Source organism: Rutidosis leptorrhynchoides, chromosome 2 (genome assembly GCF_046630445.1).
Source record: "Rutidosis leptorrhynchoides isolate AG116_Rl617_1_P2 chromosome 2, CSIRO_AGI_Rlap_v1, whole genome shotgun sequence".
Taxonomy (NCBI): domain Eukaryota; kingdom Viridiplantae; phylum Streptophyta; class Magnoliopsida; order Asterales; family Asteraceae; genus Rutidosis; species Rutidosis leptorrhynchoides.
This window is the reverse complement of record NC_092334.1, coordinates 185909446-185981534: the sequence shown is the minus strand read 5'-3', so window position 1 is coordinate 185981534 and position 72089 is coordinate 185909446. Positions and strand designations below refer to the sequence as shown.

At 34.8% G+C, this 72089-nt stretch overlaps 1 protein-coding gene across 1 annotated transcript; it reads right to left on the bottom strand.

Annotated features, from left to right (window-relative positions):
- Nucleotides 1-15770: 15770 nt before the first annotated feature.
- Nucleotides 15771-64864, bottom strand: LOC139888473 (uncharacterized). Its single transcript, XM_071871480.1, has 3 exons — nt 64512-64864; nt 63862-64204; nt 15771-15932 (listed from the first exon to the last, which is right to left on the bottom strand). Exons 1-3 carry the CDS (start codon nt 64862-64864, stop codon nt 15771-15773), a joined length of 858 nt encoding a protein of 285 aa, XP_071727581.1.
- Between the last annotated feature and the right edge of the window lie 7225 nt (nt 64865-72089).

Sequence of the window (72089 nt, the reverse complement as noted above, 5' to 3'; positions counted from 1 at the left end):
AAAACATGGAATTGTGAAACTTCCTGGATCAGATAATTTTTCTGGTATCTTATTCAACAGCACTGCTGAACAATTAGCATTCATAGTAACAGCCGAGAGTTCTTCCATTTTCTTTCTATTTGAGATTAGATCTTTCAAGAATTTAGCATATCTAGGCATTCCTGAAATCACATCAATGAAAGGAAGATTTACATTTATCTATTTAAACATATCCAAGAATTTGGATTGCTCGGCTTCAAGTTTTTCTTTCTTCATTTTACTCGGATAAGGAAGTGGTGGTTGGTATGGTTTAACATAAGGTTTATCCTTAACTGTGTTATCTTCATTAACCTTTTCAACTACCGGTTCTTTTTCCTTATCTTGATCAGGTTGTGGTTCTTGTGGAGTAGGAATAGTTTCATCAGAAGTTACAGGTATTTCAGGTGGTTTAAGTGTTGTACCACTTCTTGTGGTAATAGCTTTAGCTGTTTCATTCCGGGGGTTAGCATTTGTATCGCTAGGTAGACTTCCCGGTTTTCTTTCACCTATTAACCTTGCTAGGTTACTTACTTCTTGTTCCAGATTTTGAATAGAAGCTTGTTGATTTCTAAATGCTTGAGCATTTTGTTCATTGGTTTGTTTCTGAGATGTGAAAAACTGTGTTTGAGTTTCAACTAGCTTTGTCATCATATCTTCTAAATTTGGCTTTTTATCATCGGTTTGTTGTGGTGGTTTGTTTTGAAAATTCGGTCTTTGCTGATTGTAAGTATTATTGGATACTTGTTGATTGCTAGGACCTTGTTGGTTGTTATATGGAATATTTCGGTTATAATTCTGGTTTTGATTGTAAATCGGTCTTGGCGGTTGATAATTATTCTGATAATTATTTCCAGGCCTTTGGTTTATGTATGAAATATTCTCTCTTTGTTCCATTGTTAATTCAATACTGAGACAATCTTTTGTCAAATGTGGTCCTCCACACTGCTCACAACTAATTCGTATTGAGTGAATATCTTTAGTCATCTTTTCCATTCGTCTCTCCACAGCATCTATCTTTGCGGAAATGGAATCTAAGTCATGGCTAGAATCGGCACTAGCTGCTTTAGATGATCTAATGATATCTTTTTCTTGGTGCCACTCATGTGAGTGGGAAGCAGTATTATCAATAATTTTGTAAGCATCAGTTTCGGTTTTCTTCATAATAGAGCCACCAGCTGCTATATCTATGTCTTTTCTTGTAGTGATGTCGCATCCTTGGTAGAATATTTGTACTATTTGACAGGTGTCTAAACCATGTTGCGGACATCCTCTTAATAACTTTCCATATCTTGTCCACGCCTCATATAGAGTTTCATTTGGTTTCTGTGTAAACGTAACAATTTCTGCTTGAAGTCTTACGGCTTTAGATGCAGGAAAGAATTGTTTAAGAAATTTGTCAACTAAAACATCCCATGTATCGATCGCCCCTTCAGGTAACGATTCCAACCAATCTTTGGCTTCTCCCTTTAAAGTCCAGGGAAATAACATGAGATATATCTGTTCATCCTCCACTTCTCGTATTTTAAATAGTGTGCAGATTCTATTAAAGGTACGTAGATGTTCATTTGGATCTTCCTTCGGCGCACCACTAAATTGGCATTGATTAGTCACCATGTGTAGAATTTGTCCTTTGATTTCATAATCTGGCGCATTAATGTCTGGATGAGTAATTGCGTGACCTTGGCCAGTGCGTTTAGCTCTCATTCGGTCTTCCATACTTAAAGGTTCCAGATTCTCCATAATTGAATTTGTTGAATCGGTATCACTAGATGATTCTGATTTAATGGTTCGTTCCTCAACAATCTCTGTTTGAATGATTGGTGGCTCCGGAGGAAAGTTTAATGGTTCAGGATCTACGAACCGTTCCTGAATATTTTCTGGATTCTCAATTGTGAGGTCGGGTTCAAAAAATGGATTATCGGAAATTTGAACTGAAGTACTTGGTCGACTGGATGATGATTCTAAAGAAAAATCAACGGCGGTTATATTTGCTAAATGTCTTGATCGAGTTACAGGTGGTGAACGTACAAAAGGTGATGAACGTCTTGCTCGGTGCATTCACTGAATATCCTATTAGTTTTAAAAAGGAAAGAAAAATTATAATAAGTTATCCAATCAATAGACTTTTCTGATTTTGCCCACGTTTCGAATAGCCAAAAGATGCAGCAGAGGGGCAGGATTCGTTTGGTCTCAATATAATTGAGGACTGTTTGGCTCCAATAACCCGGTCCACGTACAAATCCAACTATTACTACGAACCAGAAAATTTTGATGTCTATTAATTTAACCACTTAAAATAAATTTTCGTAATTTTAAGAAATTTAGATAAGAAGTAGAAAAAATTCTAAGTCCTAAAAACTAGAATAGCGAGAAATAAGAGAGAAAAAGAGTTCGTCGCAAAAGGTCGAAAAAGAAAAAATGGTTGAAAAATAAAAGGTGACGGAAAAATAAAAGAAACTTATAAAAACTTAAAAATACTTGACTAACCTAACCTTATTACTACAACTAACTTAAAATTATAATCGCAAATTGAAATTACTAATTGGAATGATAATTGATACATAGTAAAAGGTGTCTAAAAATATTAAAGTTTACAGGAAAAACTAAATCCCAAATGGAAATAACTTAAAAAGAAACTAAAACTTAAAAAGGCGTCGCAAAATTCTAAAGTACCTAAATCTTAATTTAAGGAATAAGCACTTAAGGGATTTTACGGCAAAGCCTAAAAATCTAAAATTACTACGGTAAATACTATGTCTAAAAACTAAGTACGAATAATAAAAATATAAAAATTACGCTAAAACAATTAAAAGATACAAAAATATAAAAGTTATAAAAAGTTATAAAAATATTAGATTTTATAAAAATATTATTTTTATATTTTATATATTTTTGTATTAAATATTATATATAATAAAACTAGTTTTTAAGTTAATTAAAATAAACTAAAAACTTAAATATAATAATAATAGATAATAGATTAGGGTTAGATAATAATAATAAAATAAAATCCGTATTTAATGCGTGATTAGGGTTTGGATGTGGCCTGGTCAAACCTCACCATGCGACTCGCATGGTTCAAAGGTACGGGTCATGCGACTCGCATGGCCTGCCTTGCAGGTTCAAACCAGGGGGTTCAATGACAGGTTCAAACGTAATATTTATTATTTATTTATATTTTTCTATTTTATATTTAAAAGATAAATATATATATATAATTAAAATAAAACTTAATTTTAAAAACTAAAAATAAACTTAAAATACTTTATAATTTTGTAAAAATAAAAGAAAAACTTAAAAATATATTTAAAATACTTTTTTTTTTTCGGTTTTAAAAGATTTTTTAATTTTTTATATCTTTTTAAATTTTTATAATTTTTAAACAAAAATATATATATAACAAAAACTAATTAAAACTTAAAAATATTTTTTTTATATTGACGTTTCGCTTCGGTGTTCCCCGGCAGCGGCGCCAAAAATACTTGATGTTCTGCGAGGTGTATATAAAATAGTTTATATTTTACTAGGAAAATACTATTAAATACGATACAATTTTACACAAGATATTTATTTATTTATAGAATGGATATACTTAAACCTTGTTACAACACTTATAGGCAGTGTACCTAATCGTACAGTAGTGTAGTTTTTAGTAAGTCCAGTTCGTTCCACAGGGAAATCTTTAAACAAAGCTCAACGCTATATTAGTTTACTTTTATTAAAAATACAAATATATATATAAGTAATATTATTATTATAAAAGGGGGGTTTTTACCGTTTAATGACCGGTTTGTCGATTTTAAGACTTTAGTCGCAGTTAAAACCTAATGTAAAATATAAAATAAATACAAGATTTAAATTAAAGCGTAAAGTAAATAACGATAATGAAATTGCGAATAATAAAAATGCGATAAAATAAAATTGCGATAATTAAAAAGTACGATAATTAAAAGTGCGATTAAATAACAATAAATAAAAGTGCGATAATTAGAAGTGCAATTAAATATAAAATAAAGGAAATTAAATATGAAATAAAAGAATTATGCTTATTTAAACTTCCGTAATCATGATGTTTGACGTGTTGATTTTAGTTTTATGCCCATGGGTTAATTGTCCTTTGTCCTGGATTATTTAATATGTCCGTCTGGTTTTTGTCCATAACAGTCCATCAGTCATAAATATAAAGTGCGAGTGTCCTCATCAAATTATTCTTATACCCGAAGTTAAATATTCCAACTAATTGGGGATTCGAATTGTAACAAGGTTTTAATACTTTGTTTAATGAATACACCAGGTTATCGACTGCGTGTAAACCAAGGTTTTACTACTTTGTTAACAATTACACCAATTACCCTTGAATATAATTTCACCCCTGTTTTAATTATTCTAGTGGCTATTAATCCATTCCCGTGTCCGGTTAAATGAACGATTATTCGTACATATAAATACCCCGCCCATCGTGTCCGATTGAGTGTATATGGTAATTTATAGGGACGCCCAATTGTAAATCTTTATATTAACATTAACAAACTTTCATTTAGTTAAACAAATATAAAGCCCATTAATAGCCCATACTCTAATTTCCACAAGTGTCGTTCTTTTGTCCAAACCCCAATTATGGTACAAAGTCCAATTACCCAATTTTAGTAATTAGCCCAACATCATGATTACTTCGTTTTAAATAAGCATAATAATAACTTAGCTACGAGACATTAATGTAAAAAGGTTGAACATAACTTACAATGATTAAAAATAGCGTAGCGTTACACGGACAGAATTTCGACTTACACCCTTACAACATTCGCTAACATAACCTTATTATTAGAATTATAATTAAAATTAAAATTAAAATATAAATTATATATATATATATCGTATAGATAGAGAGATAGATATTGTGGTGTAAAGAAAACGGATGCCAGAAGTCGCTTTAAATAGAATGTGGCCTGGAAAAGGGGGTCATGCGACTCGCATGAGTTTCCCCTTCCAGCCATGCGAGTCGCATGGCAAGAGATTCCAGCTCATGATCTTTTGTCTGATTGCTTGCCGACATAATAAATAAATAATATAAATATATAAATAATTTTAATAATTATTTATATATTATATTATATTTATATGCATAGTTGAGTAGATATTTTTGGTCCGTTGCGTCGGGCGTTTCTTCTAGGCTCAGGTCCCGGTTCCGGATTTTCGGACGTCCTCGCGTATTATTTTAAATCGCGTACTTTGCGTCTTGTAACTTGTACTCTTGTCATTTTGAGACGTTCCTCATCAATAATTTGAACCTTTTTGATTGAATCTTGTACTTTTTAGCTTTTTGGACCTTTCCGTCTTTAATTTGTCGAATCTGCCTTTTATCTTCACTTTTTAATATTTAAACGAATAGTGCTTGTAAATCGAACAATATCAACTAAAATCTTGTCTTTCTTGGGAAATAATGCTGTAAAATATGTGTTCATTTTTAGCCTTATCAGTAATAGACAGTTATTGATGCCTGTAGTGGAGACTCTTTGAATAATGATGAAATGACAAGGAAACTCGTTGATTATTTCATTACAAGTTATTGGTGGATGTTGTATGGAGGATGAGAACGCCCTAATGAGCTCGAGTACACTTCAAGAAGACCGAATCAAATCCAACAGAAGAAGGTTTCGACTCAGTCTACCTTCAGACCCTCAGCTCACAGCCGCACCCACGGGGAGTAATTCGTTTATTTCTCTTCATTTATTTATTTTACTTCGTTATATCCTTAAACTATACCCTATCCTAAGTTTATCACTAAGTGTCGGATTCCAAACCAATATTGAGCTTAGATACATTTTTCGACATGTTCAAACTGTAAGTGTGGGATTTTAGCTCACTAAAATCTAAGAATGAACATTAGGGACAATGTTCCTCTAAGTGTGGGATAGTGGTGTAGTACACCGTAATTAGCTATGGGATGCTCGAAAAAGGTTCTTAACTTAAAATTTTACTAAGATTTTCGAGTATACCCACTATTTAGATTCTTTGTCCTCGACGTAAATTTTTCAAAAATTTTGGCTAAATGATACTTTCTGAAAAATTACTTTCGAAAATCAAGCGTGTTTGTTCTAAAATTAAGACAAATGAGGACATAAATCTTCTTAAAGATGAACCGATTCTCTAAAAGAGCATTGCATTACTAGGCATTATCAACCCAATATAATTGTTATGAGGCACCCCAAAGGCCCAATAAGCATTCATTTTTAATGATTCATTATCTTTTCCATTGAGAGTGCCGATGTTAGCCTTTAGAGTTAGAACTTGACATTGCATAAATTTCGAGGCCAATGGTTAGTAAGCGCCATACATGGTGTAGGTGCGATACTCCTTTCGAAATTATTCTGAATAGAGAAGACAAAAATCATCTGTTTACGTTTCCACTCCACGCATTTAAACCAACCAACTCACGCCAAAGAGTTAATGAATCAGAAAATACTCAACCCCAAATTCACTATCAAATACGTTACCCTTTCCACCTTCTTTCCTTTCTTATTTCCAAAATCTAGAAATTCAAAGAGATAGATCAACCAAGTTACTTCAAAACACTTGTCGAAAAATTCCTAAATTTCAGGCTGTTTTTGATAGGTCAAAAAGACCTATTTACGATGAAATATCTTTCTCTCTGGGCACAAGAAGAAATAGACAGATTTATGAAGATGGGATATGAAAAAAAAAATTGAGCAAAGTCTCAAAATAAAGAAGAGAAAAGTCTTCGAATAAAAGCATAGATCCCCTAAGAAAATGAATATTGTGACCCATGAGGATTGAAGAAAAGAAGCAAAGTCTTCGCTGAAAATCAGCATCCTCTAAAGAAACTTTTTAACAAAACAAGAATACCATTTTTCCTAAAAAAAGTGTATCCTCATTAAAACCGAAATCTATCGAATCTCTCTAAATTTCAATGATTCAAAAATAACCCTTTTCGCCATATCAAAACCTTCGCTTTTCTCCGCAAACCAACCTTTAAACTCGATCTTTCTCTTGAAAGAATGATTAGGGAGAAGATCAATGTCGTCCTTATCTAACCAGTGAAGATTTGATTCTTGGTCAAGCCTATGACAATCCTTGCAACACGACTGGCTATGAGTGAATTTATTTTATAGATTGATAGGGAACCCCCAAATAATTGAGTGATTTGAGTGACCCGTGTAAAGAAGCCAAAGTCATGTAAACTCCCCTTATGCTTGCAGAGATAGTTTCTACCCTTTTAGAAGATGGTTTGTCTGATTTTGCTCTTATAATAAATAACAAGCTACTTGAATAATAGAACAGAAACCTCAGAAGCATCCTTGAACTCAAAATAATAGAAAGGTTTGTTTAAGGACAAGCAAAGTCTAAATGTGGGATATTTGATATCGGCTAAAAAGTCACATTTTTACCTCGATATTAAGGCCCAAAAATAATAAAGTTCAAAATTTATCGCCAAAATAATCACTTTGTTTGTTAATTTGGTGGATTTAGTAATTACAAAGGCGATGCAAAAAGAATCAAGTAAAACGGACCTAAAACGAAGATTCTAGAGCGAAAACGGTGAAAGACAAGTTACAACCAAGGAAATCAAGTTACGATCCAGGAAACACAGCAGACCAGGGCAGACCATCCGGCTTTCCATACAGCCTGCCACTATGTAAAAAGGCCTGCCATACGGCCTTGGCATCCGGGCACAACAAACGACTTGCCCTTGCAAACGGCCTGGCCATACGGCTTGCCGTACAGTCTGCCAGCCGTTTGCCAGCCATTTTCAGCATCCTACCTGCCATCCTACTTGCCAGTTTTATTTACAACTTTGCTACCATGCTTTCCTATAAATAAGTAGCACATCCTACCATTTCAACACACACCTTCTTCACTTCTCTCTCTAAAACATCTCTCTATTGTCGATTTCTAGTAACCAGTAGGAGATTAGTTCTCTTTCTACTTTCTCTCACAAAATTTTAGAGAGAGAAAAGTACAGAGATTTGAAAATTAATTATCTCTCTATTTTCGCTCTCTAGTGATCAATAGGAGATTATTATGTAGTATTTAGTAAAAGCTATCAAAAATTGTAATACTATGAAGAAATACAAGTATTATTCTGTCTACATTATTCGGTAATATTTATCCTTTCTTTTATTAATTTATTATAATATTCTTGCTCGATGTTTGTGATTTATTAATATTAGAAATGCTTGTTGCCATGATGAGTGAGTAATTTTTTGATTGTTTGCCATGATTTAATAATGTTAGTTAGGGATGATTATCGTTTTGTACTCATTTTCTATCTATGATATTAAATCTCTTTATTATTGTCCTTCCACCAATAATAGTGATTAAAACCTTTTATAAAGTCGACAATTATAAGTTAATTAATTATCCGTGTTTATACATTGGTCAAGGTTTGAACCCATCGGAAATTCTATAAAGTACATGGGGAATTGTCGTAGGACCAGATCAAGACATTGGTCAAGAGTATAAGACTCGAGGAAATATTGTTGCAACAGTAGAGTACAGTGTTGATATACTATAGGACCACTTGAGCATGGTCAAGGTTAGAAGCTATGAAACCACCATAAGTGTAGTACATGGTGGATAACTAAGGGATTTATTGGGTAGATTTAAGTAAGGGCTGGTTTAAATCATAAATGGAAATTTAACGCACTACAATACAAACTAAGATTATAAATCTTTAAGGATGACTGAGAACTATCAGAAGTTCTAATTTGTCTATAAACCCTTAGATTTTACCAGACCATTGACAGAAAGTAGTTCAAAACAGAATCATAACCACTCACTTGGGTGGTATACTAAGGTGTTAAGAAAGGTTGGATATTATCTATATATGGCTATGCTACTTTATTCATGCGCCCAAGGTACGCATTGCATTCAAGATGAGCCGCTTATATCCTTAAACCGGATAAAGAGTCGGGAGTTGAGCATAATCCATCCGATCAGAATCACGATAGCCTAGTTCTTCGTGACATGCTAATCGAGAAATCAATTAGTAGGGAATCTAGTGTTTATACCAAGGTATATCCATCCAATGAGTGTCTCGCAATCATCTCAACACTACGTTATCTTAAAACATGATGAACCACGTCTTCTATTTTCTTAGCTGTTGCATGCTAGCTAGTTTATTTTAATTTTATTGCTTTGATATTTTAAATACAATTATAAAACAAATCAACCTAACTATTGTCTTTATATAATTTGATATTCCGGATAAAGTAGCGTCTAGAATAAACCGGTTGCACTTGGTTATTGGATTTTTCGAACAATCACCAATTTATTGGGACCAAAAGGATCCTGCCTCTCCACACAAGGTGTAACTAGACGCTAGTCTTGGATACTAAATTATGTACAAACCCATTTTAATCACTAAATTATCTGAATAAGCTCTGTTTCAAATTCGACCGCTCAAGGAACGACCCTATGTCATATTTGCCCTTGCTATCTCATAGGAAGGAATAATGGATTTAGGCCCAGCATTATATAAATTAAACAATTAGCCTCTGTTGATATCTTGAATTAACGTTTAACGACCTAACGACATCGCACTAAAATAAACTGTCCAATTCGGGCATATCAGGGATCGGTATATTAGGCAATTGCAGGGTGAAGTACAACAATTACTAGGTAAAATGATTGATAAGGAACAACATTAGATGTCATCCGTTTTAGTTGCTTGGGAGAAAATAACCAGAACACACCTTTTAGTTTTCCAGTTCTACCGTATATGTCTGTACCTTGGGAATTTGTACCACATCTACCTCCAACTCAATTTTCCACCCATACCAACCCATTGTGGCTTATATCCATGTCCACTTGTAAACAATTTAGTGACAAGTGAATCACCTTGGACTAGAAACTTTGAAAATATTTTATCTCTTGAACATAGAAGCATAGTTAGAAATAAAACTATTTCGTTTCAGGCTCCAGTGATAAACGAAATCGATAAAATTCTGAATGTAGTCACCAGAAAAAGAAGAAAAGTAAATCGAAGAGAATATTTAAAAAAACAAGAATAGTAGTTGCAAATGAAGAAGGGACAACCCTTCCCTAGGTGAATCTAATGCAACATTTGAACTGAAAAGGTTGTGTCATCAATGTTAAACACCGCATGTTGGGCAGTGTTCAGTAGAGACGCGACGGGGTTTTCGTTGTGAGATATTAGGCCACAAAGTTCCTGCTTGTTCATATATAAACAGTGTTTGTTGGAATTATCAGTTAGAAGGTCATGAGTCGGCACAATGTCCTTATGAAAAAGATCTAGCATTGCGATGAGGTCAGGGTCAGGTTCAGGGGCAAGGGTGGAATCAACTGGGAGATCATCTGCATTATCTTCTGGACAGAAGATAGAAAGATTCTCCTGCTTTTAGAGGTATGTTTTTGATAAATTAATATATTCATAAGTGTACTAGTTTTATTGTGTAAAAATGATTGACTCTTCTTAGGGATTAATTGAGATTATTTGTGGTAAGATTACTTCCTCTTTAAAGGCTATAGTAGTCGATAGTTTGCTGGTTCTAATCACAATGATTGTGACTGGAAGTAACCTTGGCGATTTAGGGAACTTGTTCTCTGTGACGTGTATGCTATGATATTTATAAATTGTTTCCATGGCTTGCTGCAACAGTTTGCTATCTTGCATGAGTATATAAAATTTCATGTGATATGATTGCTTCTCCTTTAAGGTTGAAGTAGTCGATGGTCTGACGACTCCAGTAACAATAATTGTGTTTAGAGCTACCATTGTAATTATTGAGATTTTACTCCCTTAGGATTGTTGTCATGTTTCCTATGAATTGACTGCTACGTTCTCTAAGCGTAGTCATATACGATGCATGTAACATATTTGCCCAGCTTCTTGTGATTTATCTGTTAAATTGCATGTGAATTGATTGCTATGCCTATTAGGCCAGACTTACTGTTGTGTTATGCATGATCTAACTAGGTGATGTAGGGTTTATATAAAATTTAATTCTTTTACTTTGATTGAAGGGACACATGGGATGGCCCGTAGGGTACGGGATTGGATAGTAGTCTACTTATGTAGTGATAAAGGACTGGAACCTTGTATTCTATTGCCATGCCGCATGTGTTTTGCATGTTATGTAAATCAGAACTGAATTGTTGTGTGTGATACTCCCCCGGCTATTTTGATATGCATGATTAGACCAGTTGTGCATGACCATGGTAATGTCATAAGAAATTTTTTCCCTTTCTTTGGACTCATGTAATTTTTGTGGTGACCCGTAGGAAGTAAGAGTGAGTGATGCTTCTTGTGTTGTCTCTTTAGAAGTCGGGAAAATTGGCCGACCTGAATAACCTTTCCTATCAAGTGTATGTTTTGAATGTCGAGAACTGGTATATGTGAAAATATGTTTGAGCTGTGATCAGAGTAGCGGTAAGTCAAAAATATTGAATCAAATATTTATATAATAATTTTTTTTACTACTGTGGTTTTAGAGGATTCGAATTTCAATTCTTTGGTTAGCAATTGTGGTTGTGAACAGTGTTACTCACACAAATGGAGTCTATCAATCATTGGATTAAACTTGCAAGTGTGTTTACGAAGGGTGATTTGATCTATTTTCAGATAGAATCTACTTATGAGTTTGAATGTGATTATTTAAACTAAGAGCTTCTGGAATTTGTTGGAGAATGTCAACATGTTTGGTTTATTGATGTAATTGACCCAGAAAGGTTTCACTCTAGAAGAAGTTTGAGATAGGAATCGATTTTTATAGTGTTGTTTGGGTATTGTGACAGGTCTTTGTGAAAACCCTAATTGATGAATCTGAGGATTTAGTTGATTAATGCAATGTTCCATCGACATGATTGGAATGTAATTTACTGCAACATGATTTGAGTATTTGAGTTGGAAAGTATATTTACATAATACGTACTATGTTATGGCGTTATCGTGTCATTATGAGAATACTGATTATATATGCTCACGGAAAGAATTGATTGTGCATCAGAAAAGGTAATGATTGATCAGATCCGATGATCGTGAATTTGGTGGAAATTCGATAAAGTGAAAGTTGTTGCAGACACCTTGAGCTTTTAAGATCTATTAACAGCGTTATAGTTTGCGAATGAGAATTACGATGAATTTGACTGATGGAACTTGTTTACTATCGATATAGTGGATTTTCCCAATCTATTCGCTTATCAATGCTTAAAATGAAGTTATGTTTCTCGTTAGATGTCTAAACTATATAGGATTTTCCTAATTGAGTGACTCATAATGAAAATATGGTTTTCGAATAATATAGTTGTGTCTGGCCAATGAAATTATATAGTGGTATATCATACGGAAGTTCTGACAAGCTGAAGGAAATTTAGATGACTCAAGTGTACGTGGACTGTGGACTGGTTGATGAATAATAAAAAAATTGAGCATGAAATACCTAATAGTAAAGATTTAGTGGATTAAATGCTTAAGTTAAAATTTAATGATCGAATTATGGGAATTGTATCTGGTGATGAGTTATTGAAGGTCATTTTTGGTGAATTAAAGACATATTTTGTTGATTTGAGTACTGAACTTAGTAAAATGAATGGAATTTAGTTTCAAATTCTTGAAAATATGAGGAAATTTAACTGTGAAGTGTTAAACTTGACGAAAAATTGTTGATTTGATGATACCGAGTGTTATAGTAACATCATTTGGACCTTGATTGATCAATTGAGTATGAGAAGTGTACACACTAGTGGTTAGTGAAATGTCTCTCAATGTAAATTTAATAATCCTAAATGATATTTTGTCGAAGAAACTATCTTTTGCTTTTTGCAAGAACAGTGTTTGATGAAGAATGACAAAGGGGATTTAAAGTGACCTAGAGATACAATCGTCATTATATTTGGCTGTTGATCTTTGTGAGTGAGTCGGTTAAATCTATTGATTTAAGCTCGTTAGTAGAGATTGAACCGATTATGCATGTTAGAGTAAATGAGTATACTATACAAACTAACATGGCATGTTTCATGGAAAAGTATTATATCATATGAACGTAGGAAAAAAATTAGGTAATTTAATGAGTGATGCTGATCATAAATAGGGATTTGAATGAAATAGAAAATGTTTTATGATGGCTTTTCTGGCCGAACTACGAAAAAAGCGCAAAGTGAATGATATGAAATAGGAGATAGTTGAGAGGTTGACTATAGTTGTATGTTTCTAATGACCAGCAGAGTAACTGTTTTAAGTACATTGATTTAGGATCCTTGATTGAGACTCCGTGTTTCGTTGTGGTTGGTAAGAAATTGTGTTTTGGTAATCTTTTGTGGAATTTGTATTTGTATTATAATTAAAAAACTAAGTGAACCTGTTCACCTTTAAATGGTAAATCTTAGTGGATGAGTCGACTGAACTTTTAGACAGATATGGTTTAACGTTGATAAAATCAAGAACTATATAGATAACATGGTAGCGAGCTCGTAGTTGACTAAAACAAAATATGGGTTAGATGGAATCTAGATACCCTCACCATTTTAATCGTGATCAGATTCCTAGTACCGAATCTTCTTAAGGAGGTAGATTTGTAACAACCTCAACTTGGGCCTAGTGGTAATGACCCTTTTTCCGTTATGTGTTAATAAATGTGATTTTTATAATTAGGTGTTTATACTTCTTTATGTGGCTATTTGAATTCGTTGTGACAAGGATCACATAAAATATTTGTTTATTTGAATCGGACCTTGTTAGGACTGTTTAATGAGGTGCGTACTGTCTTAGATAACTGGTAAATATTCTTGTGTAAAACGTATAGGTTACCTCACAAGCACACCCTTTACTTCAAAACGACAAACCCTAAGCTCTTGAATCTTGCTTCTCTTCAATATTTAAGTATAGAAAAATGTTCCTTATGATTTCGTAAATATAACAAGGTATTTCTATCTCGATTTCATGCTTGATTTGTGATTAATTTTAGGGGTGTTTTTTTTTTAAAAAGTGAATTTTAGGGGTTTTTAGCTTATTTTTTGTTGATTATGTGTTTCTTAATCTTGATTGTTACTTGATATAGCTTCTATATGTGTTTTTAATGTCTTAGAAACCCATGAATCGGCCCAAAACAAGCTAGAATCAGTTTTGGATGTAAAAACCCCCAAAAAAGCTTGTTGATGCTGTCGTTCACGAAACGATATGTCGTTCGCGCTTACGAGATATCTTTCGCGCAAACAAGATTACGTCCGCGTGAACGAGATGACAACTTTTTGCGAAAATTAGAAATTTTTGTAACTTTCAAACCGTAACCCGATTTTGACGAATAAACTATCGTTGGAAAAGTAATAAGGTCTAATTATCAACGGTAAGGGTTTAAAACATTAAATAAAACTTTAAATTGGGGTCAAAAATATATTATAGCATGTATGCCTCATTTTACACTCGTAGAGTCGCTATTGAATGGAAAATCGCAATTTTATGGTATGAAACCCATATTAACTAGTGTTGACCTCTGTTCTTCATATCCATGAGAACGAGCCTTCATTCGTGCGAAGGGATTGTTGGTTCATGCGAACCACAATCTGGTTCGTACGAATGAGTAGGGGAGACTTATATTCAGTTGTTAAGTTTAAGCATGTGAATAGGATGCTGGTATGTGTGAATCATCAAGTGATTCTTACAAATCAGTTATCGATCTTGCAACCTAGATAGTGTCGTTCTATTGACCTAGATTGACTTATTTGTGTGACTGAGGATTCATCCACGCGAACGAGGAGACTCATTTTCACAAATGGAGGTTTCTCGTGTGGATGACCTGTTTATTTTATTGTGTGACTTTGTGATTATATATGTAATCTATTTTTTTAATTTATATTTAAATTACTGCTTAATGAGATTGAATACTGATGTGGATATATCATTCTCAGGTCATAAGAATAAAGAGAAGGCTTAGTAAAATTAGAATTCCAAGTTCTTGCTGACATCAGGTGAGTGAGACTATCCTTATGGATGTGACTATATAGTGATAAGTGTAGTAACGAGTTCCATGATTATGATTATATTGTGTAGTGTAGACTGTGATTAGTGTAAGTGATTCTATGTGACAATGTACACCTAGTGATACCGTCATAGTGCTTTCTTGACCGAAGAGGTCAACTCTTCCTTCACAGTGCTTTATTTTCGTAAGTGTGTTGGGTCCAAGGGTTACTGATTGGTGGTATAGTTTAAATGAAAAGTGTGTCACGTTAGAAGAACTATACTAGTGATTATGTAAAAGGGACTATCAGTAGACTCTAGCCGGATCAGCTAGTAGTTAAGGGCCCTACCAGGCCGTCGGTCCTCTTATTGTGATTATGTGCGTAGTGACCCGTGCCTTAAACTGTGCTTGAAGTTATAGTGATATCCGTCTAGAAATCCCATTCACTTTGCGATGCGCTAATTCCCCCACGATTTTCCTTCCCTACAAGTTAGATGCAACTAGTTTGCGAGATAGTAAAGCATGGTTTGAAGTGATGTTTGACACGAATATAAACTTTGATGTTTTGTATAAACAAGTATATCAAGTGGTTTGTAATTAAGTATCACTCGTGATATTATAATCATATATGATGTGTAATTAATATATGTTGTGTTTAAAAGACTTCCTTTGTGATTATTAAAAAAAATGTACTGTGTTACACTTTGTTTTCTCATGAAACACTGGATTGTTGCAATTTGTATTGTAGACTTGTTGTCACAATATAAACATATTGACAACTCAGTTTTAATGTGCAGATTATCCAACAACTAAAAAGATTCACACTATTTCACATGTGGCATTACTCATACCTCTGTATTTAGGCTCTGTTGAGGACGCAGAAACAACATTTTGTTTCTTGCTTTTCAAAGATATAAGTGATTCTCCCAAAAAAGATAAAAACATTAACTGACTTTCTGTAAAACATGGATTTAGCCAAGTCTGCATCAACATATGCAGTCAAAGTCATATCAAATGATTTATTTATAGACACACCTTTTCCAGTGACAACTTCAAGTATCTCAAAACATGAAAAGAAAGTTCTAAATGACATTCCAATGGTTAATGCATGAATTGACTAAGAAAACGCACTGTTATGCTTAAGTATATTAACTTGCCCACTAGCTGTTGATAATAAGAAACATTTTCTATTATCTTATTTTTATCAGAAATCACATTACTTAAAACAATATTTTGTTCAATTGGTGTAGAAAGAGGTTTAAATCCTAACATTCCAAAATCTTGAAGAAACTCAAGACAATACATCATTTAGTTCAAACAAACACCATTTTCAGTGTCTAAAATTTCAATTCCGAAAAATATTTGAGTTTACTTAAGTATTTTATTACAAAAGTTGGACTTAGATAATTTTTGAAATATTTTATTTCAGACTCACTATTCCATGTGATGATTATATAATCAACATACAAGAATAGTTAAAAATAACTCATTTTCAGTTTAAACATATTATGAATGGTCATTTATGTTTTGTTTGAACCCACTCTCAATTAAAACAATTGTTAACTTCTCATTTCACACCTCTTCAAGGCCATAAAGAGATTTTATCAGTTTACAAACCTTTGTATTATCATCACTGTAATAACCCTCAATAGATTTCATGTAGACATCTTCTACATTTTTACCATATAAGAATCCATTGCTAGTTGATGTAACAGCCTTCCTTTCTCAATAGCTAAAGCAATTACACACATTACAGTCACCAATTTGACCATACGGGAGAATGTCTCCTCATAATATATATTCCCTCTCTTTGGCTAAAACCCTTAGCCACAAGTCCAACTTTGTATTTTTCTATTTTCCCATTGGATTTGTATTTAATCCTATAAACTCATTTACACCCACTGATTATTCTCCTTATAGGTAAATCAATCATTTTTAAGTATTATTTATGTTTAAAGCACTCATTTCTCCATTCATCGCATCTACCTAATTTTTTATGTTTTATTTCTTCCAAATAAATATTCGCTTTTATGCTTTTATTTAGATTAGACACAAAACATTAATTATCTTAATTGAGTAAGGAGTAATTGACCACGTTTTCAACCCCATACTTTACTTTGCCGTCTAAAACAAAGTCATTATACCTTTTAGGAACCCAACTGTTCTAACCCACCTTCTAATAGGAGAAGGTTCACTAACAGTTTTAGTGTTTTCTAAATGTTGATTTCTGCCCTCAGGGATATTGACATTGTCAACTATTCTCCTTACCAATACTTGAAGTACTATCATGAGAATTATCTGTATTTTTAGTGTCTCTCCCTTTATCAATGGGACTTTTAGAGTTCTGACTTTCCAAAACAACATCATCTTCATCATAAAGATCAAAGAATTGTAAATGGTTTACTTCCAAAGTTTTTCGGAATCTTTTAAAACATCGGTTTTTTTAGAAAGGTAAACAAATTAATAAAAGTTTATCTCTCTTGATAAAATAACAGTTTTTTTTATCATGGTTACAAAGTTTATAAGCCTTTTTTATAAATGAGTATCCAATTAAAACATACTTATTTGCTATAGTGCTAAATTTATCATTTGGATTTAAAACAGTGGCATAACATAAATAGCCAAACACTCTAATCTGATAGAGACCAGGCTTAATGCCAAAAAAAACACACTCAAACGGGGAGTTTCCAGCTAGAACAACGATCGGTAACCTTTGTAACCATGATAAAAACTGAAAGGTAACCCCTCCCCCTATGAAACATAAGACTTTTTGTAGCATTCAAAAGATGTCTATGTGTCGTCTATAATATCCCATTTTGTTGCGGAGTATATGGACAAGAAGTTTGATGTATTATTCCTTTAGAATTACATAAATTTTGAACACTTGTATTACAAAACTCGGTTCCATTATCAGACATTATAGTCTTTGTAACACCCACTGATTCATCTGCCCGCTTTACTATGCACCACACAAATATGTTGCGCGATGAGCAACATGTCTGATATTTTGGGGCAGTTTTGGAAATTTTATGTAAATAGAGTGACCGTTGTGTCAATATTCTAAAAGACGGTTTTAGACCAGAAAACATGTCTGGAAACCTCATTTGTCATCTTTAAGCTTCTAGAGTTGATCTCCCAACTTAGAGTGAGAATCTTAGTGAGAGATAGCTTGATTTGATCAAAAATGTGACTAATCCAACCCAAATTGGAGCCCATCTTGGTTTTTCCGCATATTAGACTGTGATTGGTGTTTAAGGTAAACCCTAAATTCTAATTTCATACTTTGATTATTGAATTTACGTTAGTGTTAGGGTTTGTTGGTAGCAATAAACCCATCTACATCAACAATGGGGTTAATTATGACTTGTAGTAGGGCATGCAACACCTTGAATGTGGTTTTGGATTAAAGGTTGGATTTTTGACTAACTGGTGAAGTAATTGGTTTCAATTACTCATGTACATGTATGTTTGGTGCTTTAGGTGTCTATAAAAGCTTGTCCGTTGGTCAAAATCTGAATGCTGACTTTGAAAGTTGTCAAACTTTAGTTTAAGTCATGTTTTGGTGTAATAGGTGCTTTTGTACTTAGATATTGATATTAATGTTGTTTTATAAACGTAGTCACTAGATCTTAGTGATTAAGGGTAAATCCTAGGTTGGTCAAGTATGTCAATTGCAAATGGGCCAAATTTTCACTTGTAAGGGTGTAGGGATTGTAAGAGTTGGTTGAATAACTAAATTATTTATTTATCTTGTAATTCGATTAACATAATAGGTGATTGCATTTACGGCCTATGATATTTGTGAAATTGTTTTGCTTGAAGATACGAGGTGAGTGTAAGAATTATATGTACGTATGTGTAGGTCATATGTGTGGGTTATGAGTTAGACCACATGGTGAAGTGGACCATGAGTTAGACCACATGATGAGTGGACTATGAGTTAGACCACTTTAGTGGACTATGAGTTAGACCACTTGGCATTTAGACTATGAGTTAGACACTAGATGTTGTTTGGGGGTGGCCACCTGTTGAAATGGATACCCTTTAGGGTTATGATTGAGTTTAACGTTCAATCCATGTGATGTTGTATGATTATATGTATTTCTTGACCGTGGTAGTCTTTTATGCCTATATGATTGTATGCTTAGTGTTATAGGTGTGATGATGTGAGTTATGTGTACGTACATATAATTATTGCATTTATTAAGAATTAGCTTACTCGTTTGTTGTTGTCCTTTTTTACAGATTCGGTTGCGGTGAAGGGTAAAGGTAATTTTGATGATTAGCTTACATTCTTAAAGGATTAATGTAGGGGTTAGGAATACTTCTGCTTTTGGTGTTTTGTTAGCTTGGGTAGTTAATCCCGAATGTGATGCTCGTACCAATTAATTTATGTTCAAATTGATTTTGGGTCAATTTTACTCTTTCGAATGTGTAATGGGTCATCAAGGACCTGATGGGCATTTCTAATTGGTCATTGGTTTAGACACTTTATCATGATGTATATGAATGTAAAAATCAAGTCTTGGATGTTTGAATGCTTTTTAGAAGTTTTGTGCTGAAATAGAATTGGGTTAAACATGGATAAAATATGTAGAATCTGGCGCACGGTTGTGGCGCGCCACGCAGTGTTCCTGCACATCGCGTAAAAAAGGTGTTTTCAGAACCAGTCAGCACAACTTCGGGGAGTTTTGGTTTTCTGTTGTACTGCGGGCCGCACAGAAGTTAGGCGCGTCGTGCATTATACTGTAAAAATGATTGTCGTTTTCTGAAAACAAGTAAAGGTCGTTTCAAGTAGTATTAAAGCATAGTCTAAAGGATTTAGGTGACTTTGCGATAGGTTCCTAGACTTATACTATTGTGTGTTATGCATTATGTCAGGGCTCGTAAGAAATGCAAACTGGATCGGGAATAGTTAGTGCCTTGGCGTATAGGTAGACTAGCTGGGACGTAATTTTGATGTGCTATCGAGTGAGGGATTTGTTGTTCCCACGAGCTTAAAAAGGTACATAGGGGTAATAGTTCTTGGCCACCACTACTACGGTCGTGCACCATGTTACGCGAGTAAAGTACAACGAGCACCGAGCAATATAGGGGGTGCGAGGTGTGTCGTTATTACTATGGTTATGTGTCTAATTGATTTTGAACTTTCATAATGACTAATGAAGGAAACCAAGAGGATGCCTTGGGGAAGTGTCAATGCGATGATGGTGGTGATGACTTATAGTTTAATGTCCTTGTCAAAACCGCTATGACATGGCACAACAACAAGACGTCCCATAACTTGGTCAACACCCTCTATATGAGACGTTTTAACAAAAGTACATTCATTTACATAGTTTTTAAATACTGTGTTGGATCAAAATGTCAAAAGTAGTACATTACATTAAATAAAAGTAAAAAATGTAAATGATTGTGTAGTCAACATGATCGACATAAGAATATGACAAGACTTCAAAATTTTAACCATGCTTGACCTCTAAACAAAATGTCTGGAAGCGTAAGCTAAGTACCTGAGATAAGACATGCTAAAACATTAACATAAATGTTGGTGAGCTTATAGGTTTACATAATAGTTGCATAAGTGGACCACAAGATTTCAAAGTAGTTCAAAAATAGTAAAACATTCTATGCAACCTCAACACTCAGTAATCAAACTTAACGTATCAATAAGTACCCTGTGTGAATACTATGCACCTAATCATGTGCATAACTCGAAGTACTAAACACCCGTTAATTGTTAGAGTGACTAAACTAGGAGGAGTTTTCAAACTCGATTGATCTATAAATAGAATACTCTTTTACCAAAACGGTAACTAACCATTACTGAGCCAATGGATTTGTGATTATCAACTCAATCATAGAATATGTTTGTATCACTTGTGTCCAGTATGTAAAATAAAACATTCATGTTATCTCATTCCAAGTATAAAAAATATATTAAAATGGGGCTATGAAGACTCCCCTCGAAAACTATCGAGAAATACGGTTAAGCTAACGAACAAGTAAACAGTCAGGTAGCTTTGATATGAATATCCCGTGTGCGTCATAAGGTAAAGGAAGATGATTAAAGTCTATGCAACACTTTAAGAATAAAGTGAAGTCGTAAACGTGTTATTTTTATGCTTGTAATCGGGTTCATGTCCATTTGAAAATGAAAAACAAACCATAAATCCTCGAAAACGGACTGTTTTGAAATTTAGTTTTATTTTAGCCTTAACTCACAAAATATCGGAAAATGGAAAATCATACGAACACTAGAATGTAACTTAATGAGTTAGCTTTCTGACGCTTATAGCCACATCCACTATTATAAAGCCTGAGTTAATCAAAAGTGTGACTCTTGCTATAGTGGTCAGTATGGGTGATGGTTGATCGACTCAATTTGCTCGATATGTAAATAACAAACGACAAATTCAAATCCAGCAAATCCAAAGCCAAGAGTTGTCTAACATCTGGTATTCAGTCATAACTAAGGTATATGACCTCAAAGGTTTACCAATTTTTTCAGAATGTTAAGTCTTTGCAACTATAATGTCGAAACCGAAAATCAAGTAAACAAATCATAAAGCTCGACATTCCGAAGAGTGTATCTCACTTGTCTCATGTCTTTATGAATTTTTCCACCTCTTAGAGTTACATAATTTTGTAGACTTTAAAATTTATTTGAATAACTATCTAATATTAAGCTTGTAAGTCATGCTTTATTGGCGACTAAACATTAAACGTCTCTGCAAAAAAAACCCAACATATAGACTAATTTTTTTTTTTTTTTTTTTTTTGTGAAAAATACTTAAACACAAATTTTAGGAACCATACTTGTTCCAGAGTTGATACATACATAAAATAACAATAAAAAACTTTTAAATCAAACAAATGATGAATTTATGGTCATCTAAACACAAAACTGAAAAAATCAAAAATTCAAGTTCACTTTTCAGCTCATCAATCATGAATGCCTTTTTAACTTGGACATATATCTCACCTACCAATATCACAAGTATTTTTGGTCAGATTACTAACACAAAAACTACAAACACACCATCTTCAACTGATGGTCAGAAATTTCTAACAACGCGACATGCAAAATATTTTCAATAAGATGATACACTTATACTCATCATCTATGCATGTTTCTTATATGAAAAAAAGGTATTGAAAGAATTATACTTTAACATAGTCAGAAGCTTTAAACTCAGAAGTTAAATTATCAAATGGTTATGGCAGTCTCAGCAAATTTTTAGCTCAAACATACAAAGTACATATGAACAATCTAACTTAATTAGAAGCATAATATGTTGTATTAAAGTTAATGATGATAAAAATTAGTGGATTTAGTTTCACTTACATCCTAGATGTAGAAATGTTAAAGAGATTTCGAAGAGCTTTTGATGAAATGCAAGTAGAGATGCTAGTTGTAAAGGTGTTCTTGAACCAAAATTCAAAAATATATGATGAATATAGATGATGATGATGATGATGGTGGAAATTTTGATGATGAAGATGGATGGTGTTCTTGAAGTCTTTGAAGACTATAGAGAATGCTAGAGAAAATGTTCATATGTGTGTTTTTGTTTTGAAATGAAATGAAAATGAAAGAATATAGAAGCTGAGTTGGTGTTTAAGGGGATGGGGTGTTTATTATTAACATAATATTTTTATATAAAATGTAATGTATATAATTAAAAATGTATTTACCTAAACGCGTTCCTTAAAGTTCGGTATAATGGTCAAAGTTTAAAAATGAAATTCTTAAACTAAAAAAAGCTAGGCGCAAAACATGTGACTTAAACATTGAAATGCTTCTAAATCACTTAATTCTAGGTATTAAAAATGTATCGCTAAAAGTTAATATATTGCAACGAGCGCGTTAAATTCAAAACGAATTCGTTCGGAGTGTCACAATACCTACTCGTTAAATAAAAATTTCCTCTCGAAATTTTTAGGTAGCGTCAACTGTCGTTGTCGTGTTGGAGAATAATTGCGGGTATTTGTTTCATGTGATCCTCACATTCTTACGTGAATTTCGGTTCTTGACGCGCGTTCCAATGTACCTATACAATAGGTATTTGAATTTGTCTCAATCTCTTGACCTCACGGTCCATGATTTCAATAGTTCCCCGATAAAAAGCAATCTATCGTCTACACGAACTTCTTCAAAAGGAATGGTGAGATTCTCATCGGTAAACACTTCATCAAATTAGATACATAAAAAACATCGTGCATGCAACTAAGATCATGTGGTAGTTTCAAACAATAAGCAATTGGACCAATCGTTTCCGTTATCTCAAGGGGTTCAATGGATCCCAGGCTTAATTTCCAAATTTTTCCAAAATTGATAACGCAGGCGCGAAGCATGTCCTCTAAAGTATGGATGGTCCTTTTTGAAAGGACCCGTCCTAATCCATCCGGACAAAGTCCATATCGATTATAAATGATTCATAACAGTTGATTACATCGCGAGGTACTTGACCTCTATATGATACATTTTACAAACATTGCATTCGTTTTTAAAAGACAAACTTTCATTTATATTGAAAGTTGACGACATGTGATGTCAAAGCTAAGGGATACGAAATAGTTTTTAATTTTAGCAGGAAATACTACTAAATACGATACAATTTTACACAAGATATTTATTTATTTAGAGAATGGATATACTTAAACCTTGCTACAACACTTATAGGCAGTGTACCTAATCGTACAGTAGTGTAGTTTTTAGTAAGTCCGGTTCGTTCCACAGGGAAATCTTTAAACAAAGCTTAACGCTATATTAGTTTACTTTTATAAAAATACAAATATATATATAAGTAATATTATTATTATAAAGGGGGGGTTTTACCGTTTAATGACCGGTTTGTCGATTTTAAAACTTTAGTCGCAGTTAAAACCTAATGTAAAATATTAAATAAATAAAAGACTTAATTTAAAGCGTAAAATAAATAACGATAATGAAATTGCAATAAAAGTGCGATAAAATAAAATTGCGATAATTAAAAAGTACGATAATTAAAAGTGCGATTAAATAACAATAAATAAAAGTGCGATAATTAGAAGTGCAATTAAATATAAAATAAAGGAAATTAAATATGAAATAAAAGAATTATGCTTATTTAAACTTCCGTAATCATGATGTTTGACGTGTTGATTTTAGTTTTATGCCCATGGGTTAATTGTCCTTTGTCCTGGATTATTTAATATGTCCGTCTGGTTTTTGTCCATAACAGTCCATCAGTCATAAATATAAAATGCGAGTGCCCTCGTCAAATTATCCTTATACCCGAAGTTAAATATTCCAACTAATTGGGGATTTAAACTGTAACAAGATTTTAATACTTTGTTTAATAATTACACCAGGATGTCGACTGAGTGTAACCCAAGGTTTTAATATTTTGTTATCAATTATACCAAGTGTCCTTTGTACATAATTTCACCCCTGTTTTAATTATTCTAGTGGCTATTAATCCATTCCCGTGTCCGGTTAAATGAACGATTATTCGTACATATAAATACCCCGCCCATCGTGTCCGATCGAGTGTATATGGTAATTTATAGGGACGCCCAATTGTAAATCTTTATATTAACATTAACAAACTATCATTTAGTTAAACAAATATAAAGCCCATTAATAGCTCATAGTCTAATTTCCACAAGTGTCGTTCTTTTGTCCAAACCCCAATTATGGTACAAAGTCCAATTATCCAATTTTAGTAATTAGCCCAACATCATGATTACTTCGTTTTAAATAAGCATAATAATAACTTAGCTACGAGACATTAATGTAAAAAGGTTGAACATAACTTACAATGATTAAAAATAGCGTAGCGTTACACGGACAGAATTTCGACTTACACCCTTACAACATTCACTAACATACCCTTATTATTAGAATTATAATTAAAATTAAAATTAAAATATAAATTATAGATATATATTTTACGTATATATGAGAGAAGAAGAAAAAGATGGATGAAAATGATCAGAATTCGGTTGCAGTTTTTCATTTTGGGGCTCCGCGACTCTCGGCCTTTTTGGCCTTCAAACTCCGCGAGTCGCGGAGTTTGTTTTTACAGCTCACCCTTTTGGAGTCTTTCTCTGCCGACGGTTTTTATTTATAAATATAATATATATATATATAATTAATATAATTAATTATATATTATATTATATTTATATACATAGTTAACTTGTAATTTTTAGTCCGTTGCGTCGAGCGTTGAGAGTTGACTCTAGTCCCGGTTCCGGATTTTCGAACGTCCTTGCGTACAATTTTATATTTTGTACTTTGCGTTTTGAATCTTGTACTCTTGTAATTTCGAGACGTTTCTTATCAATAATTGGAACCTCTTTGATTGTCTTTTGTTCTTTTGAGCTTTTTGGTCATTTGCGTCTTCAATTCGTCGAATCTGTCTTTTGTCTTCACCTTTTATTATTTAAACGAATATCACTTGTAAATAGAACAATTGCAACTAAAAGCTTGTCTATCTTGAGGAATAATGCTATGAAATATATGTTCGTTTTTAGCATTATCAAATATTCCCACACTTGAGCGTTGCTTGTCCTCAAGCAATATCGTCTTGAAATACTAGAATCACTTCTTTATTCTTCACACTTTGTACATCAGTGATTTCTATACGGTGGTATGAACAATGGTAGTAACGATATGGTTTACAGTCCCATATGACTATAAAAATTTAGATCCATTAAGGAAATTGGATCTTTATGAAAACATTTGATCTTTTGAAAATCTAGTTTTTACCCTAGATAAGTTTTCCGGAATAACCCTTTACCGGTGTTTGCAAAATATTTTTGTGGGTTTGGTGGGTTTCAGAATTGAAAATTTTAGCTCAAAACTTGCTGTTTTGTGTCACCCACTTGCTAACCTTGTATTTGGAAAGCAACACGTCCAGTTTACTTGTCCCGTATATTACCTTTCGATAAACTACCGTCCGGTTGTAAAGGAAAGCGTTGAACAAGCAACTGTTAAGGCAATGTCCCCTGACATGCTTTTAATTATGGTCTATAACGTGTCGGACGCAATTACTATCCTTGGTAGGAGCAATAGTAAAGCTCACCCTTATAATTTTTCGGTATGGCACAAGGTCCTGTCTTTGACCACTATGCAACCACCGTTCTTACGGTTGACACCCGATTTAGTTCAGGTGACCTAATGAATTCCAGGTGAATTCCTAGGTTTTTACGTTCAATGGTAATGAACGCATTGAAAATAGGGTTTTCAGAAAACAAATTGGTTTGTAATTTTGATCAAAATATTTTCTCGTTCAAGCTCGAGTTTAGATATCATTGAATTCCATGAGTTTGTAATTCTCAATCTTTAAAGTCAATCTCAAGGATTGAGTAATATCAGTCTTAAAAGCTGATTTTTAATCTTTAAAAGGAGATTATCCTTTCTGGGGGTCTGATTCATTAGTCTTATCCAGCTAATTTTCATGGTGCCCCCCATTGTACGAGATAAATCCTTCTCATGGTTAGGATAAATCTGACCACTTGGCGACCCTGTTTAATGCTGAGGTCCGTGGATTTCCTGCTGATTTTAGTGATGACTTTTCTAGATTTTTCGTCAACCTACAGCTGGTCTGGACGACAACTTCATGACCTAAATCAAGAAGCGCGTTTCTTTTTCGGAAGACTTTACTTCCTTTTAATGATGGAATTGATTCATCGTGTAGATCCATCTCTTCTTTTCTTTCATTGGGTAAAACAGTTTAGTTTAGTCCAAAGCAGAAGTATTTTCAGTTATTTGTTACAGATATATGTGACATATGTTTAAGATAACTTGGTAAATTTTCCCACACTTGGCTTTTATTTTCCTTTTTATCGTCCTATATTCCATTTTAAATGAATTTTAACATTTTGGTTTGTTTCTCAATTTATGTCCTTTTTGAGGTAACAATAATTTCGGTGTTAAAACCTAGTTTTATCGTTCATAAATATGTATAAACATGATTTTTAGTTCATTTAATTGAAAATTTTGAAAAATTTTACTAGAATTGGGTAGTCAGTATATAAGACCAGGGCTGTTCTTTATTATCAGAGAGCACTAGATTCTAATACAACTACTGCTTTACTAGTATTTTTAATGGTAACCAAGTGTATAAAGTAAAAATTTTTAAAATCCGAAAGAATTTAACCCCTCCCCACACTTAAGATCTTGCAATGCCCTCATTTGCAAGAAATCAGTAACAATTTAAATTATTGAGGGTGATTAGTGTGAAAATGATTAAATTTTTACCAAAGTTTCCAAATATATTGGCGTTTGTTTGCTGAATGATAAATGGTGCACATCATTTGTTCATTCCGTCTTGTTGTTATTTCACATATATTTTGCATCTTGTCGTCAAAATTAGTTGCTTTTGCTGAACTTAATGCCAGTCTTTGAAAATGTGTTGTTTTACCCTGTTGTGTACATAAGATAAACTGCAAACATATATACATATTTTTGAAGTTTGGTATATTACCCCACATTCAAAAATTATTATAATCTAAGAATAAAAGTTAGATAATTATAAAAATGATTACAATATTAACAAAAGCATTAAACGTATCTATAATTACAAATTACAAAAAAAAAAAAAAAAATAAGTATACTAGGGATGATACTGGTACCAATAGGGGTTCCAGGCATAACCATAGGTGCTATAGAATGCTTCGGCAGGGTCATACGTAGGATACGGTGGCTGCATCTCTATAGACCAGGGAGGGAAAATGGGTTTCGGTGTAGGAATATAGTTTCTACCTATATGTTGGCAATGAGCTATGATTTGGTTCTGATGAACTTGCCAATCTTCAAATGCTCTCTGTCTAGCATTTTCGTATTCCTGAGAAGCTATAAACCTTTGCATTTCTTGCATCTCATTCCCCCCTCCTACATTACCTTGCTGTTGGTTTCTCTCCACCTGTGGATGGCTACCATGGTATCGTACTGCGGCGTTATTTCGCCTCTTCAAAACTTTCGCACCATGGTATACATTTAAACCTATAGTATCGCGGGGTTCTGGTTCTTCTACTAATAATCCCCCCCGACTTATATCTACACCGAGATATTTACCAATCAAAGTAATAAAAATACCACCTCCTATTATGCTATGCGGTCGCATCCCCCAAACCATAGCTGATAAATAATAACCCACACAATACGGTATACTTACAGTGCTTTGTGGGTCTCGAATACACATATGGTAAAACAAATCCTGTTCATTTACTTTTTCCTTGTTCTTACCCCTTTGTGTAATCGAATTAGCTAAAAACCTATGTATCACTCTTAATTCGGCTCTATCTATATCCAAATAAGAGTAATTTCCCCCTTTGAAACGGTGATGGCTTGTCATTTGACTCCACACACCGTGTGTATCAAAATTTTCATCTATCTTTCTACCGTTTAGTATCAATCCTCTACAATCGGCAGACGCTAACTCCTCAGGCGTATATATACGTAAAGCCTGAGCCATGTCCAGTAAAGACATGTGGCGCATCAAACCGCCTAACAAAAATCTAATAAAAGAACGATCAGTTAAACTAGCTACCCGATCATTCAACTCTATACTACATAACAATTCTTCACACCATACTTTATATACAGGTCTACGCATGGTGAATAAACGTACCCAGTCATTAAAAGAAGAATTACCATACCTCTGTACAAGTAATTCCCTAATTGGCCCGGCCAATTCTACAGCTTCTAAGGGTCCCCATTCTATCACCCTCGGTACCTCAACAACCTTAGAATGAAGAGTATGCAAACCCCTTTGATATTTTGGATAATCTATTCAAAGTCTGTCAAATCTCAGGTTCGGGTGCAACTCTTCCAAGTGCATATCGAAAAAGGTCATGACTGGATGAGGTATATCCTGCTTGTAGTAGTTATCCACCTCCTGTTGTTCCAAATTCTCAGCAGGAGCATTGCGGGCTTGGGATGAAGATTCACCCCTTTCATTCGTTTTTCTTGAGTAATTCTTAGATAGCATCCTTCTCAACATGATTTTAGTAAAAAATTTGGTGATTAACCGTTAAAAATTGGGATTTTGGGGGTGTTTTTGGGTGTATTTTCGGAGTATTTTTCGCAGTATTTTTGAGTTGTGGTGTGTGAAACTGAGCTGTTGCAGCTCTTTATTTTTTTTCTGTAATCCGACTCCTCCGCGACTCGCGGCGAATTGCACTTCAAACTCCGCGACTCGCGGAGTTTGTTTTTTTTTTTTTAATAATCATTAACTTTTGAAACAATTAAGTACTTAATTTTAAAATTTTGTTTCCCTTGTTATTTAGGACGAGGTCGTTTCGGATCGATGTCCTAGTCCGTCCCTCGACAAAATTTTAAAATTTGTCTTTTTGTAGCGATTGTTTTAAAAGCTAAGATTTTTGGGGTTTTTTTTAATGTTTTTGGCATACTTTAATTCAATAAGATTAAAAATAATGATAATAAAAGTTCTCGTCCCTCCCTCGGGTAAAGCAATTTCGGTTCAAAGACCTAGTCTTCAACTTACGACGAATTTTAAAAATCATATTTTTAACTTAATGAGATAAAGTAAATTTTTGTTTTTAAATTCACACAACTTAAATATGAAATTCAAAATTAATATTAAAAATTCACACCAAACTTAAAATTTGAAATGCATAAAATTAAAAATTCATATTTTAAAAATTAAAAGTTCACACCAATCTTAATTTAAAAATTCATATTATAAATTCATACCAAACTTATATTAATTTTTCAAATATTTACAATTTTAAATATATTGTTTTTACAAAGTTTACAATATTAATTTAAGATTTAAATATTAATTTTAAAAACATGGTAAAAATAAAATTTAAAATCTTTTTGGCTTTTTATCCCACTTTAATCAATCAAATATTATCAAAAATATGCGCCCCTCTTTTCGGTAAAGTAATTTCGGTTCCAAGACCTAATTTAACTCATGACGAATTTTTGAAATATTTTGGGTTGATTGATTAAAGATATTTATACCTTAAGAATAAACGTTAAATTTCGCAGTGATGTAATAAATTTTTGAATGATATCAATAATTTCGGTCGCCAAACCTAATTTTATTCAATACCAATTTAATACTTTTTAGCGAACAAATTAGCGTTTATTATCAAAAGGTTAAAAATAAAAATAAAAATAAAAACTGTACAGACATACCTGTGAAATAGATTTCTTAGTTATATGATCTATCCCATTCATAAGATAGTCGGTTTAATTGGTTTTCCATGGCTACATAGGCGTAACCTCGAGCATTCAGTGTCTTTTCTTCTAAACATATGAGCGGTCCGTCTCTGCATAAAGTAACAAATTCGGTATTTGAATAGGTTTGATTATTTGAACATTTACCTCCATGTGACCATTTTCCGCATTTGTGACATCTTTCTAGGTGTCGTGCTCTTCTTTTCGCTGCGGATTTTGATTTTCCTTTACCAAATTGTAACTTATTATCTTCGCATCTAGATTCTTTTCTAACTCCGTCCATTCTTTCTCTGATTACTGATACTAATTCACTCGGTTGTATGTCATTATTACGTTTAGTGATCAAAGCGTGTAGCATTAGACCATGGTTTAGTTCACAGGCAGTCTTCATTTTGTAAAAACCTAAAAAAAATAAAAATTCAGAATGGGGGGAGAAGACTAGTTCTTTAGGGTCTGCTAGGGAAAGACCATTCGGGTTCCATTTTCGAGAACTACACGAAAACAGACAATCTAACTCTAACAGAAATACATATTATCCTTTAAAGACTTGATTCTCCCCACACTTAGTTAGCTGTGGTGTCGAAATTGTGATTAACTTCGTTGTCGACTTCCATCGGACCATGTATGTAATGTTTAACTCTGTGACCATTAACTTTAAATTCAATCCTATTTGAATTTATCAATTCTATCGTTCCGTATGGGAAAACTCTTTTGACTATGAATGGTCCAGACCATCTTGATTTCAATTTTCCAGGAAATAGCTTGAATCGTGAATTGAAAAGAAGAACTCTGTCTCCTTCTTTAAATTCTTTTGAACTTCTGATTCTTTTATCATGCCATTTCTTCGTTCTTTCTTTATAGATTAACGAATTTTCGTATGCTTCATGTCTTAATTCTTCTAATTCGTTTAGTTGACTTAATCGCAGACGTCCGGCTTCATGTAAATCAAGATTACATGTCTTCAAAGCCCAAAATGCTCTGTGTTCAATTTCTACTGGAAGATGACATGCTTTTCCATAAACAAGTCTAAAAGGTGTGGTTCCAATTGGAGTTTTGTAGGCTGTTCTAAAAGCCCAGAGTGCATCCTCCAATTTAATGGACCATTCCTTTGGATTTGATCCTACGGTTTTCTCTAGAATACGTTTTAAAGCTCGGTTGGTATTTTCAACTTGTCCACTTGTTTGTGGATGATATGCGGTGGAGATTTTATGAGTTACTCCATATCTTTTAAGAACTTTCTCAAGTTGATTATTACAGAAATGAGTACCCCGATCACTTATTAAAGCTTTCGGTGTTCCAAACCTTGCAAAAAGACGTTTTAAAAAGTTGACTACAACTCGTGCATCATTAGTTGGGAGAGCTTGTGCTTCCGCCCATTTAGATACATAATCAATGGCTACGAGTATATATAGATTATTATGAGATTTTGGAAATGGACCCATAAAGTCAATACCCCAAATGTCAAATACTTCACATACTTGGATGACATTTTGTGGCATTTCATCACGTTGATTTATTTTTCCGGCCCTTTGACATGCATCACAGGATTTGCAAAGAAGGTGTGCGTCTTTGTAAATTGTTGGCCAATAGAATCCAGCATCATAAACTTTTCTTGCTGTTAGTTGAGGCCCATAATGCCCTCCTGTTGGTCCTGTGTGACAATGGTTTAATATTTTACTAGCTTCATCTCCAAATACACATCGGCGTATTATTCCATCGGGACAACTTTTAAACAGATGTGGATCTTCCCAAAAATAGTGTTTTATATCACTGAAGAATTTCTTTCGTCTTTGGTACGATAATCCTTTTTCAAGGAATCCACAAACTAAGTAGTTTGCATAGTCTGCAAACCATGGTATTTCTTTATAATCTATCTTCAATAGATATTCATCAGGAAAGTTGTCTTGTATGGCCGATTCATTTAGAACTTCTAACTCAGGATTTTCAAGACGAGAAAGATGATCAGCGGCGAGATTTTCTGCTCCTCTTTTATCTCGGATTTCAATATCAAACTCTTGTAAGAGTAAGATCCAACGGATTAATCTTGGTTTAGCATCTTGTTTTGAAAATAGGTATCTAAGAGCAGAATGGTCGGTATAGACCACCGTTTTTGCTAGAACGAGATATGATCGAAATTTGTCAAAAGCAAAGACAATAGCAAGGAGTTCTTTTTCAGTAGTTGTATAGTTCGTTTGTGCTCCTTGTAACGTCTTACTAGCATAATATATAGGTTGAAATCGTTTTTCAATCCTTTGTCCTAAAACGGCTCCCATTGCAAAATCACTTGCATCGCACATTAGTTCAAATGGTAGATTCCAATTTGGTGTTATCATGATCGGCGCATTAGTGAGTTTCTCTTTAAGAATATTAAATGATTTGATACACTCATCTGAAAAGATGAATGGCGCATCCTTTTCTAGGAGTTTATTCATAGGAGTGGCAATTTTAGAAAAATCTTTTATGAAACGTCGGTAAAAACCAGCATGCCCTAGAAAACTCCTAACTCCTCTAACATTGGTGGGATGTGGAAGTTTAGTAATTACATCTACTTTAGCTCTATCCACTTCAATTCCTTCTTTTGAAATTTTATGTCCAAGAAAGATGCCTTCTTTAACCATGAAATGGCATTTCTCCCAATTAAGTACTAGATTTGATTGTTCGCATCTAATTAGCATTCGTTCCAGATTAATTAGACATGATTTAAATGTATCACCGAAGACTGAAAAGTCATCCATGAATACTTCCATGCATTCTTCTATCATGTCGTGAAAAATCGCCATCATACACCTTTGAAAGGTTGCAGGGGCGTTGCAAAGTCCAAATAGCATGCGTTTGTAAGCAAAAGTACCATAAGGGCACGTGAATGTGGTTTTCTCTTGATCTTTGGGTGCTATTGGAATTTGAAAATATCCGGAAAATCCATCTAGAAAACAATAGTAACTATTTCCGGCTAATCTTTCCAACATTTGATCTATGAAAGGTAAGGGAAAGTGATCTTTTCTGGTGGCGTCATTTAATTTTCTATAATCAATACATACACGCCATCCTGTTACAGTCCTAGTAGGAATAAGCTCATTTTTTTCATTTGTAATGACAGTCATGCCACCCTTCTTAGGTACGCATTGAACTGGGCTTACCCATGGACTATCAGAAATTGGATATATCAAACCTGCATCTAGCAGTTTAATAATCTCCTTCTTAACTACATCTTGCATATTAGGATTTAGTCTTCGTTGGCGTTGCACATACGTTTTATGACCTTCTTCTATAAGGATTTTATGTGTGCAATACGAAGGACTTATTCCTTTAATATCATGAATCTTCCATGCAATGGCTGGTTTATGAGCTTTCAACACAGAAATGAGTTGTGATTTTTCATTTTCAGTAAGTGAAGACGATATTATTACAGGTAATTCAGATTCACCATGTAAATAAGCGTATTCCAAATGGTTTGGAAGTGGCTTTAACTCTAATTTCGGAGGTTCTTCTATCGATGATTTGTATCGATATCTGTCTTCTTCTTTTAGCATTTGAATTTCTTCTGTTGTTGGTTCATATCCATTAGCTATAAGTGTAGCTAACATTTCAGCTTCATCAATTGGTTCATTACCTTCTCCTAAAGAACATTCTCCTGTTCCTTGTAATTCTGGAAATTCTTCTAATAATTCTGCATGTGCATCTATAGTTTGAATATAATAACATGTATCATCTGCAGATCGTGGTTGTTGCATTGCTCTATCAACTGAAAAGGTAACACTCTCATCCTCTATACTTAGGGTCAGTTTCTTACCGAACACGTCTATCATTGCTTTAGCCGTGTTTAAGAATGGTCTTCCTAATATGAGAGGAACTTGAGAATCTTCTTCCATGTCCAGAACAACAAAATCTACTGGAAATACTAAAGTGCCAACTTTAACTAGCATGTTCTCCATTATCCCTCTAGGATATTTTATTGATCTATCGGCTAGTTGTATGCTTATTCTGGTTAGTTTTAATTCTCCAAGGTCTAGTTTAGCGTATAGTGAATACGGCATTAGATTTATACTAGCACCTAAGTCTGCCAATGCTTCTATTGAACTAAGACTACCCAGAAAACATGGAATTGTGAAACTTCCTGGATCAGATAGTTTTTCTGGTATCTTATTCAACAGCACTGCTGAACAATTAGCATTCATAGTAACAGCCGAGAGTTCTTCCATTTTCTTTCTATTTGAGATTAGATCTTTCAAGAATTTAGCATATCTAGGCATTCCTGAAATCACATCAATGAAAGGAAGATTTACATTTATCTGTTTAAACATATCCAAAAATTTGGATTGCTCGGCTTCAAGTTTCTCTTTCTTCATTTTACTCGGGTAAGGAAGTGGTGGTTGATATGGTTTAACATAAGGTTTATCCTTAACTATGTTATCTTCATTAACCTTTTCAACTACCGGTTCTTTTTCCTTATCTTGATCAGGTTGTGGTTCTTGTGGAGTAGGAATGGTTTCATCAGAAGTTACAGGTATTTCAGGTGGTTTAAGTGTTGTGCCACTTCTTGTGGTAATGGCTTTAGCTGTTTCACTCCGGGGGTTAGCATTTGTATCACTAGGTAGACTTCCCGGTTTTCTTTCACCTATTAACCTTGCTAGGTTACTCAATTCTTGTTCCAGAGTTTGAATAGAAGCTTGTTGATTTCTAAATGCTTGAGCATTTTGTTCATTGGTTTGTTTTTGAGATGTGAAAAACTGCGTTTGAGTTTCAACTAGCTTCGTCATCATATCTTCTAAATTCGGCTTTTTATCATCGGTTTGTTGTGGTGGTTTGTTTTGAAAATTAGGTCTTTGCTGGTTGTAAGTATTATTAGATATTTGTTGATTGCTAGGACCTTGTTGGTTGTTGTATGGAATATTTCGGTTATAATTCTGGTTTTGATTGTAAATCGGTCTTGGCGGTTGATAATTATTCTGATAATTATTTCCAGGCCTTTGGTTTATGTATGAAATATTCTCTCTTTGTTCCATTGTTAATTCAATACTGAGACAATCTTTTGTCAAATGTGGTCCTCCACACTGCTCACAACTAATTCGTATTGAGTGAATATCTTTAGTCATCTTTTCCATTCGTCTCTCCACAGCATCTATCTTTACGGAAATGGAATCTAAGTCATGGCTAGAATCGGCTCTAGCTGCTTTAGATGATCTAATGATATCTTTTTCTTGGTGCCACTCATGTGAGTGGGAAGCAGTGTTATCAATAATTTTGTAAGCATCAGTTTCGGTTTTCTTCATAATAGAACCACCAGCTGCTATATCTATGTCTTTCCTTGTAGTGATGTCGCATCCTTGGTAGAATATTTGTACTATTTGACAGGTGTCTAAACCATGTTGCGGACATCCTCTTAACAACTTTCCATATCTAGTCCACGCCTCATATAGAGTTTCATTTGGCTTCTGTGTGAACGTAACAATTTCTGCTTGAAGTCTTACGGCTTTAGATGCAGGAAAGAATTGTTTAAGAAATTTGTCAACTAAAACGTCCCATGTATCAATCGCCCCTTCAGGTAACGATTCCAACCAATCTTTGGCTTCTCCCTTTAAAGTCCAGGGAAATAACATGAGATATATCTGTTCATCCTCCACTTCTCGGATTTTAAATAGTGTGCAGATCCTATTAAAGGTACGTAGATGTTCATTTGGATCTTCCTTCGGCGCACCACTAAATTGGCATTGATTAGTCACCATGTGTAGAATTTGTCCTTTGATTTCATAATCTGGTGCATTAATGTCTGGATAAGTAATTGCGTGACCTTGGCCAGTGCGTTTAGCTCTCATTCGGTCTTCCATACTTAAAGGTTCCAGATTCTCCATAATTGAATTTGTTGAATCGGTATCACTAGATGATTCTGATTTAATGCTTCGTTCCTCAACAATCTCTGTTTGAATGATTGGTGGCTCCGGAGGAAAGTTTAATGGTTCAGGATCTACGAACCGTTCCTGAATATTTTCCGGATTCTCAATTATGAGGTCGGGTTCAAAAAATGGATTATCGGAAATTTGAACTGAAGTACTTGGTCGACTGGATGACGATTCTAAAGAAAAATCAACGGCGGTTATATTTGCTAAATGTCTTGATCTAGTTACAGGTGGTGAACGTACAAAAGGTGATGAATGTCTTGCTCGGTGCATTCACTGAATATCCTATTAGTTTTAAAAAGGAAAGAAAAATTATAATAAGTTATCCAACCAATAGACTTTTCTGATTTTGCCCACGTTTTGAATAGCCAAAAGATGCAGCAGAGGGGCAGGATTCGTTTGGTCTCAATATAATTGAGGACTGTTTGGCTCCAATAACCCGGTCCACGTACAAATCCAACTATTACTACGAACCAGAAAATTTTGATGTCTATCAATTTAACCACTCAAAATAAATTTTCGTAATTTTAAGAAATTTAGATAAGAAGTAGAATAAAAATCTATGTCCTAAAACTAGAATAGCGAGAAATAAGAAAGAAAAAGAGTTCGTCGGAAAAAAAAATTGAAAAAGAAAAATGGTTGAAAAAAATAAAAGGTGACGGAAAAATAAAAGAAACTTATAAAAAATTAAAAATACTTGACTAACCTAACCTTATTACTACAACTAACTTAAAATTATAATCGCAAATTGATATTACTAATTGGAATGATAATTGATACATAGTAAAAAGTGTCTAAAAATATTAAAGCTTACAGGAAAAACTAAATCCCAAATGGAAATAACTTAAAAAGAAACTAAAACTTAAAAAGGCGTCGCAAAATTCTAGAGTACCTAAATCTTAGTCTAAAGAAAAGGCACTTAAGGAATTCTACGGCAAAGCCTAAAAATCTAGGAGTAAAAATGACTATGGCAAAAACTAAGTTTAAAATTAAATATGAGCGAAAAATACAAATATTACGCTACAACGATTAAAAAGGGACAAAATATAAAAATATACAAAAAGTTGTAAAAATTACAATTTTTATAAAAATATTATTTTTATATTATTTATTTATTAACACTATTAATTTTACAATTTAATAAAACTAATTAATACTAAATACATAAATTAAATAAAAAGTAAAAGTTAAAATAAAATTAATTATAATAATAATAATAATTAGGGTTAATAATAATAATAATTATTAAATACCCCGTAATTAATGCTGAATTAGGGTTCTGTCTCGTGTCAGAGTCACTCCGCGAGTTGCGGTATTTAAAACATCAAACCCCGCGAGTCGCGGGGTTCAGAATTTCAACTGACAGGTTTAATTTCAACGCGTTTTTCTTTATTTATTTTTTTTTTCTGTTTTTATATAAATAAAAGATATTTAAATAAAACTTATATTTTTTATAAACTAAAATAAAAATAAAGAAACTTAATCAACTTAAATATTTAACAAAATCTTAAAAATACTTATATTTTTGTTTTTCTTTTTATATTTTCGAATATTTAAAACGTATTTTTACAAAAGCGACTTTTAATAGAAAAAATCTCTTTTTTTTTTATATTAGCGTTGCGCTTCCGGCGTTTAGAAAGTTCCCCGGCAGCGGCGCCAAAAATACTTGATGTCAAAGCTAAGGGATACGAAATAGTTATTAATTTTAGCAGGAAATACTACTAAATACGATACAATTTTACACAAGATATTTATTTATTTAGAGAATGGATATACTTAAACCTTGCTACAACACTTATAGGCAGTGTACCTAATCGTACAGTAGTGTAGTTTTTAGTAAGTCCGGTTCGTTCCACAGGGAAATCTTTAAACAAACCTTAACGCTATATTAGTTTACTTTTATAAAAATACAAATATATATATAAGTAATATTATTATTATAAAGGGGGGTTTTTACCGTTTAATGACCGGTTTGTCGATTTTAAAACTTTAGTCGCAGTTAAAACCTAATGTAAAATATTAAATAAATAAAAGACTTAATTTAAAGCGTAAAATAAATAATGATAATGAAATTGCAATAAAAGTGCGATAAAATAAAATTGCGATAATTAAAAAGTACGATAATTAAAAGTGCGATTAAATAACAATAAATAAAAGTGCGATAATTAGAAGTGCAATTAAATATAAAATAAAGGAAATTAAATATGAAATAAAAGAATTATGCTTATTTAAACTTCCGTAATCATGATGTTTGACGTGTTGATTTTAGTTTTATGCCCATGGGTTAATTGTCCTTTGTCCTGGATTATTTAATATGTCCGTCTGGTTTTTGTCCATAACAGTCCATCAGTCATAAATATAAAATGCGAGTGCCCTCGTCAAATTATCCTTATACCCGAAGTTAAATATTCCAACTAATTGGGGATTTAAACTGTAACAAGATTTTAATATTTTGTTTAATAATTACACCAGGATGTCGACTGAGTGTAACCCAAGGTTTTAATATTTTGTTATCAATTATACCAAGTGTCCTTTATACATAATTTCACCCCTGTTTTAATTATTCTAGTGGCTATTAATCCATTCCCGTGTCCGGTTAAATGAACGATTATTCGTACATATAAATACCCCGCCCATCGTGTCCGATCGAGTGTATATGGTAATTTATAGGGACGCCCAATTGTAAATCTTTATATTAACATTAACAAACTATCATTTAGTTAAACAAATATAAAGCCCATTAATAGCTCATAGTCTAATTTCCACAAGTGTCGTTCTTTTGTCCAAACCCCAATTATGGTACAAAGTCCAATTACCCAATTTTAGTAATTAGCCCAACATCATGATTACTTCGTTTTAAATAAGCATAATAATAACTTAGCTACGAGACATTAATGTAAAAAGGTTGAACATAACTTACAATGTTTAAAAATAGCGTAGCGTTACACGGACAGAATTTCGACTTACACCCTTACAACATTCGCTAACATACCCTTATTATTAGAATTATAATTAAAATTAAAATTAAAATATAAATTATAAATATATATTTTACGTATATATGAGAGAAGAAGAAAAAGATGGATGAAAATGATCAGAATTCGGTTGGCTTTATAGGCAGTTTTTCATTTTGGGGCTCCGCGACTCGCGGCCTTTTTGGCCTTCAAACTCCGCGAGTCGCGGAGTTTGTTTTTACAGCTCACCCTTTTGGAGTCTTTCTCTGCCGACGGTTTTTATTTATAAATATAATTAATTATATAATTAATATAATTAATTATATATTATATTATATTTATATACATAGTTAACTTGTAATTTTTAGTCCGTTGTGTCGAGCGTTGAGAGTTGACTCTAGTCCCGGTTCCGGATTTTCGAACGTCCTTGCGTACAATTTTATATTTTGTACTTTGCGTTTTGAATCTTGTACTCTTGTAATTTCGAGACGTTTCTTATCAATAATTGGAACCTCTTTGATTGTCTTTTGTTCTTTTGAGCTTTTTGGTCGTTTGCGTCTTCAATTCGTCGAATCTGTCTTTTGTCTTCACCTTTTATTATTTAAACGAATATCACTTGTAAATAGAACAATTGCAACTAAAAGCTTGTCTTTCTTGAGGAATAATGCTATGAAATATATGTTCGTTTTTAGCATTATCAACATGCATACCATTTCATGATATATCTTACTATATTAGACTTAATAATAATCTTGATGAACTCAACGAATCGAATGCAACGGATTTTGAAATATGTCATGAATGACTCCAAGTAATATCTCTAAGATGAGCAAATGCACAGCGAAAGATTTCTTTCGTACCTGAGAATAAACATGCTTTAAAGTGTCAACGAAAAGGTTGGTGAGTTCATTAGTTTATCATAAATAATCATTTCATAATTTTAATAGACCGCAAGATTTCATATTTCCATTTCTCACAAATAAACGTCCCATGCATAGAGACAAAATATCATTCATATGGATTGAATACCTGGTAACCGACCTTAACAAGATGCATATAGAATATCCCCTATCATTCCGGGATCCTCCTTCGGACATGATATAAATTTTGAAGTACTAAAGCATCCGGTACTTTGGATGGGGCTGGTTGAGCCCGATAGATCTATCTTTAGAGTTCGCGTCAATTAGGGTGTGTGTTCCCTAATTCTTAGATTACCAGACTTAATACAAAGGGGCATATTCGATTTCGATCATTCAACCATATAATGTAGTTTTGATTACTTGTGTCTATTTCGTAAAACAGTTATAAAAACAGCGCATGTATTCTCAGTCCCAAAAATATATATTGCAAAAGCATTTAAAAGGGGAGTAATGAAACTCACGCATATAAATATTGTAAAACAGTTAATAAAGCATTTGCATGTATTCTCAGCCCAAAAACGTAAAGAGTAAAAGGGAGCAAATGAAACTCACAATACTGTATTTTGTAGTAAAAATACATATGACGACATTGAACAATGCAGGGTTGGCCTCGGATTCACGAACCTATATCATTTGTATATTTATTAATATTACTATTAAAGGTAATAACGTTAATAATTCTATTAATGATAATAATAATTATATCGTAAAATATTAATTTTACTGTTAATGATAGTTATAATAGTGATTTTATTAATTACTTAATAATAATACTCATGATAATATTCTTACTTATGTCTTATTTATAAAAACATATTAATACTAATGTTTACGAAAATAATAATAATTTTTAATAATACTAATAATGATAATCATATTAGTAACACATTTGTTAATAATAATAATAGTGCTAAAAATGACCCTAGTGCTAATATTTATGAAAATTATAATAAGTTGTATTATTTTGATAATAATCATAATAATAATAATAATCAATATCGTAGGAATGATAATAATACAAAAATGATAAAATTAATAATAATAATAATAATAATAATAATAATAATAATAATAATAATAATAATAATAATAATAATAATAATAATAATACTTAAAATAATATAAATGATAATGTTAATATTAATATTAATACTACTTAACAATAATACTAGTAATGATAATAATAGAGAACTACCTCAAGAGTAAGCTTCAAAAAGAAAATAAGTGCCCTTGCCTAGGCTCGAACTCGCAACCTCTCAAAACCCGACAACACCTTAAACCATCCTACCATTCTTATTTTTCTAATATAATTAGTAACTTATTTATTTACCTATTATCTATTTCGCCCCAAATAATCATGGCCCATCAACAAATAACCAAATTTGACCCAAGTGCAATAAAATCTCGGCCCAACCTGATTTCTAATTCTCGGCCCAATTAAGAAACGAAGCAAGCAGTCCAATAAAATAAAAAATAAAATAAAAAAAATTATAATTTGCTGTAGCCCGGGATCGAACCCAAGACCTCCTGTTCAACACACTCACTCCAAACCATTGTTCTAATTGATTCTATCTGAGATAACTAGGACATTTAATTTCTTTAATATGAAAGGGACAGTTTATCTTCCTCACCAACTCAATCATCAACTGCATCGATCATATTCATAATCGTAATCTTAATACGATTTAATATAATCATAATCCATGATCATTATCAATTATCTTCATCATCATCCAACATATATCTTAAACATACATATCATAATCATTCATCCCAGATCACTATCATCATCGTCATCAAAACATCTAACTTAATAATTATTTGTACCTTAACTATCCCTTTAACTGAAAGAGTGTATAGCAGCAAGTTGCTTGTGGGTTTTGGTGTCAAAGCAGCCCAACAGAAACTGTAAAAGACTCTCGGCCCACTCACTTAATCATCCAACAACACAAGGTTTTATGGGCCAATACATTTGCAAGCCTAGTAATCGATTTTTTTTAAATAACATGCACGATATAATTGTGGTGTGGGGCTCGTTTAATCAACACAGGAACATCACATATAATTGTTCCTCTTTACAGCTCACTTTTATGTTTCCTCCTTTGTTCACGGTTTACAAAAAAAAATATATATATATAGAATACACCTTGCTGCAGAATTTTGTAAAGTTATGTTGTTGAACAATCATGGTATTGAGCTGTAACAGAAAGCGTACAACAACAATTTAAATTGGGTTCGATGGGGTGATTCGGTTAAGAGTGTTTATTGGGTTCAAGATAACGAAAACGAAAAAAAAAACAGGAGACCACAAGTGGTGGATCGTGGTGATTGTTCCATTGGGTTAACTATGAAGAGAGGGAGAGAGAATGAAAGGGAGAGTGTGGTTTATTCATGGTGTTTATCTTCCATCATCTTTGCATTTTAAATTAAAACAGAAACATCAGATGGAGGTTGTCGGGCAGGGAACAGAAAGGAGTTGCAACCCAAAAAAAAATACATAAACATGGTGGTGTTTGTTGTTCACGTCAAAACAGCAGGCAGGAACACTAGGTGGTTTTTAAATGGTGGTTTATGATGGTTGTATGGTTGTGTTGTGGGTTTATATTGAACCAAAACCATGATAGTAAAATGGCGAGCAGGTTGTGATGGTTTCATCGAGTAAAAAAAAATAATAAGAAAGAGAGAGATATAGAGAGAGTGAGGTGAAGCATGGTAAGGGTGATCAAGGTGGTGGTGGGTGTTGTCCGTTAGAAGAGAAGAGAGGGAGATTGAGTCTCCATATCTATATGTATATTCACTAACTGTATATCTATATTATAGATATAGATAGCGGGATTGTGGGAACAAACAAAACAAAAGAAGCTAGAGTAATCTATCTAAATGAATTCTCGTGATATACTTTTGTATCTATACTACCGACAGTTATCACGAGAATTGTATCGTGCCCATTGCTAAACAGTTAAAATATAAAAGTGTTCCTAAAAATCCTAAACTTTTAGATTAAATATAATTAATCATTTCACTCATTAACTGTTTGAAACCTGATCAAAAAGGTTCGATAATTATTTATTTTCTGTTTCAATTCATATGTACGGGGTACTAATATTTAAACTAAAAAAAATTTTTTTTTAACAAATCTAGAATCTTCGTAATCAATTTACACTCCAACTTTTATTTCAATTCTTCATGAACATGTACAATATCTTTATTAAAACTAACAAAACATCAACCGAGTGTTACCGACATTTACCAAATAAGCTCAAAATCACTTATCTTTAATATATGCTCTTTCTATATATATAACCAATCTTAATTAAAAGGTTTAAGTAAATAATTATATTAATTATATCTTTTTAAACAAATAAATATAATATTATATATTTACAAGTATTATTATATATAAAATATAAATATCTATATATATATATTTAATAACATAATAGTCTTTATTACATCGCATATTATTTTACATATTTATTTCCTACCATTAATTCATATAATATTTCAAATAATATTCCAAATTTTTATTTATATATAATAATATTCCAAATTTTTATTTATATATACATTTAATTGTATATGTATTTATTTACAATTAGTTGCTCGTGAATCGTCGGGAATGGTCGAAGGTCAATTGATTATATGAACATTGTTCCAAAATTTTCTAGACTCATTTCTACATACATTGCTTATCGTATCGAAATCATATAGAGATTAAGTTTAAATTTAGTCGGAAATTTCCGGGTCACTACACTTTTACCCTGACAATTTTTTTTGTAGATGGTCCTTTCACCCTGACCATTTGTTTGTAGAGATAACATAAACTAAGACTCCATGCCTACACATAACTTCCTTTAAATATAGATGTGCCAACTTTTTCATCTTGTGAAATTCCTTAATGCGCAAAAAGTGCGCTGACATAGTAATACAGTCAATTATTACTCAAATGGTGTCATAAAAGCTTGCAGTCCTTGGCATCTTGGTGATGAAATCCATCGTTATTCATTCCCTTTTCCACAAAGAAATTTCATATTGTAGTAATATTCATAACGGTTTCTGGTCTCAGCTTTGACTTTGGCACAAGTTAAACACTTCTAAACATAATTGGCCACATCTACCTTCAAGTTAGGCCACCAATAATATTCTTTGAGATGGTGATACATTTTTCCGGATCTAGAATGAATTGATTATCTAGTCTTGTATGCTTCATCAAGTACCAGGTTTCTGAAATCATCGAATCTCGAGACCCAATGAAACCTTAGGTTTCTTGAGCATTGGATTCTAAACATAAGACCAGTATTATGTCCTACTCATAAAGGTGAATGACCAAGTACTAGATCATTTAAAACAAAAAGAAACACTGACTTGTGCATCCTCATTGCTCTAGTAAAGCAAGCGAAGGCTCGAAGGACGAATAATGCATTTCTTGGTAAAGCATTATGGTCATTGAATGAAGCAAGCCTATATATTTTGAAGGTACCAAGATAAAGCGGGTTGAAACGGTGTTTTTGTGCAGTCTGTTCCAGTAGTGATATCCTAATTTGGATACTCCTCCCACTCATCAAGGAAGAACGTTAGAAAGGTAAAATATTACCCAGTGAGACTGGGGAAAGCTCTGCCACTTTACCTGCAAAAAGGCTTGATCGCTTGGATTTGTGCTATAGCCCAAAATAGAGCAATAAGGAGGCTAAGCTAAGAGAAGAAAGACCTCACGGGTGAAACTTGTACGGCACAATCCATAGTTCCCAAGAATAGGTCCTAGCTAACACAAACTATATGTAAAATATGCCTTGTCCTTTTCTTCCTTCCTTGATACGAAGCATCACAGTTAACTACAAAATGATCATTACTTTCCAGTAATGTCAAGATAGATATGGTGGTCAGCAACTGTGGCGACCCGACAAAATCGTCATTGACGGCGCCGTCTACTTAGGTCCCATTACGTGATCATAATTCTTTAAAATGACGTTTGACCAAAATATGTCGCATTCATTTCAATTGTAAAGATGTTTCAAGTTTACAAAAGTAGTTCAACAACTAGTGACGTTACAACGTTTTACGTACAAATGAAACCTATGCGACACAGTTTAAATATAAAGTCAAAAGATGCTCCATGTATGCATGTATACTCGATATCCAAGTAAGTATCAAAATAGTGAGCGGAAGCATATAACACATATCGTTCAAGGACCTGAGAAAAACATAGGAAATCTGTCAACGAAAACGTTGGTGAAATCATAGGTTTAGTAAGTGAGTACGTAAGTAAGTTGAACCACAAGATTTATAACGTTGAAGTAATAGTAAGAACATTCTAAAAGTTGTTATCACGAGCAATCAATTATCAATTCTTAACTAACGTTACCCCATCACAAATAGTGTTAGAACATACACTGTTTCTCGAAAATATATTTCATCCGCATAACGGTAGCGAACCGTCCGTATGAGGGTTAGTCAAACCCATATGGCCATACAACATAAGTTCTCGCTTACACCCGGAAAGTGTAACTAATGATAATCGAATTGAGGATTTTTGTTCTAACTCGTACGTAGAATATTTGTTTTCGTACTTGTGTTCACTTTGTTAATCAAACGTTTATGTTTTTCTCATCCCAAATGTAAGTTTAAAAGAGTAAAAGTGGGACTATGATCTCACCTTGAGTGCACGAGTAATAAAGTACTTCACAAGTAAACGTGTGCAAGGACAATTGCTATTCTTGACCTAAACAAGTAGGTTGTATCAATAACGGTAAACACGGTTGGTCAAAGTTGTTCAATTAGTCCTATGGCTCGTTACGACTCGATTAATATAGCATGTGAATCAAATTTTCAAGTTTCATGCAAGAATCAAGTATGCAAGAAGATTAGAACGGTTTAAACAAGTATTGGTTAAGTTTGGACAAAAGTCAACTTTGGTCAAGTCAAAGTCAACGAAAAAATCAACACGTTCGGGTCGGGTCCCGAACTATTTTTCTGAGCTAATTATTCATATATAAGGATGTTAGAATAAGTTACATGTTAATTGGAGGTGCGTAGCATAGTTAGAATTAAACGGTAAACGATCAAACAAAATAGAATTCTGTAGTTCATTTGGACGGCGTCTAAATGGTCTGGACAGCGTCCAGATGTGAAGGACTGGACGGCGTCCAAGGGTTTGGACGGTGTCCAGATTAGCTGACCTGCTGAATTGCTGGAAATTCCTAAGTGTCGAGCCAAACTTCAAATCAACACAAATCGTAAACCGTAAACATACAAAACACGTATCTTATATCGTTGGAAAGGCATTTTGATGAGGAACGCAACTAAGCCCTTATCATCAAACAATGACATCATTTACAATAACCAAAATCTCGTCATGTGATCATTAAAAGTTCATTTTCAAAGTTTCAAGTTCGTAAAACGCATTTCATGATTCGGGAAACCAATTTACACATACGATATGTCATTTCGAAGGTAATTAAACATACGACACAACTAAACACTTACAAATAACGTCTCATAGCATTCAATGCATTAAAAGTTCGTTTTAAAATCTATCAAACCCTAGTCAAGAATCACAAAATCATTGATCATGCTAATGTAAGGTTTTCATGTCATCCAACATACCAAATCGAAGCATATGAAGCTAGTAACACAATTAACACATGAACTTTAACCAACAACATTTTAGCAACCAAATCTCAAAATCAAACACACCCATTTCAAGTTTAAGCTAGTTACATTAAAATGACAAGAACAAGCATATAAATCACATATTCATGTTAGACTTGAGCCATAGATACTAATTAACACACTTTTAAGTTTAAAAGATCAAGAACAAGAAATCTAGTGTTTTTAGAAAGTTACCCAAATGAGATGAAATTTGTATCAAAACATAGAGGATGAAGAGAGGATCACGAATATGTAGTCGGATTTGTTGTGAGCTTCCTAGATCCGAATTAGATGATGAATGAGTGATTTGGTGAGTTGAGAGCAAAAAGAGAAGTAAGAAAAAGAGAAGGAGGAGATTGAATGAATGAGTGGTGGTGGTGAAGTGGTTGACTAGTTGACCCAGTCACCACTTTGGCCACTAGTCACAATTAGTCTCTCAAGTTTGTAGTCGGGTGCGCGAATTAGCCGAACGAATATTTTAAATATGCGAGAGTGAACGGGAGATGTTATAATTCAATAATGAAAATATTAAGAATGTTAGCTAACGGAGGATACGAATCTAGATACGAAAGATATTATTAAAATAAAAAGACGGGCGTTAAAATAATTTAACGGGCGTTAAAATAATCTAGCATGCTTTTATACTTGTACCTTACATGAAACATGACAATTTGATTCACATGCTATTATGATCGAGTCTTAACGAGCCATAGGACTACTTGAACACTTTGACCTATCGTGTTTACCGTTATTGATACAAACCTATTTGTTTAGGTCAAGACTAGCATTCGTTCTTGCACACGTTTACTTGTTGAAGTACTTTTACATACATGCACTCAAGGTGAGATCATAGTCCCACTTTTACTCTTTTGAACTTACATTTGGGATGAGAAAACATAAACGTTTCTTTTTACTAAGTGAACACAAGTACAGGAAAACAAACATTCTACATACGAGTTTGAACAAAAATCCTCAATTCGATTATCATTAGTTACACTTGCCGGGTGTAAGCGAGAACTTATGTTATATGGCCATATGGGTTTGACAAACCCTCATTCAAACGGTTCGCTACCGTTTACGAATGGAATATATTTTCGAGAAACAGTGTATGTTCTAACACTATTGTGATGGGGTTCTATGGAAGGAATGTTAAGCATTGATAATTGGGTGCTCGTGAAACAAACTTTTAGAATGTATTACTATTATATCAATGTTACAAATCTTGTGGTTCGCTTGTACTTACTTACTTAAACCTATGATTTCACCAACGTTTTCGTTGACAGATTTCTATATTTTTCTCAGGTCCTTGAACGTTTTGTGATACATGCTTCCGCTCATTACTTTTGATACTTGCTTGGATGTCGAGTATACATGCATACGTGGAGCGTCTTTTGGCTACTTTTAAATTGTGTCGCATATGTTTCAATTGCACTTTAAACTTTGTTATGTAACTAGTTGTCGAACTACTTTGTAAACCTCAAAACATCTTTACTTTTGAAATGAATGCGACATACTTTTGGTCAAACGTTGTTTTAAAGACTTATGACCACGTAACGAGACCTTAGTAGACGGCGCATGACGATTTTGTCGGGTCGCTACAGATGGTATCAGAGCATTGGTTGTAGCGATTTAGAGTTCATTGGTGTCAACCCCTAGTCATAGGGTACATTAGTGAGTCTAGACTACAACCGGCATATAGACTTGAAGTAGGAATTACTTGATTACTTGTGCATTTATACTCGAACGTTTCTACTCATATCTACTCTTTGTTCATCTTAATCTCACGTTGTTTAATTTGATTGACACGCCACCTTGACTATATGAAATGATGTCGAATGCACATATGAATCAGGGTATTATATTACGGTGACTCATATGAACGTTCCGACATTGTGGCATAAAGAATTTAAGGCGAGTCAAGGAAAATTTTTTCCCTCTATCCTTATTCCATATCATGATTAGTATTATTGAAAATACTAATCAACGGTATTCTTGTGTTTTGAAGGAACAATGCCTCCTCGTCGTGTGCCATGCCATGAGACTCCCGAACAAGCTCTACAATGGATGATAGCCACCGCCGTGGTTGCGGCCATAGCCGGTCACTCCTCCAACAACAACAATAACAACAACCACAACAACAACAATCAAGGAGCCGGTAACTCCAGCGAGGGGTGCTCGTATAAAGCCTTCATGGGGTGCAAACCTCATACTTTTGAAGGGACCGGGGGACCGGTTACTCTCACTCGATGGGTCGAACAAACGGAGGCCGTCTTTAGCATAAGAGGTTGTCGGGACCAAGATAAGGTCAAATACTCTACTCACACTTTCGCCGGTGTCGCCCTCACATGCTGGAACACCTATGTACAATCGGTGGGTACCGATGAAGCTAACGCCCTCTCTTGGGCCGACTTAAGGGAAAAGATGATCGTCGAATATTTCCCTCATGAAGAAACCCGAAGGCTCGAACAAGAGCTAAGAACTTTGAAAGCGGTCGGAAACGATCTCAAGGCTTATAATCAACGATTTTCTGAACTAGCCTTGATGTGCCCAAACCTTGTGAACCCCGAAGCTTTTAGGGTTGAACTTTACATGGATGGTCTCCCAAAGAGCATCAAACACGGGGTAATGTCATCCAAACCCACTAATCATCAAGAAGCTTTGAACATGGCCCACAAGTTGATAGAAACGGTGGACGCCAGCACCTAAAGCCGAGGATAAGTCGGGTAACAACAAAAGAAAATGGGAAACCCCCCAATCAAGCAACAACTTTGCCAAGAAGCCTTACACCTCCGACGGCAAGAAAGGTTATGCCGGAAACCTACCTCTTTGCAACAAATGCAACAAGCACCACTTTGGTGAATGTGGCAAGCTAATTTGCCATCGGTGCCAAGGAGTTAGTCATAAGGCCAACGAATGTAAAAGTGTCGCCCCATCGCTCGAAAGGGGCCCAATGCACCAAAAACGGGCACTTGTTACGAATGTGGCCAAACGGGCCATTATAGAAATGCATGCCCGAAGAAGAAAGATAACCCCAATACGCGAGATTGGGCTTTCAACATCAACACCGAGAAAGCCCGAGATGACAATGAATTAGTCACGGGTATGTTTTTTCTCAACAACACATATGTTACTTGTTTATTCGATTCGGGTGCCGATAAATGCTTTGTATCCAAGACTTTGATTCATTCTTTTAGCACTCCACCACTCCCACTAGATACCACTTATACCATTGAAGTGGTCAACGGGAAACTATTGAGTGCCGACACATATTACCGGGGGTGTACGTTAAACATTTTGGGTAATGAGTTTGAAGTTGACTTGATACCCATGGAACTAGGAAGCTTCGATGTAAAAATCGATATGAATTGGCTAGCCAAAATGAAATCTCACATCCTTTGTGATCTTAACGCAATCCGGATTCCTATCGAGAATGGTGAACCTTTGATTGTTTATGGCGATAAGAGTTGCACCGGACTCAACCTCGTTTCGTGCATTAAAGTTAGAAAACTACTCCATAAGGGTTGTTTTGCGATCCTTGCTCACGTTAAGAAAGTCGAGTCCGATAAGAAGCACATCGATGATGTGCCAATTGTTAGTGACTATTCTAATGTATTTCCCGACGAATTGCCGGGTCTTCCACCTCATCGACCGGTTGAATTCCAAATCGATCTTATTCTGGGAGCCGCACCCGTAGCACGTGCACCATATAGACTCGCTCCATCCGAAATGAAAGAATAGCAAAGTCAAATCCAAGAACTACTTGATCGTGGTTTTATCCAACCTAGCCGTTCACCTTGGGGCGCTCCGATTTATTCGTTAAGAAGAAAGATGGATCCCTACGAATGTGCATTGACTATCGTGAACTAAACAAATTGATGGTTAAGAACCGATATCCTCTTCAAAGCATCGATGGCCTCTTTGATCAATTACAAGGATCACGTGTATATTCAAAAATCGATCTCCGCTCGGGTTATCATCAATTAAGGGTTAAGGGGGAAGATGTCTCCAAAACCGCTTTCCGAACTCGTTATGGTAGTTATGAATTCCTTGTCATGCTATTTGGTCTCACTAACGCACCGGCAGTGTTCATGGATCTTATGAACCGCGTGTGCAATCCGTATCTTGATAAATTCGTTATTGTGTTCATCGATGACATCTTGGTCTATTCTAAAAGTGAAGAAGAGCACGAACAACATCTCCGACTTGTGCTTGAACTCTTGAGACAAGAACGACTCTATGCCAAATTCTCCAAGTGTGAATTTTGGTTGAAGGAAGTTCAATTTTGTAACACCCCGTCAAATCCCTTTAACGGAATGTTAACTCTGGTCCCAGTGCTTGGCTTGACTTCTACGTAACAGCAATATTCTACAGCAGAAGCAATTAATACCTGAGAATAAAACACGCAAAACGGGTCAACAATAATGTTGAGTGAATCTACAGGTTTTAGGTAAACAATACATTATGTTTAAGAAATAACATTTCGAAAACGTTTACTAGTGAAAGACCACCAAAGCTTAATGTTAAGGTTTTTAGACAACACCGTTTCTCGTTTCAAAAATTTGTTGACACTACCATGTCAAATTTCAATCATTTGTAGACAACACCCTGTCAAGTTTTATCTCATTTGCTCGTAAACCACAGTTTAAATATCGTTGTATAGTATCTAAAAAACATTTATCAGAAAAATAGTTTAATTTCCTTGACCACAAGATTCTATCGATGCATACACCGAGCACCTGAATACTAGCATTAACCCGAGTATAGATACCACTACACCCGACCTTACCTCGTAAAATGTTATACACTTGTTCAAATGTATTTAATGTTCAAAGTAAATGCACCACTGCTTTTATAGTGGGTGAGGTTGTCAACCTAACGGATCCGTCCATCTAAATTGTGCTTACACCGATGGTATTAAAAGTATTCAAGCTAGAGGCTTTTTGAACAAACTCATTATGCATATGTGTAGTACTCATGTCAATATAAAAGTAATTGAAAATGTAAATATAACAGCGTGTATTCTCATCCCTGAAAACATGTAAAAAGCGGGACTGTAGACTCACCTTTGAATAAGCTCGGAATGAAAGACAAATGACTTGTACGGTTTAGACCCGAGTAATGTAACCTAAGTATACGTATGTAGGTTGGTCAACATATATATCTTATATAAGTGTGGTTTCATAGTGTACGTTGTCTTATTGCTCGACTCGACGCGTTTCAAAGTAAAAGTCAACTATATCATGCAAGTCAAACAAAGTCAACCGAAGTCAAACCGAAAGTCAAACTTGGTCAAAGTAGTCAACTAAAGCCAACATCAGTAGGTTCATGTCAAATATTGGTCAATAAGTCAAACCTAAGTCAAACAATACGTTTCAGGTCATGAATGATCATTTTCACAATTTCAGTTTATCGTCATGCATAAAATTCATGAACACGTAGCATACTTAGCACATTATCTCATAGTACAAAATTCAATTAAATATGACAAACTCCAGATCATAATTAGACTTAAAATTGATTCCAAAAAGTCCTTCCAGGGACTCATACGACAATTAAAAGTTAGGAATCAGAAGGGATACATTTGGGGTTTGCCAAGTCAGTTTCTGACCACGCACTGATTTCATTTCGGCTATAACCGGAGTTAGGAACATGCAATTGATACAATACCAGTGGCCATAGTTCAAGTACAAATCAAAGTAACACATATCAAAAATATATCCACTTTTGTTTAGCCAATTTGTACAGTTTATTCGTGCAAGTTGAACATTCAGTTTTTCAGCTCAAATCAGAATTCACATAAAGTATGGCTCTATTGTGCCCAATGCATATGGTTTCAGAGATTTACATAAGCTAACAATAAGTCACATATCATGTTAAGTTTCATTTTCCAGAAGCATACATGCTCAATCAATATACAAAATTCACAAAGTACAAAACCGTGTTCAATTTACAGATTCGATTCCCATTTCGTTAGTCACATTCGTATACGATTATCCGAAGATCTAGATACAATTAGCCTATGATATCTACATTAAAGATGAAGTAATTTTTTTCTATTTTACAAATATACAAATCTTTAATCACAGAAGTTAACACATTTTATCATACAAGGTTATTTTCATGTAAGTGCTGTATATAAAGCTTCATTTACACTAATTCTAGCATAGCTCGGGCTATACATAAGAAAACGATATGATATCCTAGTCTAACTTGAGTGTTTTTAAATTATCTTTCCAATGGTATAAGTCTCACATTCCAATTCGTTTTCTATCAATACCAGATTTCTGATCAAGCAACAAAAACACAACGATAATTCAAATCGACATAACTTAATCATACGGAAACGAAATCAAGCGAATCCAAAGCCTAAACTCAATAGTTTTTCGCAAGGAATCTGATTATAACATAATAATTAACATTTGAAAAACTTAATTTTTCTGATCAAACAAATACAAATTCGTTTTTAAACCCTAGCGCATCAAACAATCAAAATAACGATAACGATTAACACGTATGCGTATAGACTTGCGCAATTGACAACATAACTATGAAACTCTTATAAAAATCAGATTTTAAGAATTAGGGTTTATGTAAATATACCTTTGATCACAAAATTAACGATACACGCGCGTGGAGGATGACACGAATTGAGACTTTGATGAAGCAAGATTGATCAAAAATAAATTTTGGGTGTGGGTGTGTGTGTCATGGGCGACGGCCAGCAGCAAGGGAGGGAGGAGAAGAAGAAGTTGACTGATAAGAATTTGTGTGAGGGTTTACTAGTTTAGGTTTACACTTATGTATTTATATTAGGCCCTAAAATCAATAATTAGCAACTAAGTCCCTCAAGTAACCTCAAAAATCAAAATATAAGGGGGAGGGGGAGTGGGGTCGGCCGAATATGGCCCATGAGGTACTCCCGGGCTCGTGTTTTGCAATTCCGTGTAATCGTGGTCTGTTTTAAGTGTCGTTTTGTCGTACCGAAGGCCCGGAACGCTAACCCGATCGTTAAACGCAACCAATTGTCTAATTTATTAAAAACCCAATAAATTAAATATTTTAAAAAGTTAATAATTAATAAAATTAATTATTAAAATAAACCCGAGCGTTTCGTTGCTCAAAAAGCTTTTATCAAAATCGTATCGTTTTTATTGCATTTCATTATCCGAAATATTTATTTGAATTAATATCAACCCATATCGATTATTAAAACCCTCCAAAGATCAAGTATGCATTTAATACACGTAAACGCATAAAAGTTAAATAATCGCCGTTAAATAAACTAACGGAAGGTTAACGAAAGTAACAGAAAAATCAGGGTTGTTACAAATTTCTTGGTCACGTTGTAAGTGATCAAGGTATTAAAGTCGATCCATCAAAAATCGAAGCCATTAGTAAATGGGAGACTCCTACTACTCCTACTCACATTCGTCAATTTTTGGGTCTCGCCGGATACTACCGTAGATTCATCAAGGATTTCTCTTTGGTTGCTCGTCCTCTAACCGCGTTAACTCACAAGGGAAAGAAATTCATTTGGGCGGCCGAACAAGAATTCACATTTCAAATCTTGAAAACAAAGCTAACCACCGCTCCTATCTTGTCACTTCCCGAAGGCAATGACGATTTTGTTGTATATTGCGATGCCTAGAAACATGGTTTTGGGTGTGTATTGATGCAACGAAAGAAAGTCATTGCTTATGCCTCTCGACAATTGAAAATCCATGAACGGAACTATACGACACATGATCTCGAACTCGGAGCCGTTGTCTTTGCACTTAAAATGTGGAGACATTATCTTTATGGAACCAAAAGTACCATCTTCACCGATCACAAAAGCCTCCAAAACATCTTCGATCAAAAGCAACTAAACATGAGACAACGACGGTGGATCGAAACTTTAAACGATTATGATTGTGAGCTTCGTTACCATCCCAGAAAGGCAAACGTAGTAGCCGATGCCTTAAGTAGAAAAGAAAGAGCGGTGCCTCTTCGTGTCCGAGCTTTAAACATCACCATTCACACCAACCTCAATAGCCATATTCGTGTAGCCCAAGACGAGGCTCTCAAGGATGAAAACATCTCTCTCGAACACTTGAACATCCTCACCTCTCGATTCGAAGTTAAAGAAACCGGACTCTGATATTTCGCTGGAAGAATTTGGGTGCCTAGTTATGGGGACTTGCGAAGCCTTATTTTAGACGAAGCCCATAAGTCAAGATATTCGATTCACCCCGATGCCAATAAGATGTATCACGACCTCAAAGAACAATATTGGTGGCCGAACATTAAAAGGGACGTTGCTACTTATGTTGGAAAGTGCCTAACTTGCTCCAAAGTCAAAGCCGAACATCAAAGACCGTCCGGACTACTTCAACAACCCGAAATCCCGCAATGGAAGTGGGAAAGGATAACGATGGATTTTATCACCAAACTACCAAAGACGGTTGGCGGTTATGATACTATGTGGGTTATTGTTGACCGTCTCACCAAATCTGCGCATTTCCTGGCCATGAAGGAAACCGACAACATGGAGAAACTCGCACAACTTTACATTAAAGAAATCGTAGCCCGACACGGTGTGCCCTTATCGATTATCTCTGACCGAGATGGTCGATTTGTTTCTAGATTTTGTCGTACTTTACAAGAAGCGTTGGGAACGCATTTAGACATGAACACCGCATACCATCCGCAAACCGACGGACAAAGCGAATGCATAATTCAAACCTTGGAAGACATGCTACGAGCTTGCGTTTTTTACTTTGGAAAAGCTTGGGATAGGCACTTGCCTCTCGCCGAATTCTCCTACAACAATAGTTATCACGCGAGTATTAACGCCGCACCATTCGAAGCTTTATATGGCCGAAAATGTCGTTCTCCTCTTTGTTGGGCCGAAGTAGGCGACACACAAATAACCGGACCCGAACTCATTCATGAAACAACCGAGAAAATCGTTCAAATCCGAGATAGGCTTAGGACGGCCCGAAGTCGTCAAAAGAGCTATACCGACAAACGACGTAACGACCTCGAATTTCAAGTCGGTAATCGCGTAATATTAAAAGCCGCACCTTGGAAAGGTGTAATCCGTTTCGGGAAACGCGGGAAGCTAAATATGCGGTATATTGGTCCCTTCGAAATCTTGGAGCATGTTGGAACCGTTGCTTATCGTTTAGATCTTCTGCCTCAGTTGAGCTCCGTTCATCCTACTTTCCATGTATCTAACTTGAAAAAGTGCCTTGCCGAATCCGATATCGTCATTCCTCTCGAGGAGCTTACTATTGATGACAAACTTCATTTCGTAGAGGAACCGGTTGAAATTGTGGACACCTCCGTCAAAACGTTAAAACAAAGCCGAATTCCAATTGTCAAGGTCCGTTGGAACGCCAAAAGGGGACCCGAGTTTACTTGGGAAAGACAAGATCAAATGCAAAGGAAGTATCCTCATCTATTCGCAAATTCGGAAACGCAACATCCCGAGGAAGAAACCACGACTACTACGCCTACTTAAATTTCGGGACGAAATTTCTTTTAAGGAGTAGGTAATGTAACATCCCGCCTTTTTCCGTTTACTTTTCCGTTTAATGATTTAAATTCCGTTATATGTTTATGACATCTCTCGTTAATACGCGTTTTAAAAATATCTCGTTTAGGTGTTTCACGCACCCGCAACCAAACTCGAGGGACTAGTTTCGCCAAAGTGCCAAGGAGGTGACTAGCTTTTGACTAGTCAACCCTACCTCCCATCGTTTTCATTTCATTTCTCTTTTCTTTTATTACTTCCTTATTTTCTTTCAAATCTCCATTACAAGAATCATCATCTAATTCCAATCGAGCAAGCTTTAATCAAAACAAATTACATATTTGGAATCCTTGCAACTTCTTCTTCGATTCCATACCGATTTCATTACATTTGGGTAACTTTCTAAAATCACTAGATTTTGTGTTCTTGATGTTTTTAACTTATAAAGTTGTTAATTAGTGTCTATGGCTCAAGTCTAACATGAATATATGATTTATATGTTCGATCTTGTTATTTTTGATAACTAGCATGAACTTGAAAGTTTGGTGTGTTTGATTGGTGATTTGATTGCTTAAATATTGTTAAATGTTATAAATGCATGTATTAAATGTGTTCCTAACATCACTAGCTTCAATTTGATGTGTAGGTTGTTTTAGAAAACTTCATAAACATAATTAGTGATTTTGATGTTATTGGTTAGGGTTTGATAGAATTGAATGTGAACATTTAATGTATTGAATGCCATGAATTGTTGTTAGTAAATAGTTAGTTGTATTGTATGCTTGATTACCTATGAAACGGCGCGTTATATGGATGCATTTAATTCCCGAATCAAAAACGTGCATTGATGAACTTAAGCATTACATGTTGGAAAGTCGGTTATTGCAAATGATGTTTTTGGTTGGTGAAATGTATTTAGTTGTGTTCTTTGTCAAATTACCTTTCTAATGATATAAGATACGAGTTCTAAGTGTTTACGGTTTGTGTTTTATGTTTGTTTGAATTTTGGTTTGGGACTTAGACAATTGAGACTGACCAGGTACCAGCACCCGTTATTCGCCGCGGCGCGGCCAGCCTTTGTCGCGGCGCGACAATAGGTGTAGTTTGATTTTAACCTACATGGTCAAAATATAAAAAATGTTTGGCACGCTATGGACCTCCGATTCACATGTAACTTGATCTAACATGCTTATATATGAATAAAAACCTCAGAAAAATAGTTCGGACTCGACCCGAACGTGTTGACTTTTTCGTTGACTTTGACCGATCAAAGTTGACTTTTAATCAAACTTAACCAAATGTTTGTGCAATCATTCTAACATACTTTTATACTTGTACCTTACATGAAACATGACAATTTGATTCACATGCTATTATGATCGAGTCTTAACGAGCCATAGGACTACTTGAACACTTTGACCTATCATGTTTACCTTTATTGATACAAACCTATTTGTTTAGGTCAAGACTAGCATTCGTTCTTGCACACTTTTACTTGTTGAAGTACTTTTACATACGTGCACTCAAGGTGAGATCATAGTCCCACTTTTACTCTTTTGAACTTACATTTGGGATGAGAAAACATAAACGTTTCTTTTTACTAAGTGAACACAAGTACAGGAAAACAAACATTCTACATATGAGTTTGAACAAAAATCCTCAATTCGATTATCATTAGTTACACTTGCCGGGTGTAAGCGAGAACTTATGTTATATGGCCATATGGGTTTGACAAACCCTCATTCAAACGGTTCGCTACCGTTTACGAATGGAATATATTTTCGAGAAACAGTGTATGTTCTAACACTATTGTGATGGGGTTCTATGGAAGGAATGTTAAGCATTGATAATTGGGTGCTCGTGAAACAAACTTTTAGAATGTATTACTATTATATCAATGTTACAAATCTTGTGGTTCGCTTGTACTTACTTACTTAAACCTATGATTTCACCAACGTTTTCGTTGATAGATTTCTATGTTTTTCTCAGGTCCTTGAACGTTTTGTGATACATGCTTCCGTTCATTACTTTTGATACTTGCTTGGATGTCGAGTATACATGCATACGTGGAGCGTCTTTTGGCTACTTTTAAATTGTGTCGCATATGTTTCAATTGCACTTTAAACTTTGTTATGTAACTAGTTGTCGAACTACTTTGTAAACCTCGAAACATCTTTATTTTGAAATGAATGTGACATACTTTTGGTCAAACGTTGTTTTAAAGACTTATGACCACGTAACGGGACCTAAGTAGACGGCGCCGTCAATGACAATTTTGTCGGGTCGCTACAATTTTGACCCATTTCAAGTAATCATTCATTTTGACCCAACACATGTTCTTATGAACAAAATCATCAATACACCCCCAATTTAGTGATAAACACCCAACCCATGACCAAAATTCATCATCAAACCCTAAATCCACAACCTTAAGGTTTTCATACACAAATCATGTCCAAAACTCCCAAATTTCAAAGGAAATGGGGTTTCTAACCCAACATTAAAATAAACCCTAACCCAAAGTCGATTAAACAACAAAATCCAAATTATGGTTTTACCTTAGCACCCAAACGAAGCTAGATGGCTGGAACACTAAGCTTGCACTCTAAAACGAGTTGATTTAGTCATCTTCTTCACATTTTTGGGTTTTCTCTCACTAAAACCCCTTTCTCACTCTAGAACCTTGGTAGCTCTCTAAAGATGTTTAGAAGTGAGAATAAAAGCTTCCAGATTTGCTTTCTTTGTCTTAACACTCGCCACATGCATAATTGCACCGAAGTTCTTTTATTTTGCATAATTACAAAACAGCACACCTGCTAGCTGATGTGCGCGGCACGCAAAAATCCGTGCGGCGCACCGTATGTCTGAAATTCAGATCAGTCTTACAATTGACACCCATCCATCCCATCAATGATCTTAGAGGTCCGACCGTCCGTTGTTGATAATACTCTGATCGAAATTTAAAAAATTCCGATCAAAATAACAGTTAGAACGAACGTTATTAACAGTTATAGACGTTTTTAAAGAGAGAGTTTGTGTGTATATTTTCTCTAAAATACTTGTTTGACAGTTAACCGAAAGGACTCTATTGGTTTTTTTTTCAATATGTGTATTGTTTTTGTTGTAATTGTTTTTTTCTGATCTTTCGAATTATATTTATGTTTTTCGCTAAAAAAAATGTGATACATCACTATAGTATAATGACTCGATATCACATTAAAGTTCTCAAGTTCTTTTTCAAACCGCAAATGATTTACTAAAAAACCTTTAACTAGATTACAAAAAACTAGATGAAAAAGCAACAAAAACCTTTAACTAGATTCCGGCTGATCATATTTTTACCCCATCTATCAAGTTGCTTTAAAGTTTCTCTAGTTATTATTACACTATACATTGAGAAACACATACAAGTAGGGATGGCAAAATGACCCGTACTCGATGGAAAAACCTGAAACTCGTTATAATGGTCGGGTCTGACCCGAGTCCGTCGGGTCATGGGCTGGGTATTGGGATGGTTACAAAAAAATTCGGGTTCGGGTATGGTTTTGGATACAAACCCGTTTACCCGACTCGCATTCTCGTATACCCGGTCCGAGGAATTTTAATAATAATTTTTTTGTAAAATTTTAGTATTAGTATTATATTGTTAATGTATGAGATTTTATTTATTTTGGAAACGAGTATAATTTTATTCAATATAATTATTTATTTTTTTTTTTGAAAGGCAAAGATAATTTATATATATTAACCAACACAATGAAACAATGTTTTGTAATGAGACTATACAAATCGCACTACCTTACTATAAGGTGTTACTCACCAAGCTAGATAACAAGACGTTAAAAATAGTAATTACAAAATGATATTTTTCGGGTTATGTAACCAATTGTGCCATTCTATCTTCTTTGTTTTACACATCTTCTTGATCCAATCGAAGGATTTAACTTGAACTTCGCACAATGCCACCGAGGGGGTCCAACATTTGTTGTTGAACACCTTTTGGTTCCGATTCCACCAAATGAGATAGCCGCAAATCCAAATAACCGCTTGCCAAATTTTGAGTCCAATTTCCGACATCGTAAGATTAGAGTTACCATGGAACATCTCGTTGATGCTTAAAGATGAATTCAAACTCAAACCCCACCACTCAAAAATCTTACACCAAACATCATAAGCGTGTTTACAAAAAATGCTTGCGTGGTCAACGGATTCCACATCATCGTCACAAAGGGGACAACGAACGGAGTGCAAATCTATGCCACGTCTATCTAACTCAATCAAGGTCGAAAGTGAAATGTCCCATTCATATTGATTATAAACGTTCCATATTAATTGATTTCGTTGCGAGGTTTTGACCTCTATATGAGACACTTTTCAAAGACTGCATTCATTTTTAAAACAACCATAACCTTTATTTTATCAATAAAGGTTTCAAAAGCATTACATATATTATCAAATAATGATAATCTTAAATATACTGTTTACACACGACCATTACATTACATAATGGTTTACAATATAAATATATTACATCGACATATGTTTCTTGAATGCAGTTTTTACACAATATCATACAAACATGGACTCCAAATCTTGTCCTTATTTTAGTATGCAACAGCGGAAGCTCTTAGTATTCACCTGAGAATAAACATGCTTTAAACGTCAACAAAAATGTTGGTGAGTTATAGGTTTAACCTATATATATCAAATCGTAACAATAGACCACAAGATTTCATATTTCAATATACATTCCATACATAGAGATAAAAATTATTCATATGGTGAACACTTTGTAACCGACATTAACAAGATGCATATATAAGAATATCCCCATCATTCCGGGACACCCTTCGGATATGATATAAATTTCAAAGTACTAAAGCATCCTGTACTTTGGATGGGGTTTGTTAGGCCCAATAGATCTATCTTTAGGATTCGCGTCAATTAGGGTGTCTGTTCCCTAATTCTTAGATTACTCCCTAATTCTTAGATTACCAGACTTAATAAAAAGGGGCATATTCGATTTCGATAATTCAACCATAGAATGTAGTTTCACGTACTTGTGTCTATTTTGTAAATCATTTATAAAACATGCATGTATTCTCATCTCAAAAATATTAGATTTTAAAAGTGGGACTATAACTCACTTTCACAGATATTTCCTTCCTCGGAAATAAGACTTGGCCACGGATCGATTCATGAACCTATACAAATATGTACATATATATCAAAGTATGATCAAAATATAATTACAATCATTTTTATTATGTTTTAAAGATTTGAGTGTATTAAGTCAGCTGTCCTCGTTAATAACCTACAACTAGTTGTCCACAGTTAGATGTACAGAAATAAATCGATATATATTATCTTGAATCAATCCACGACCCAGTGTATACACGTCTCAGGCTAGATCACAACTCAAAGTATATATATTTTTGGAATCAACCTCAACCCTGTATAGCTAACTCCAACATTACTGCATATAGAGTGTCTATGGTTGTTCCAAATAATATATATTCATGGGTCGATATGATATGTCAAAACATTTGCATACGTGTCTATGATATCCCAATATTACATAATATATTAGAATACATGTATAATACAATATAAGTTAGCTAGGATATGATTTGTATAGATTTGTTAAATATTTCTCGTAGCTAAAAAGATCAAAAATATCCAATCTTGTTTTACCCATAACTTCTTCATTTTAAATCCGTTTTGAGTGAATCAAATTGCTATGGTATCATATTGAACTCTAATTTAAGAATCCAAACAGAAAAAGTATAGGTTTATAGTAGGAAATTTAAGTTACATGTCAATTACTAAAGAGGTAGTCATTTCCGTCGAAAGAACGACATCTTGATGACCATTTTGAAAAATATACTTTCACTTTGAGTTTAACCAAGATTTTTGGATATAGTTTCATGTTCATATGAAAAATTATTTTTCCAGAATAACAACTTTTAAATCAAAGTGTATCATAGTTTTTAATTATCCAAACCAAAACAGCCCCCGGTTTCACTACGACGGCGTATATCCGATTTTATGGTGTTCATCGTGTTTCCAGGTTTTAAATCATTAAGTTAGCATATCATATAGATATAGAACATGTGTTTAGTTGATTTTAAAAGTCAAGTTAGAAGGATTAACATTTGTTTGCGAACAAGTTTAGAATTAACTAAACTATGTTCTAGTGATTACAAGTTTAAACCTTCGAATAAGATAGCTTTATATGTATGAATCGAATGATGTTATGAACATCATTACTACCTCAAGTTTTCTGGATAAAACTACTGGAAATGAGAAAAATGGATCTAGCTTCAAAGGATCCTTGGATGGCTTGAAAGTTCTTGAAGCAGAATCATGACACGAAAACAGTTCAAGTAAGATTTTCACTCGAAATAAGATTGTTATAGTTGTAGAAATTGAATCAAAGTTCGAATATGAATATTACCTTGAATTAGAAAGATAACCTACTGTAAATAACAAAGGTTCCTTGATCTTAGATGATTACTTGGAATGGATTAGAAAGCTTGGAAGTAGACTTACAAACTTGGAAGTATTCTTGATTTTTATGAAACTATACTTATGGAATTTATGAAGAACACTTAGAACTTGAAGATGGAACTTGAGAGAGATCAATTAGATGAATAAAATTGAAGAATGAAAGTGTTTGTAGGTGTTTTTGGTCATTGGTATATGGATTAGATATAAAGGATATGTAATTTTGTTTTCATGTAAATAAGTCATGAATGATTACTAATATTTTTGTAATTTTATGAGGTATTTAATGCTAGTTGCCAAATGATGGTTCCCACATGTGTTAGGTGACTCACATGGGCTACTAAGAGCTGATCATTGGAGTGTATATACTAATAGTACATATATCTAAAAGCTGTGTATTGTACGAGTACGAATACGGGTGCATACGAGTAGAATTGTTGATGAAACTGAACGAGGATGTAATTGTAAGCATTTTTGTTAAGTAGAAGTAATTTGATATGTGTCTTGAAGTATTTAAAAAGTGTAAGAATACATATCAAAACACAACATGTATATACATTCTAATGGAGTCGTTAAGTCTTCGTTAGTCGTTACATGTAAGTGTTGTTTTGAAACCTTTAAGTTAACGATCTCAATTAATGTTGTTAACCTAATATTTATTATATCAAATGAGATGTTAAATTATTATATTATCATGATATTATGATGTATGAATATCTATTAATATGATATATACATTAAAATATCGTTACAGCGATAATCGTTACATATAAGTCTCGTTTCGTAATTCTTGAGTTAGTAGTCTTGTTTTTTACATATGTACTTCATTGTTAACACACTTAATGATATATTTAAATATCATTTTATCATATTAAATATAGTGTATCAATATCTTAATATGATACATATGTATTTAGTAGACGTTATCATAACGATAATCGTTATATATATCATTTCGAGTTTCTTAACTTAGTAATCTCATTTCTTATATATATCACACATTGTTAATATACTTAGTGAGATACTTACTCATCATAATCTCATGTCAACCATATATATATGTCTATATATACCACAACATGTAGTTTTTACAAATTTGTAACATTCGTGAATCGCCAGTCAACTTGGGTGATCAATTGTCTATATGAAACTTATTTCATTTAATCAAGTCTTAACAAGTTTGATTGCTTAACACGTTGGAAACATTTAGTCATGTAATTATCAATCTCAATTAATATATATAAACATGGAAAAATTCGGGTCACTACAGGAAGCCTCCTCTTTCTAACTCTCCAAACAAATATTTCCACCTTCTTAGGAACAAGATGATTACGGATAGTTTCGGACATGTTCGTACCTTGATGTAATAACTTCTCATCTAAAAGATCCGAGACCTTCTTAATTGTGAAGTTACCATTTTGAGCCAACTTCCATTGCCAAGTGTCTGCATCAGAAGGTTTGCGAGTAACATTTTCAAGAAGATCAATCAAATCATCTAGTTCACCCTTAGTAGGACCAGTAGGAGGTCTCATCCAGCACCATAATCCCGTACCTTTTACCCCATCCCAGCTCACTCGATCACTGAATTTCGCATTTGGATATTGCTCCAATCTAAATAATCATTTGAAACGGCATTTAAGTGGTACATTTCCTGCCCAGCATTCGCTCCAAAAAATGGTGTCGAGCCCGCTGCCTATATCCTTCATGATGGAGCTACTGAAAGGAATACCAAGAGCATCAATCTGTGTACCTGCATTTATAATGTTAGACCAAGTGGTGTTTTTTAAACAATTAGGCAATTTTGACAAATCAACACCACCCGAACTTCCGTAAATACTCGCGATGACCTTGACCCACAAGAAGTCGGTTTCGGTTTTGAACCTCCACCACCACTTGCCAATCAATGCCAAGTTTTTACTTTTCAAAGAATCCAAATTTAAACCGCTCGCCCCAAATGGAAGAAACACCTCGTCTCACTTGACCCAAGCGATTTTTTGAGTCATTTCCTGTCCCGCCCCAAAACAAAGAACGTCTCACACTCTCGAGTTTTTTTAACACACATGGTTGGGCACGGAAGAGCGAAAAATAATACAAGGGTAGACTATTTAGCATCGATTTCACAAGCGTCAAGCGACTACCAAATGACACCGAACGTGCCCTCCAATCCGAAAGTCTCTTTTCAAATTTATCGATGTCCGGCTTCCAACTACTTAACTTTTTCAAATTAGCACCGATAGGGAGGCCAAGATAAATAAATGGTAAGGTACCCATGTTACAACCGAATACTTTGGCCACCATCTCAACTTCACTTTTGTCAACACATATCCCGTATAAATTTATTTTGCGGTAATTAACTTTAAGTCCCGAGGTAATTTAGAAGCACTTTAGTAGTTTCATAAGATTTCGTATATTATCCGCGCTCCATTTCCCAAAAAATATTGTATCGTTTGCGTATTGCGAGTGGGAGATGAACACTTTTTTACGACCAATCTCCACCCCAGAAAACATATTTACATTTACCGCCATTTTAGCTAATGCATTTAGACCTTCCGCGGTAATAATAAAGAGGAAGGGAAAAAGCGGGTCACCATGGCGAAAACCTCTTTCCAATCTAAACTCATCCGTTGGCGACCCATTAGGCCGATGAAAGACATGTTAGGATCCATTTTCTCCACTTGTCTCCAAAACCCATGAATTCCATAACTTCAAGGAGAAATTCCCAACTTAAGCAATCGAATGCTTTCTCAATGTCTACTTTGAAGACGAAACTCTTGATGTGTTTTTGTTTTAAATAGTCGAGAGATTCATTAGCAATAAGAGCTCCATCCAGGATATATCTACCTTTTATAAACGCACTTTGTTCGTAGCCGACGAGATTAGGGATCACTTTCTTGAGGCGGTTAGATAGCAACTTGGCCAAAACTTTGTAGAAACTTCCAATTAAACTAATTGGTCTATATTCATTTAGTGATGTTGGATCGGAGGTTTTTGGAATGAGGGTGATGAAAGGTGCGTTACAACCTCTTGAGATCTCACCCTTTTCCCAAAAATATTTGAAAGCTTCCGATAGGTCATTTTTAATAATACCCCAATGTTTCTTGTAGAAGTCTAAATTAAATCCATCGGGCCCTGGGGCTTTTGAACTGCCGCAATCTTTAACCGCCTCCCAAATTTAACTTTCGCAAAAGGTTAATTCCAATTTACTAGCTTCATCAGCCGAAAGACGAGTTCCACCAGGCCCATTAGCACTTTCAGGCCCATTTAAATCACACCACTCACTGATTCGTGGCATGTTAACATTATTATAGCCGAAGATACGCATGAAGTGGCCACGGATTTCATCTTTTACTTCTACCAGATTCTCATTCTACACACCATTTATGTTAAGACCACAAAAATTACATTTGTTGTATCTTCTTTTCATGGAGACGTGGAAGAACTTGGAGTTCTCATCTCTGTCGAGGATCCAATGGTTTCTCGCCTTTTATTTCAACATATTTAATTTGACGTTCTCTTTATCAAGCCACTTCCTCCGAGCCTCTAACCACAAACTCCTATCACCATCACTAACTGGACCAAACTCAGCTTGTTTTTCCCATTCGTCTATTGTTGCTTTAAGGTTCTTTATTTCTTCATCTAGTTTGCCAAAAGTAATCTTACTCCATTCCTTAAGCGCATATTAAAATTTTTCAACCGGTCTAGAAATACACGATCTTTCCTTAAACTAGAAACATGCTTGTTCCGCGCATCTTGAACAATAAACTCTACACCCTCCTTTTTAAACCACTCGTTAAACACCTTAAACGGCTTCAGCCTGAAATCAATAAATTTATCTCTCAAGATTAATGGACAATGATCGGACTCCTTCCTATCTAAGGTGGTAACCGAGAGGTCGCTCCAAAGGTTGGCGAATTTATCCGTGACGAGAAATCTATCTAGCTTACTAAACTTGCGCCCATCGTAGCTTATTCTTGTGAATTTCCTACTGTTTATCGGAATCTCAATCAAGTTGTTTCTTGTAATAAAGTCATTGAATCTCGACGCACGACTTCGATGAAAGACACAATTTAACCTATCCGAATCTTCTCTAACCTCGTTGAAATCCCCGCACAATACCCAAGCCATGTCAACCCCCCGCATAATGTTGTCAAGTGAGTTCCACATACATTTCTTTTTTGCATCACCATGAGGACCATACACGTTTACGATAATAGAATCATGACCCGAAACAGTCCAATTCCCACGAATAGCTAAGAAAAAGTCACCACACATTGTCCCTGTGGCCACAAACCTTTTGGTGTTCCATATGACAATTAAAACGCCCGATTTCCCAACAGCGTCTTTTTGTACATATCCAACATTACTGTCACCCCACAACGAAAAAATGTATCGATCCTTAATCTGTTTTCACCTAGTCTCTTGTAGCGCAACTATATCCGGTTTCTCACTAAATATCATACTTTTAACCTATCCAAATTTCCCTTTAACCCCTAGACCTCAAACATTAAGTGTAAGAATCTTCATTAAAAAATTGAAGGAAACGAGAAAGGAGAAAACTTACTGAGGGTTGAGGTTTGTCCACCTCAGCCCGATTTGTTCTCCAAAATCTTTGACCTCTGTACTATTTAGAGGTTTGATGCTCGGCATACAACTTCCACTAGTCTGCTGATTTTTTGACGACATTGAAGAATTCCTTGATTTTTGTTTGACTCCACATGATTTGCACTTTGAATAATCATCCAGATTGATACCTCTTCTACTCATACTCTTCATTCTCATGATACGTGAAGAAGCACGGTGGTTGCGGATTGCTTTCCAGTAGCAATTGTTACAGAATGAGATAGCCTCACAACTTGAGTCTTGTTTAGCCCTAGATTTGGAGAAGGAGTTTGACTTACGAGAACGATTAGGACCCTTAGATGTCTTCGGTCGATGATACCCAGGATCAAGGTTTGGTTCATTTAATCCAGTATGGTGGGCTTGGGATTTTTGATTTGAATTATAGTTTTGGGCTGAATTCTGTTTGGGCCCAATGGACCCATCTAGACTATCATCCACCCTGGCACTCGGGCTGTTAGGCCCAACAAACTGGACATTATTTTCACGAGTATCCCCAGCATAATCATTATCTGCCGTTTTATCTACTATGGGGACCGTTAACTTTTCCTTGGGACTAGGTTTAGGGTTACTGCAGTGCATCATTTCTGCCACGCACTCTTCATCATTTCCAAAAAGAGCACCAATCCAAAAGTATCCCGATTCTAGGTCTTCCACCGGAGTTATGTTTATCGCCGGACCTTCATCTTCACCGCCATTGACCTTGTTACCTCCGGTGGGTTCCGATACATGCACCAGACTAATATATCCATCTGAATCTTCTTTGCAATCTGAGAATATTGAACCATCATCCCCAGACTGATCATGACTATTTATCACTTCATCTGAATCGATAAGCTCTGTGTTATAGTCAGAATCCTTTTCCGAATCATCTTTAAAGTTATCCTCAAACATCCAGCCTTCATCCATGGGAATATCAATATCATCTGGGCATTCGGTCACCTCTTCTTCTACATGAATGAAATAGTAATTCTTCTTATGTATAACCCGAATATACCCATTAACCACCTCTGGGTTGTGAATTTTGACAAAAACCCTAGCAGACGTTAGCTTCTGTTGCCCAAGTAGCCGAAAATTTTCCAATTCATAGATCACACCCCACCATTCTACTATAGAAGAGAACGTGTTTTCTGTCCAGCAGTGTACTGGGACACCCCTTATTTTTAACCAGGCCATTCGACCCACCGGCCAGTGTTCCTCATCCTAGAACATGATCTTGTGAATCCATTTTCTCAATGGGTGGTCCATCTGATTCACCACCAATGATGCAGTCTCACCTGTGTTAAAAATGATTAAAGTGTTAAGACCTCCCAAGTACTTGATTTGGAACTCGCTGAATCCTTCTTCCATACAAATTCGTTGAAGATTTTTTAGGATCGAATGGTTTCTAGCTTCACATATGATAGAACTTTTGAGTACTTCCTGATTACAGCTACTGTCATCAATCGTTACAATTTTCTCCACTTTGTTTGGCTCGTCACACTTTCTTTTCTCATTCAATAATGTCCTTAGATATTCTAATACCTCAGCTCCATTAACCTCCTTCCTATTCTTGATTAATCTTGATCTTAGATCTTCTTTGTTACCAACAACGTCGCTGAACCGTCTCCCATCACTATACCTGTTTACCTCAGGACTAGATCTTGGGTGTGCATTCGATAGCTTTGGTCTGGTGTTACCTCCGTATGGGTCAGCAGGTTTAGGACCCCTCACCGTAGCCTTGAAAATCTTTATTTGATCGTCGTTAATCTTAACCTTTTCGAGTGATCTGAGCAGCCTATCTTCATCTGTAGTGACCCGACAAAATCGTCATTGAAGGCACCGTCAATGACGATTTTTTGGGTCGCTACAGATGGTATCAGAGCGTTGGTTGTAGAGATTTAGAGTTCATTGGTGTCAACCCCGAGTCATAGGGTACATTAGTGAGTCTAGACTACAACCGGCTTATAGACTTGAAGTAGGAATTACTTGACTACTTGTGCATTCATACTCGAACTCTTCTATTCGTATCTAACTCTTATTTCACCTTAATCTCACGTAGTTTAATTTGATTGACACGCCACCTTGACTTTATGAGGTAATGTCGAATGCACATATGAATTAGGGTAATATAATTTCCGGGATTATATTACGGTGACTCATATAGATGTTCCGACATTATAACATAAAGAATTTAGGGCGAGTCATGGAAAATTTTCTATCTTTATTTCATATCACGATTAGTATTATTGAGAATACTAATCAACTATATTCTTGTGTCTTGAAGGAACAATGCCTCCTCGTCGAGTCCCACGCAATGAAACTCCCGAACAAGCTCTTCAACGAATGATAGCCACCGCCGTAGATGCAGCCATGGCCGGTCACTCATCCAACAACAACAACAATAACAACAACCACAACAACAACAACAACAACAACAATGGAGCCGGTAACTCAAACGAGGGATGCTCCTACAAAGCTTTCATGGGGTGAAAACCTCACACTTTCGATAGGACCGAAGGACCGGTTGCTCTCACTCGATGGTTTGAGCAAACGAAAGCCGTTTATAGCATAAGCGGTTGCCGGGACCAAGACAAGGTCAAATACTCCACCCACACTTTTTCCGGTATCGCTCTCACATGGTGGAACACGTATGTACAATCGGTGGGTACCGATGAAGCCCACGCTCTCTCTTGGCCCGATTTAAAATAAAAGATGATCACCGAATACTTTCCCCGCGAAGAGACTCGAAGGCTCGAAAGCGAGCTAAGAGGTTTGAAAGCGGTCGAAAACGACCTCAACGCTTATAATCAACGGTTTGCCGAGCTAGCTCTAATGTGTCCAAACCTTGTAAATCCCGAGCCTCTACGAGTTGAACTTTACATGGATGGCCTTCCTAAGAGCATCAAACATGGGGTAATGTCATCCAAACCTGCTAACCTACAAGAAGCTTTGAAGATGGCCCGCCAATTGATAGAAACGGTGGACGAAATCATAGTACCGGAACCTAAGGCCAAGAATAAATCGGGTGGCAACAAAAGAAAGTGGGAAGCCCCCCAATCAAGCAACAACAACAACAACTTTGCCAAGAAGCCTTTCACCTCCGACAGCAAGAAGGGTTATGCTGGAAACCTACCTCTTTGCAACAAATGCCATAAGCATCACTTTGGTGAATGTGGCAAGCTAATTTGCCACCGGTGCCAAGGAAGTGGCCATAAGGCCAACGATTGTAAAAGTGCCACCCCCGTTGCTCGAAAGGGGCCCAATGCACCAAAGACGGTCACTTGTTACGAATGTGACCAAACGGGTGATTATAGAAATGCATGCCCAAAGAAGAAAGATAACCCCAATACGCGCGGCCTAGCTTTCAACATTAACATCGAGGAAGCCCGAGATGAAAATGAACTAGTCACGGGTACGTTTCTTCTCAATAATTCTTATGTCTCTTGCTTATTCAATTCGGGTACCGATAAGAGTTTTGTATCCAAGACCTTGACTCATTCTTTTAGCACTCCACCACTCCCGCTAGATACTACTTATACCATTGAAGTGGCCAACGGGAAACTATTGAGTGTCGAAAATTTTTATCGGGGGTGTACGTTAAACTTAGTGGGTAAAGAGTTTGAAATTGACTTGATACCTATAGAACTAAGGAGCTTCGATGTAATCATTGGTATGGATTGGTTAGCCAAAACGAAATCTCACATCCTTTGCGATCTTAAAGCGATTCAAATTCCTATCGAGAATGGTGAACCCTTAATTGTCTATGGCGATAAGAGTTGTACCAGACTCAACCTCGTCTCGTGCCTTAAAGTTGAAAAATACCTTCGTAAAGGTTGTTTCACGATTCCAGCCCATGTTAAGAAAGTCGAGATCAACGAGAAGCATATTGATGATGTGCCAATTGTTAGTGACTTTTTCGATGTTTTTCCCGACGAATTGTCGGGCCTTCCACCTCATGGACGGGTAGAATTCCAAATCGATCTTATTCCGGGAGCTGCACCCATAGCACGTGCACCGTATAGACTTGCTCCATCCGAAATGCAAGAATTGCAAAGTCAAATCCAAGAACTACTTGACTGTGGTTTTATCCAACCTAGCCATTCACCATGGGGTGCTCCGATTTTATTAGTTAAGAAGAAATATAGATCCCTACGAATGTGCATCGACTATCGTGAACTAAACAAATTGACGATTAAGAACCGATATCCTCTTCCGCGCATCGACGACCTCTTTGATCAACTACAAGGGTCTTGTGTATATTCAAAAATCGATCTCCGCTCAGGTTATCACCAACTAAGGGTTTAGAGGGAAGATGTCTCCAAAACTGCTTTTTGCTCGGGTTATCACCAACTAAGGATTAAGGGGGAAGATGTCTCTAAAACCACTTTTTAGACTCACTATGGTAGTTACGAATTCCTTATCATGCCATTTGGTCTAACTAACGCACCGGCAGTGTTCATGGATCTTATGAACCACGTGTGCAAACTGTATCTCGACAAGTTCGTTATTGTATTCATCGATGATATCTTGGTCTATTCTAAAAGCGAAGAAGAGCATGAACAACACCTTCGACTTGTGCTCGAACTCTTGAGACAAGAACGACTCTATGCCAAATTCTCCAAGTGTGAATTTTGGTTGAAGGAAGTTCAATTTCTCGGTCATGTCATAAGCGACCAAGGCATTAAGGTCGATCCCGCAAAAATCGAAGCCATTAGCAAATGGGAAACCCCTACTACTCCTACTCACATTCGACAATTCTTGGGTCTCGCTGGATACTATCATAGATTCATCAAGGATTTCTCTTTGGTTGCTCATCCTTTAACCGCATTAACTCACAAGGGAAAGAAATTCATTTGGGCAACAGAACAAGAGTCCGCGTTTCAAATCTTGAAGACAA

Bases quoted from the DNA above. Each gene is read 5' to 3' on its own strand.
- LOC139888473 (XM_071871480.1), bottom strand. From the start codon at position 64,864: ATGGGTACCTTACCATTTATTTATCTTGGCCTCCCTATCGGTGCTAAT. The intron at 64,205-64,511 runs GTAAAAACTTGG...ATGATTATTTAG, and splicing joins AAATTTGGATTCTTTGAAAA to ATTGGAGCAATATCCAAATG. The intron at 15,933-63,861 runs GTAGTGACCCGA...ATGTTGATGCAG, and splicing joins TTAGAAAGAGGAGGCTTCCT to ACTTGGCTAAATCCATGTTT.